This window comes from Galeopterus variegatus, unplaced genomic scaffold (genome assembly GCF_000696425.1).
Source record: "Galeopterus variegatus unplaced genomic scaffold, G_variegatus-3.0.2 Scaffold227, whole genome shotgun sequence".
Taxonomy (NCBI): Eukaryota; Metazoa; Chordata; class Mammalia; order Dermoptera; family Cynocephalidae; genus Galeopterus; species Galeopterus variegatus.
In genome coordinates, this window is record NW_007726338.1 from 223,137 (window position 1) to 294,531 (window position 71,395).

General features: G+C 35.5%; 1 long non-coding RNA gene across 2 annotated transcripts; it reads right to left on the minus strand.

The window, feature by feature from the left end:
• Positions 1–18,654: 18,654 nt before the first annotated feature.
• On the minus strand, positions 18,655–49,979 carry LOC103585262. Of its 2 annotated transcripts, XR_550054.1 has the most exons (7): positions 48,855–49,979; positions 48,255–48,368; positions 47,725–47,855; positions 46,901–47,073; positions 45,498–45,662; positions 21,035–21,074; positions 18,655–20,323 (listed from the first exon to the last, which is right to left on the minus strand). It is a non-coding gene; the product is annotated as an uncharacterized LOC103585262 (long non-coding RNA). The 2 variants fall into 2 exon arrangements; XR_550053.1 differs by lacking the exons at positions 18,655–20,323; positions 21,035–21,074; positions 45,498–45,662 and having other exon boundaries at positions 45,991–47,073.
• Positions 49,980–71,395: the final 21,416 nt, after the last annotated feature.

Here is a 71,395-nt window from a genome sequence, read left to right on the forward strand (position 1 = left end):
AAGGAAGGAAGGAAGGAAGGAAGGAAGGAAGGAAGGAAGGAAGGAAGGAAGGAAGAGACCATAATAATATGTTGATCTTTCAGGAGGGGAGAACAAATCTGTGGTTACTAGAGGTGGGGGGGAAGGAGAGAAGGGGATGGGGGGAGATCAGGTAAGGGGCATGAAGAATAATTAAAATTTGTAATAATAAACATACTAATAATGTTGATTTGATCAACACACACTGTACATTGGTGATGGTAGTCAATGTGGTACCCAAATAAATACGTATAATCACGTTTCAATTTTAAAAAATTAAAAAAAAAACTTTTGCTATTACAGATAATGCTGCAATAAATAACATGATTTATATGTAGAATATATATACATGAGATAAATTTTCAAAGGTGAAATTACAGAGTCAGAAAGTACATATTTTATAATTTTGATAGTCACAAATTACTCTCTTCTGCCAATTTGAACGCTCACCAATGATGTATAAAAGTACTGTCAAATGAATAATAGTCTGTCATGCATTTTAAATTTGAATTTCTTATACTGAGTGAAATTACGGAAAATAAGTGAATAAAAAAATAAAAGGCAAAATATAAGACTGAAAAAAAGGCTGGAACAGAACTTGGGTTTAGTGTGCATGTACCAACTCCACAATCTCTCATGTATTAAGACTGTATGTTTGCTAGCAGACATGCACTCAAAGAAATACCATTTAACCAAGAAATCAGATATTCAGAGGTTAAATGTTTAGTACTGTACATGCAAGACTGGTAGCATTCAAAGCCCCCAAAACTGTGGGATAGCAATAAAATGAGTAAGAGGAAATCCACATTCACTTGCTTAAAATAGAAACGCTGGGGCCGACCCCGTGGTGCACTCGGGAGAGTACTGCACTGGGAGCGCAGCGACGCTCCCGCCGCGGGTTCGGATCCTATATAGGAATGGCTGGTGGGCTCACTGACTGAGCGTGGTGTGGGCGACACCACACCAAGGGTTGTGATCCCCTTACCGGTCACGAAAAAGACAAAAAAAAAAAAAAAAGAAAGAAAGAAACACTGTACTGTTCAACAACAGCAATTTTGCCTCTCATTTTCTCCAGATTTCCCACAATATGTGAATGTATGATCCGGGCACTTTTGCTCAAAGGGCACTACTGCCCACTGCATGTGAGAAAGGACCACTCCCGAAGTCACACAAACACATCAATAACCCTAGAGAAAATTGGGCCATTTGCTTTACACGTGGGAAAAATGAAGATCATAATGAATGAAGGAGGATGTATCAGCTATTAGGCCTGCTGTAGACTGGATGCCCCCCCAACCTCATTGAGGTTTAACCCGCACTGTAACCTTCGAGGGTGGGAAATCCTATTATGGTAATTGCAAGGTGGGGCCTTGAAGAGGTGATTAGATTGTAGTACCATGCCATAGTGAATGGATTAAGAATGGTAGTCATGGGTGTGTTTCTGAGGGCTTCAAAAAGGGAGTGAATGAGAGACTATCTCTTGCTCCCTCTCTGCTCCACTATTTTCACCATGTGATACTCACTGTCACATCACCACCACCAAGACCCTCACCAGAAGTGTTCCCTGGACTTTGGATTTCCCAGCTTCTGAAAGCGTAAGCAATAAATTTCATTTTCTTTGTAAAATGCCCAATTCTGTGTATTTTGTTATAAGTAACAGAAATGGATTAAGAGAAGGCCCAAGAGACAAAGTTTCTGACTGAAGTTCTACATAAACATTATGAGGAAAATATGTGTATTTCTTTGGTAAAATTGTAGGAACTTAAACTTTCCTACTATCCTTGAGTACTATATAATGTACTTATTCTAGATATCTTTTATTCTTTCTGCATCTTAAGCAATGTTGAAGGGCAAGAAGTATTTTTTTTTCAAACCAACATTGATTCTATGATATTTCCAACTGAGAAGACAAAAGCAAAAATGTATAATGTTGAAAAATATCCATATCCATACCCATTAGATCAATCAGGTATGAGTCAATGGACTGTTTGTAACTTGCTCTTTCAATTTATTTAATTATCTTTACAAGAAGAGGAGTTTGCACCAATATTCAATAGAATATTCATTGTGCACAGACCATTGTCTGCATTCAAATGAAGCAAAAATAATCTTTTTTTTTTTTTTTGTCTTTTGTCTTTTTCCGTGTCCGGCAACGGATCGCAACCCTCAGTGTTGCCCCCGTACCGGACCAGGGACCGGCAACGGGATCGCAACCCTCGGCGTTGCTCCCGCGCCTCACTCAGCCAGCGAGCGGGAACCGGTCTGCATGTGGGATCCGAACCCTTGGGCGGGAGCGCCGCCGCGCTTCCCAAGCGGCGCACTATCCAGTGTGCCACCGGGCCGGCCCAGCAAAAATAATCTTAAAAATCCCTGCCAGATGGTTCCTCAAAATGTTAAACACAGTTATTATATTCTCACCACTATTAGAACTGAAAACATATACACACGAGGACCTCCACACAAATTTTCCTAGCAGGATTATTCACCATAGCCAAAAAGCTGAAACAAGCCAAATGCTCACTAACTGAAAAATGTATAAATAAAATGTGGTATATCCATACAAAAGAATATCAATCATCCACTAAAAGTAATGGAGTTCTGATGCATGCTACAACATGGCTGAACCTTGAAAACATTATTTTTCCAGGGTAAAAGACTTCCTTCTAATGTAAAAGATTCAAATGCAGGTATCCACAAGACCCGCTGGTTATCACAGTATTCACGCATTTATCCCACACTTTCCTATTTCCTGAGCATGTATGTATTCTTGAAACAAAATGCTCAAACTATTCTCCTTTTTACATATTCTTTTATATTATGATTTTGACCTAATTTCAGACTGAGCAGATGCAAGTGTATCTATTAACTCCTGGATAATTTTGTCTGGCTTTCTTATTTGCTAATATTCACATATTATTTTATCCAAACATTTTGAAAATTGCAGCAATGATATTGTGAAAGCTGGTCATACAACTTGGGTCATTCTTATCATACCCAAACTAAATCAGAGCAGAGGATCCAGGAGGGAAAAGCACTTGGGGCACATAGCACATGCTGCAAGAAAAATTTTCTACAAGTCCAGCTGCCGAAACAGTCTGCACAACCCTAAGACTAGTTTTTACCTAGTAGCTGCTGAAATGACCTGTCATGACTCTAAAACTAATTTTATCTACTGCCATCACTCAATAGTCAAAGCCTGACAACTCCCAAAAACCTTGCCAGTGCCAATGAGCTTTCTTTCAAAACAATATGTAGTATTTTTCCTTCTAATAAATCCCAACCCTTTCTTTGTTCTTTGAACACACTGGAGATCACCCTGGTCTGTATGTGTGCCCCAAATTGCAACCCTGTTTTCCCAAATAAACTGTTCTCTTAGAGACTCATCTTTATATTTTTATTTGACTTTAACAATGCCCCTGGGAACGGCCGGGTGGTGCACTCGGTAGAGGGCGGCGCTCCCACCGAGGGTTTGGATCCCATGTGGAGACCAGTCCGCTCACTGGTTGAGAGAGGTGCGGGTGCGACACTGAGGGTTGTGATCCCGTTGCTGGTCGCGGTACGGGTGTGACACCGAGGGTTGCGATCCTGTGTTGCCGGTCACGAAAAAAAAAAAAAGGAGAAAAAAAAAAAACCAATGTCCCTGTACCATCTAAATCTTTTTTATTTTTATTTCTTAAAAACAAGAATTTCTGTAGCCTCAGTATTATTAGCAAAGTTAGGTAATTAATACTCATGTAACACTATAATCTATTTAACAGACTTTCTTCGAGTTTTGCCGACTTTCCTTTTCATGTCCTTTATATCAATCCTGAATCAACGTTGTATTCAGTTCTCATGTCTATTTAGTCTGACGTAGTCTGGAATATTTCCTCAGTGATATTAATATGCTTGAAGACTAAAAGTAGAATGTCACTCAACTTAGGTTTGATGTTTCCTCACAAGTAGATCCAGGTTTATACACTTTCGTCCGTTGTACTACAGAAATGAGGCAGAGTTCTTGTCAGTACATCCCATGAGTGCTGCCAGATGTTCCCATTTCTTTCACCAGTTTAATTTAGGTGGTGTCTACTAGGTTCTCCACCACATAGTTACTATTTTCTCTTTGTAACTGTTAAGTATCTCATGCAGAAGAAAATTGCAGACTATATTCTCTTTCTCTGCAACTTCTCTCCAAGTCTTAGCATCTTCTGATGACTCCTTTTTGAAACAACTATAATTATTGCCAAATATTGATTTTTCATATCCTGTCATTCCTTCCATGTTTATTAAGGCTATCTGTCGTAAAGAAGAGCATTACTTTCTACCCTATTAATTCATTCAAATATTAGTTTAATGCTATAAACATCTTACCACCATTAATCAGTTTTTTTCCTATAAGAGATTTACTGTATCCAAATATCCCCAAATGGTGACATTCAAAACCAGAGACGGTTCACTGCTAGGCATTACAGCAGTCTTCTTGGAGAGTTGCAGCTTCACCCGTCTCTCACTGCTTTCACCCTCTGTACTCATCTTCCTCCTTCAGTGTTGTCAACGTTCCAGAATCCCAAGTGCAAGAATCTCAGTCAGTTTTCCCTCCAAAATAACAGAAGATAAAAAGGCAAAGTTAGAATAGCAGAACACATTCCTTACATTATAAACTAGTCAAAGTTCTATACTCCAGCCACTGCTTCAGCATAGCAAAGGAAAATTTATGTCACAATTCCCTGTGCTTATCATTTTAACCAACATTTCAGTTACTAGTTGAGAACTGCTAAGTAATTTCACTTGCAAGACACAAAATGTTGTCTTCAGAAAAGGGTTAGAATGAATAAAGATGACTGGAGAAAATGAACTCATTATAGAACACATATTCAAATGGGGGAGGTTGTTTAGAATCCAAACCATAAGGTCGTAAATTATAATTGGAAATATATTCCAACAGGAGGTTATGACATGTAAATCGTCATCAGTTGGCAATTGTTTCTCCACTCAAAAATTCCTGTTGGCCTTTTCCCTGCTATTTGCAGTCTTTATATCTTGATATTAACTGTCATCAGGTCAATTCCAAAGTCAGCTTCTTCCATTTAGTGATCCTCTTTTTATTGACTGTTTCTCCTTGAACTTTGTTCTGTTCACCCAAGGCATCCAGTGCTTTGTCTATAAAATGGAACACAGTGTTACATCTCCTAAGCAATGATACCCTATATTTCTAGAGGTAACTACTTGAAGGTTTATACCATAAAATTTTCCACAAATCAATATCCTATTCCTCTTTTTCTCCTGTTCCTGCAATATCCCAACATTTACACTTTCTATCCTGAGAAGATACACTTAATAATTCTCATGCCTCTGACTTAAAAGATAATGGGAAATGAATATGATCTTTGAAATGTGCATTCTTCCCCCCAACATGTTTTTTTCCTCAATGGATTTAGCAGACTAGAAGTATTTTTAATTATCTTTCAAAGGCTGTGACACCATTGAAAACCTCTTTCTTAAAGCTGCAAATAGGGATGAATTACATGATCAAACTCAAATTCTGCCTCAATTTACGTATCTTTAGAAAAAGAATAAATGCCCTATTCCATATGGTTATTACAAGCATTAAATGAGATAATTCATGTATAGTGTTTATCTCCACATGTGCTACATATACTAAGAACTCAAAAAATGCACATATAATTGAAATATATATGTGTATTTGAAACTACACACGCACATGAAACAGTAAAATAATGACCAGAACTCATAATTAACATTTTGTGAGTATTCTTCCTATAAAATTGGTTTATTGACCATATCAGAACAAGCACGTACATACATCATTTCACATGAATAAAATACAATGTTAATACCTCAAATACAGTTGGTACTCAATAACGGGTGGATAAACTTTTGAAAGCTGGATTTCATATCAATTAATTTGAACATACATTACCATATTAACTGAATATAATCCAATTAAATAAATCCAAATAAATGTATCATCACTAATTTCTCTAGAATTATGATTTGATAAACATTTATTATTTTAAAGTAGAATTACCACTGCAATGAGTACCCTTGAGTTTATATACATCTTTGAACACTTCCTATCACCTACAGGCAAATTTCTAAAAATTAAATTATTGGTCAAAATGTGCTAATTTCTATATGATACATATTTTTCACTGTCTTCTTTAAAGATTATAACACATCAGGAATTCTAAATTCTCTAGTTTAACACATGTACCTCTTAATCTGATAGGTGAAAAAAAGACGAATAATTGTCGATTTATTTCCTACATATATATTTTATATATATGTCTCATATATATATATACACAAATTTCATTATTATAAAGATTGATATGGTTGAGCATATTTTTATGAGTATATGCTCTTGGCCATTCACAAAGCTTTCCTTTTATGAATTGTTCTTTTATGTGCTTTCCCATTTTCTACTGGGATGCTTCTCTTTTTCTAATTGATTTGGATGGGACTTTCATATAATATTAACACTAAATTTGTCATATATGTTTTGAGTAAATGCACATATATATTCAAAATAAACTGCAAAGTAAGAAATAGCCCAAATTTAATTTTAAGTTAGCGGATTATAGATTCTCTCTTCCTCTCCCTTAAATCCTCCAGTGCAGATATCATGAAGAAACAAGAGCAAGTTTGGAAAACACAAGTTTAATTAGATTAAATTTTTACTGTAACAGTTATAAGAGGTCTTCAAAAAGTTAATGGAAAGATTTGTATTATCCTTTGATTCTATTTTTCCACAAACTTTTTGAAGTACCCTCATATAATCAAAAGAAGGCAGGCAAGGCTTGGGTCACTAATCTCTTGGGAATTTTACTGATAAAATGTGAAAGAAATAGGCTCAATTTTGAAATATAACTTATCAGCTGTAACTAGAAAGGGGTTCATATCACTCAAATTCCTTATATTTTACATTGTTTAGGTTATGATGATGGTATGTGGTAGTCATTTATTTCACTCTCTTATGAATGGGACGTGGCAAAAATGCTAAAAACAATTTTTATGAAAATGAAATGATGAAATAATTCTCAGATATTTTCACCATGTGACTGAGTTAATTTGATTATTTTTCAGGTTCCATTTAGCCAATGCTCTAGTAAACTCTAGCCCACAATTTGCTGTCATAAATACAATTCTATTGGAACACAGCCACAACATGCTCATCCAATTATACATTGTCTATAGCTGCTTTCACACTACAATAGTAGAGTGGGTTAGCTGCAACAGGGACCATAAGGCCTTCAAAACTGAAAATATAAAAATTCAACTGAATCTTTTTCCTTTTCTTCATTTTTTTTTTATATGAGTACTCTGGTAGGAGCTGATAAACTCTCTGTACTCCATTAAGGAAATATATGCTCTCTTGCTGATTATTTTGATTTGCTGAAAATTATATTGTCTCAGGGGCATAGTTGCAGGGGAAGAAGATATAACAACTATACTTTTATGAAGTTGTTACAACAAGCAAACGGAAAGGACATTCTTGGGGGGGAGGGGAGAGAGGGAGGAGGGAGGGAGGTGTCGGTGACGGGCCATAATAATCATATACATTGTATATTGACAAAATAAAAATTTAACGAAAAAAAAAAACTGAAAATGTTTATTTGACCCTTTACAGAAAAGGTTTGCCAATGCATAGTGTAGTCTAACACAGGCTCAGGTGGTAATTCCATATATTTGAAACTGAGCTTTAAAATATGTACGTATAGGAGGACTGAAAAAACAGAGTCATTATATTTATGTTTTCTTGAGCCAAGATGACACAGAATGTCACCTCTATTTTGACTGTTCATATTCAAGAATAGTAACATGGCCAGAGTTCCTGCTGGCCAGGCTTCCTCAGTTAGCAGATTTCCAGTCCTCATGCTATCTTCTTGCTTTCTCCTTCTATACATCCTCACCTCACAGACCACTATAACCACTGTCTGTCACATGGGAAGAAACTTACTTAGTTCTCCTTACTACACTCTTCTGTTCCTTATGCCTAATAGCACAGACAGATAATAGACAGACAGACAGACAGGTAGGTAGGCAGGTAGGTATGTAGGCAGGCAGAGAGACAGACCATCATCTTATGATAATGAGAATCACCATTAACATAAGATATAACACCAATGGAGATATTTCTCAAAACTGAGCACTTCTTTTTCCACAGAAGCTTATTTATCTTAGATTTTCATTGGTATACTTTTATGAATTTTTCTGAAGACCACAGAAAGAAAGTAACTATGTTTTAGTGATGGTGTACAAGAACTGAAATAGCTCCCATTTTCGGCAATATTGTCTGGGAGTTGACATGGAAGTTATGCCAAAAGTGAAAAAATACATCATTCAAGTCAAACAAATACAGTTGGAAGACTAATTTCATCTTCCCTGAATCCAGAAGTTAAGAGGGAGGTGTCTATGTCCCATTTATGTTCAATAAAAAGATGTTATTTCGAGAGCTGGATCAACTCTGTGTTAAGAGGATTCATATCAAATGTACAAAATAGCACAATTCACCAAATATTCCATATGTCTGTGTCCTCACCATAATAATAGTGTTTTCAAATAAATAAATAAAATGTATTTCTATCATCAATTCTCCCCATTTTACCCTGCTTTTTCTCTTTAACAGTCAACCATTCATGCTCTACCTTATCCTTTCACTGTAAATACCACGAAAGCAAAACTAGACATTTAAAATATGTAATGATTATTTTCTATGTGATTTTCGGGGTAAGGCAAGGATATAAACAAAATCAATTCCCCGTCAAAAGGAGTTCATTTAATTAAAACTGTGAAACAGATACAAAAAGCAACACATAAAACTTTTTAGTTAATAGCTCTTCATAATTACTCCTTGTTAAAGTATCTATCACATCCTGCTGTGTCAGACAAAACTTCTGTTTTAACTACTTGCTATGCTAACTATCCATAGAACGAAATGGTTACATTTTACTTTCAGTCTTTATACAAAAACCACAAAAACATGACATCATTTCAGATGGCCAGGGAATCTACCAGCGGGTAGCTCTCTTCTGGTTCTTCTTATTCTCTCTTCTGGTAATGCCTAAGCAGAACAGGCTCATTACACCCCCATCTTTAATGGATACCTGGTTTTATGTAATACCTGGACTGTCAACATTAGCTTCAGGTATTTGTAAAATAATTTCATTTTATCCACTTTACCAGATTTTCTCTGGCATGGGTGAAGGTACTCTAAAGGCAAACTAAAACATGCAACATAATGAAATCAAGACTCCATCTGTTTTTAGTAAGTAGAAAATAGACTTTATATTCATACCAAGAGATTATTCCCACGTAAATACAAAATTCTTGCTAAGCAAAACAAAAAAAAGACAAAGGTAAGAAACATGTACTTTGTAAGAACTGCTATGTTAAAAAATTCCTCTAAAAACCTGAACATTTGTCCTTTTTATAAAAAAAAATTGTGAGAAACAGAAGTTTCAGGTAGGATGCAGAGCTAACTGAGGGTTGGGTACTTGCAAATGCATGAATCAGTGAAACTGATAGCACATTATTGTCTCATAAGTTAAAACTTTTCCCCATCAGGTAAGACAAACAGGTCTGGCTACTAGTAATGCAGGAGTACTTGCTATCAAACTAAGTCATCCACAGATATCAACTATAAACTCCAGATGAAAAATAAAAATAACAAAAAAAGATAAAGAAAAACTACCTAAAGGCATTGGAAAACAACCAAAATCAAGCAGACGGCGGAGGGGTGTGCACACTTGGAAGAAAGGAACTTCCGCTAGTAAATTTCCGTTTTCATGGAATTTTGCCCAACGGCAGCCTCAGTAGATGCTGGAAAGAAGAAAATCCCCAGAGTACAGAACCAGAAAGAAGGAGCCTGAAATTCTTTGTATAAATTCTGGTGAAATCTTTGCCTGAACCCTTAACCGCCCATTGTGTAGGACAGACTCCAAATAGCCCAACCAAAATTAAAAGAAATAAAGAATGTTTTGCTGCTTCCCAACACAGAGAAGACAGAGATTGGAATTTGAGTTCAGCCAAGTTAACTGCTTGCCTGGGAAAAAAAATTAAAATAAAAATATCAATATTCTTTACTGCTATAGCTCTCAACTAGAAAGGAGGAATGGGGAAGGGTGATTTTTATCCCCCAACCCACAAGGGAACATTTGGAAATGCCTCAACATATTTTTAGTTGTTACAATGGCAGTGGCAGGGGAGGGAACTATGCTACTGGCAACTAGTGGGCAGAAGTCATATTATTAGAAATTGTTCAAACTGAAAAACAGAAAAAAAAATAAGATTTATAAAGAACCTCAGGAATCTATGGAACAATATTAACAGGTCTAACACACACACACACATACCCAATACCCTACAATGCACAGCCCCTCAACCCATAACAAAAAATGATCTACTTCAAAATGTCAATAGTGCCAATACTGAGAAACACTGCTTTAGAGGAACAAAACAGAATGTAGAGCTTGTACAACATACTCACAATATCCAAGTTACAATTCCAAAACTACTTGACACACAAAGAAGGAAAAATATAACCCATAATTAATATAAAGGGCAATAAATAAAGCTAACCTTGAGACAGTTCAGATGTTAGAATTTTTAAAAAGGCATTATACTTATGCTAAAGACATATAAAAATATGCTTATAGTAAACAAATAGCCTATCTCATCAGATACAAACGAATATATAAAAAAGAACCAAAAGAACTCTGGAACCGAAAAATAAAAATCTGAAATAAAAAATTCACAGGATGGGAACAATAGAATAAACAGTCAGTGAACATGGAGACAGATTATTAGAAACTGTTCAAACTGAAAAAACAAAAAAAAACAAGATTAATAAAGGAACCCAGGAATCTGTGGAACAATATCGATAGGTCTAAAATACACACATACATGCACACACACAAACACGCACTCAATAAAACTTGGAGCCCCAGCAGAAGGAAAAGTGACAGAAAAAGTTTTTTTTTAAATTGCAAATATTTCACTAAATTTGTTTAAAGACAAAGTTAGATTCAAGCAGCTCATCAAACAACCAAAAAATAAAAAGAGGGCACATCATAATTCTATATCAGCAATAGTATCTTTCAACAAAGAGAACTTAAAAATAAAAAGCCACAGTTGTAAAAAAGAAACCTAATCACCATTATTCTACAAGGAAAATTATCACCAGTCGTCCTGCAGTATAAGAAGTGCTAACGAGTTCTTCAGGCAGATGGATAATGGTAATAGAAGGAAACTTGGATCTTCAGGAAAGAATGTAGAGCACTGAAACTGGTTAATATTTAGGTAAATATGAATGATTTTAAAAAACAATGTTACAGTGAAGGTAAAAATTCTGGCTGAGAAGCAAGATTCAAAACTAAGCATTCAGACTTCTCAAGCAGTATCAACCAAAAGTAATATTAACTGGCATAGTAACTAAGTCCTTTTATTTGCATTGGTAACAGATGATATTTCTCAGTCCACACAAGCTCATTTCTTTTGCATTTCCAATAAATCTGAAACAGACCCAAAGTGTCATCAGTGGTGACTTCTCACTTCCCTACATAGGTTCACAAGGATTAGCAGAGAAGGAGACACAGCAACGTGAAACATATACAACATTCACATAGAAAATACTTAGGAGGAAGGTCCCAGAGAGAAAACCTCTTCTAATTTTCCAAATTCAGACATTTTATGATTCTTATCTCTAACTTGCTTAAAATACATTATCTTATTCTTAAAGTGTTAATATCTATAGATGTCTATAACTCAGGAAAAAAAATCACTAAATTTTATGTTCTCTCTTCAACACTGTCAAACATGGCAGATTTCCAAATTACTCAAATAACATTGCATGTCTAACAGAATATCATTCTATCCACTTTATTGCTATGTTCTCTCTCATTATCCATGACCCCTCTCCCACTCATTCCTTCACAAATCTGTTTATTCAATACTCTTTAATGAAATTCATACTTTTTGACATCATAGCACAGGAAAACAGAAATAAAAAGTCCCTGTCAAGTAGGAGCTCATTATATTTATTCTGGGAAAAGGAGACAGACACAAGACATAAAATGAAACCAAACTGGTATGTGTGTTTATAAGGATATAAGCACAATGTTTAAGAGCTTCAAGTGGGGAACTGAAGATACATGCATCTATTTACATTAAGGCATACTGATTAATCCATGATACATCAGGTCTATCATTCAACAATGGTCTAATCCTAAATTTTTCATTTTAGTATTAATCCTTTAAGATGCTCTCTCCAAATGATCTCATGGCCATGCAGGGTATCAGAGGCAAGGGCAGGATGAGAGTGCTTGTTATGTGCTCACTTACTCTCCAAAGCCACCAGTCCACACCCCTGATAACCCATTAAACCATTAACCCCTCATTACTCCATGAATGGACGGATCCATTCATGACAGCATAGTCCTCACTATCCAGTCACCTCTTAAAGGTCATATCTTCCAACACTGCCACACTTCTCCACTAAGATATAGGGTAGGTATGGGTGGGAATCCCAAATAATATCATCAGTGAAGAGAATCATGAACCAACAAGACAATTTAACAAGGCTTTGGTGAATCTGATACTACTGCAAATTAAACAAACAGCAACATGGATGGACCTAGAGAGAATTATATTAAATGAAATGAGTCAGGCACAGAAAGAGAAATATCACATATCCTCACTTATTTGTGGGAACTAAAAATAAATAAATACACAAATAAACTGGGGGATGGAAAGAAGACACAACAATTACAATTCCTTGAAGATGATACAACAAGCGAACAGATATGAGGTTGTTGGGAGGGAGGGGGAGGGAGGTTTTGGTAATGGGCCACAATAATCAACCACATTGTATATTGATAAAATTAAATTAAATTAAAAAAAAAAACCAGCAGTACTTTTCCCAAACTTAATAAAGTCAGAAGAAGTCTTAAATTACACTAATGAGAAATCAACAGCTGATGAGAAGCTATAAGGGAAGCAAGATGAGGCATATCTCCTATTTATCTAAAGTCTCAATGTCCTTCTAGAATCGACACTCTTAACAACTAGGTCAGCTCCCTGCTGATAGGGCATTTTTCTACAGTTTTCACCTCTTCACAATTTCCACAAGGGTATATCTTCTTTTCTGGATTTTCCAAACTTAACAGTACTGTGAAGGGCTCACAAACAATTCATTCTCATTTTCCTTGTTGTCTCTCTTGGCCTCTTATGTGAAACACATACACTCTTCCCATCCATCATTAATCAATAGACATTTCTTCAGCACTCATTGAATTCTAATGCTAACCAAGTGAACTGGGTCATAGAAATGAATGAATGCAACTCTACTGTACTTTTGGGAAATACCCATCATACTTAGCATGGTAGGATGACAAATAGATATATAAACGAATAATTTTAAAAGTTAGAAAGTCCAAACACAGAAATATAAATATAGTATTATGGGAACTGAATGGTTTCACTGAAGTCAGTCATATACGTTATACTATATTGTTCCCTCTCATGATTGAGAGTCATTAGTCAGTGACTATATTCCACAATTTAATGTCTCATCATTGACCAGTCCACAACCTCTCTTCATGAAGAGATCCTGTCATCAGAGGAAAGTTTTTAAATAGAGGAGTGGCTATGGAGAAAATGAATCCTTTCTAGAGACTAATAGCACACACGAAGACTACTATAAAATATGTTGTTTATTTTTCAGATTAAAAAAGTCTACTGTGCACAGTAGACTTTGGAACGTTTTTGTTTGGGAGAACACAGTGTTTGAGACAACCAATGGCATAAGCATACATGCAGGAAAGAAAACAAGGGTTGTATTCTATACTCCCCAACTATCAGTGGAGATTTATAATCCAATCCCTAATTCTAATCATATAAAGTCTTATCTAGCAGATGCTCAGAACCCCAATGATCTATATGTGCACAATTCAACTCAACATAGTCTAAAGAATCTACAGTTTACTCAGTCATGCCATAGCACTCACCCCCAAAGATCAAACAGCTACCTCCTCATTTCAATCATTCACCATTTTGATGAATGCTTGGGGATCATTCATCAAACTTTCACTCATCCATGGTCTAAACAATAGTTTAGTTAATATAGTTATTAAAAATCTGCTACATGCTAGGCTCTGTAAGGTAATGGAAAGTAAAACATGAATAGGAAAATATCCCTGTCAGTAGGAGCTCATTATTTATAGTCTGTTAAACAGACACAAAAAGAAGGAATAAAATTAAATTCGATAGCTGAATGTTAGAGGTATAAAGCATGTTACAAATTAATTAAATGGAGGCAATCTAGACAGGCTGGAAAAACAATTTCCACAGACTTATATCTAACCCACTAGTTAGGGAATGACAATATACAATAAATTTCTGGAGGTAAGGTCAACACCTCCAGACACAACTGGAAAAGAACATCTTCGACAGTCATACCTTTTCCTTTACTATAGTGATGGTATTGCCATTTACTGTCCACTAAAACCAGTATCTAAAACATAGGTCAAACACACCTTAGCCTTGCCTTGCAACCATCTCCTTCAAAATTCTACCTTCTCTAGATTCTACCTTGCTTCACTCCCTGGATTCCTAACATCATCCTTTCTTCATTCCTTCTTCACTGTTCATCATTAGGTTATGTTTTCTTTCACCTTGCCCCTTACCCATTCCCTTTCCTCAACAATCTTTGCTAAACATCTCATAGAAGTCAAGATCTCTGCAGTATTCAGCAATCCTGTCTTAATGAAACATTCTCCATAGCCAATGGATGCAAGGACAGACAGAGAAAATACAAGTGGGAACTCAAATGATAAAGCTGCACAAAGATTGCTATTGTAAGACTAAGAAGATGTAACGAAGACAGGCAATTTTCTCTTGTATACATGTAATGGGAATACTGAAGAGGTTCTCATATTATACAACTAGGATGTATTTTTACTTTCCTATGTACACATACTGGTTCATGCAAGCAACTCACAAGGTATCAACAGGTATCTATGCTGGGTTGACACTGGTAAGTAACATCATTATAAGATAAACTGTTGACTCAAAGGTAACCTTTGATTTGGCCATGCCAGTATTAAAAACACTGCCTCCCCTTCTCACACAGCATTTTTACCTAAAATCAAGGATATTCTCTTTATTTCCAAATTAATTTTGTTTTTCAATGCCACACAAAAACCAATTTCATTCATTTTTGAATCTCATTCTTTACTTATCTTCAGGGACAACATGATCCCTTGGTTTTCACTTAAAAACTTTAGCCACTTTCAACAATATTCTTTAATGGAAACTCCTCATGTTTTCAATACCTAAATGCTAGAGCATCCAAAGCTCTAAGACAGATACATGGTATTCCTATCCCCACATATACTCTATCTCTAGATCACTACCTTTTCCATGGCCATACATAATAAGTCACATAATGATTAATCCAAAGTATCATCTCTATCTCCAAATCCTCCAAAGCCCCAGCTTCCTATTTCTATTTTAAAAATCAAAATCTGAACCTGTGGGTTTAATAAGATCTAAAACTGTCAAAATACATCTCTTTTTTTTTATCATGCACTCTGAGAAAACCAATCTTCTCTAGCGTAGTAATAATAGTAAATGACATCACCATTTACTCAGTTGTTGAGGCCTACTAAATCATGAGTCCTATTTGAATCCTCTTCTCGTGTGGTACCATTCAATTTCTTATCATGTAGGACTGGCAATACTTGTAAAATACACCCCAAATTCCAGTATTACTTAATATTTCCATGTAAACCAACCTAATACAATACATTTCATATTACTATTAAAATAACCATGAATTTGCCTTCTTACATATCCACTTGCAATTGTATCAGTGTTTTTACATCTAGGCATCACCCATAGTAATCTTTATCCTACCTAACTTGTTTGAATATATAAAAATAGGGAGAACTTAAGTACTATAGAATTAAAATTTGGAAATCTTGAAAAACCAAAGCAGTTGGTATGTTAAATATGAATAAACACAGACATTGAAAAAGGCAATTCTCACCAAAAGAACTTAAGTGAGAATATTCTATCTCGGAAAAAGCTGAGTGAGAAATTATGGGAGGGAAGACATTTGTAGAAATTATTCTTGAAGATTAAAAAAAAAAGTAATAATTTTAGGTTTTAATTATCTTGTGCAAAAATAAAAATAACATGATTGTTATATAATCCCACGTGACAAAGTAGGTGGAACAATGTAGCACAGACTATTTCAAACCTTCAAATAAACACAGGGATAGTATTTGTAAACAACTGTATTGTTTTGCCTTAGAATTATCTAAAATCCTGTCCTAGATTTAATTTATCAAAAGAGCAACATGCCTGGATTTTTGTGTAAATGGTTTATCAGATAGTGAAGCTCAAGAAATTACGGAGAAATAAGAGGCTATAATCTTCTCCTTAATGCTTTCCTTGGTCCATTTCACTCTAATCCCACTGGAAGGAAGATCCAGTTAAACAAACACTCTGTTGAACATTTCTGACAAGCCATGATACACAAATTCTTCCTTATAGTAGAATACAAACTAATATGTGTGTGTGTGTGTGTGTGTGTGTGTATCCAATAACAGAGGTTTTTTTTAAAAAAACACTTCTTAAAAATCACTTTTAAAGTAAGAATTACTAGGGCCAGCCCATGGCTGACTTGGGAGAGGGTGGTGCTGCCAACACCAAGTCAAGGGTTAAGATCCCCTTACTGGTCATCTTTAAAAAAAAAAAAAAAAAGTAAGAATTACTTGTGAGTACTACAACTATGGCATGAAAGTTTTATGACAAATGAGATATTTACATTGTCTCAAATGTTCCCTCATGGATCTTTATTAATTATAAAGGAATGCTAACTTTAAAATGCTGAAGCCCAGTACACCAACTGAACCAAGTGATCAAAGTTAACTTTACCAATAATGGGACAAAGTGACATCATTTGTCATCTGACATGATTCACTGAGGAAGACACACATCAATTCTGAAGTATTCCTGCCAAAAATGCATAACCTAAACCTCTGCATGAGAAAACAGACAATTCAAAATTTGAGGCATTTTCTTAAAAAACTGTTACCCATTGTTTTTCAAGAATATCAATGTCATCAAATACAGAGAAAGACTGACAAACAGTTTCAGATTAAACAAGACTGAAGAGAAATGACACACCTGAATGCGATACAGGATTCTTTTCTGAATACTGGATAAAGGGAGAAACTACTTTATAAACACGACTGTAACAACCGGTTAAATGTGAATATGGATTGTATATTATGTTATACTTTTATATTAGTGATACATGATCTGATTTTGAAATTCGTACCAAGTTTAATAAAGAGGATGCCCAAGCTCTTAGTGCTGAAGTATTTTGGGTTAAAGGAACTTAGTATCTACAATTTAGTCAGAAACAGGTCACAAAATAATACTACTACATATAAACACAGACGGGGGAGGAGAAGGAAGACAGTGGGAGAGAGGCAAAGGAAGAGAGAATACAACAATGCAAAAAGACAAGCCAATCTGGTTGGAGGGTATATCAGGTTTCTCTATGTGATTCTTGCAACTCTAAATCTAAAATTATTTCAAAAATAAAAATTAATAGCACTGGTATAAGGTATAGTTAGGGAGTTTATTAACTTCCAGGAAGTGCTAAATTTAGAAAAGGCCAATGGTTTCTAGCTCTGACAACAAGATGTTTCTTGGGATTAGAGGAAAAGTAGAGTATTGCTTTATGTTATAAATCATCCATCACTATTTGGTCTCTTCTTATCCATGGCCATTGACTGTTTGAATTAGACTTGAGTTAAAAATAATATTTTCACCTATTAGACTGGCTAAAATTTAAAGGACTGATGACACCCATTATACACAAGTTTTTATGAAATCAGCACTGTCATTACACCACAGCTCTGTGGTGGCCCAGAAAACATTTTCATGGGCAATTTCTCAATATCTACTTAAACCAAAAGTGCACATACCAAAATGACCCAACAACGTTGCTACTAGAAACCTATCCCATAGAACAGGGAGCCCAAGTACAGTAGAATAAATATATATATATTACAATGTAATATATAATATACATTACAACATTACATACAGCAGCAAAACAAATAGACAAAAGGTTAACCTGCATTTCAAAAAATGGAGAAAGGTATAAACCCATTATAACATGTACTTTACATCCAATAAAGTCTGTAGGTAAGCTCTATTTATTGATTTGGAAATATGTTCACAATATACTAAAGATTACAAAGTCACAAAATAATATCTACCATAATGATCACACATTTATAAATGAATTCCACATAAGCTTATGTAAACTTAGAAAAGTTATTGACCACTGTACAAATGGTCAACTCTTGGCACCCCAAGAAAGGAGAAATGGAAGATGGAAGATGAATGACCAGACTACTTATATCATTCATTCTTAGTGTCTCTGTTTTAATGTGCTAGGTGCAAGACTAATTGGAAACATTTAAAAGAACAAACAAAAAAGCTACAACACTCAATTTAGCTGTAAGAGCCAAAAATTCAAAATCTTAAACAGATTTTTCCCATTTTTAAGTTTAACTTCATATGCTGAGGATTCAGAAAAATGACATGGAAAGAGAAGATGTTCTTTCTCTCCCTTTTGATTTCTATACCTAACCACCTTTGCCAGAATAACAATAAGCCTATTCTGTAAGGCTAGGGATCAAAAAACTATAGTCTGTGGTCCAAACCTGGCCCACCACCTGTTTTTGTAAGTAAGTTTTACTAGAACAAAGACACACTCACTTGTTCATGAACTGGTTATAGCTGCTTTCATACTGCACTGGCAGAACTGAGTAGTTGCTACAGTATGGCCTGTAAACTCTTTATAGCCAAAGTTTGCTGATCCTGGGCACAGACTATAAAATATATTATTGTGTGGGTATTATATTGTGCTTCATGTAATTAATGTAAAGGTGTGTTGATTAAGACATTGATTTTCTTATATCCAGAAGATCATTTTGAAATTGGAAAATATTAACACAAGAAATAGTTTGAAATAGACGAATTTAACTTTGGAACTTCAAAAGGAACTTCTCTGCATGTAAAATAAATGGGTATTACAAAAGGAACACAAGTTCTACCTCAGAATCCACCTGCCAACGAACAGAATAACATAATTAGAAAATTGATATTGATGGCTGTACATATTTATGAGAATTTTAAATCATTAAATCTTCTGTTGGGAAAAGTAATTTACTTTCAAGGAAAGGAATTATCATATATAGTCTTAAAATTCTACCAACCGTTTTCATTGCTAATACTGTTCTAGAAAGATTCTATTGGACCCCCCTCCACCTTCACCCAGTATAAACCCTACCTGTTAAAGACTGGGCAATGCAGTAGTAGTTCCCTGATGAAACATGCAGTTTAGGTTCCAAAAGTAGAAAATTAAAACTTAAATAAACAGTATTTTATATCAGGCCCTCTTAAGAAGAAAACAAATGAAAATCAGGATAATGTGGACAAAAGGGAAATCTCTTTGGTACACTGAGTGTTTTACTCCAATCCCTAAAAAGAGAATACTAGTGATAGCAAGAAAATGATGGAACCACATGTTCTAGAAAATGGCATCACTATGGCTCAAAATGTCAGTCTAAGGATCTGGCTCTCTCTCATCACCGATGGTTGTGATGGCATCCAAGTCTTAGGTTTGGGCATTGGGGAAGAGGTGAACTACAGTTAGTAGATCCTTATCTGGCATGAAACCCACCAGGTTCAACCAAAACAGTAACTAGAGAAATTCTAGTCCAGATAACATTTAAGACAATCTTGTTTGGGACCTAAGAACTATAGTCTCCTGATACAAACAAGGAAGAAAGTACCATACGAATGGAAACAGAACTGACACACTAGAGGAACTCAACTTGTGAGAAAGTCTGGCTATCATCTGGGGTGTGACTGAGGTGTTTATGGGGTTGAATTAATTATATTTAACACACACAAATATCACTTCTATTTTCAAAGTAAAATATACATTAAAAAAATACAATGAGATATACAACAACCCTGGAAAGCACAAAATATTTTGAGAACACAGAAAAGTACTTAGCAGCATTCCAGGCAATTACTTGCCAAAAAGCAGGTCACTTCTATTCCTGGGTGAACTTCTATAAAATTTGTGCCCTTGAGATAAAAAGATGCAATAAGATCCCAGAAAAGAGGAATAAAGACAGCATTGCTGTGATGTTGCAGACGAAACCACTGCAGAAAGTGTCTGTGATCTTCTTGTCCTCAAGGTCACCACCTGGGAGAGTACAGAACAAGAGATTGCAAATGGAAATAAATAGCTTATCAAACAGCCATACCTTATGACAGACAGGTATCATCTTCAAGTCAAGCATTTATGGAACAACTCTCACAATCCTAATGTTAAATAATTCCCAAGCTACAACAACCAGGTATACTTACTGTATGAAAATGATGAAACTGTCATTTTCCTTCCTCTGCCTGTTTGTTGTTATTTGAGTACCCATCTCCTATTCCAAATTATTGTCATCCCATTCAACCACCTACTCATTCTGTGAAGCAGCATTTCCTGTGTAGCTTCTGAGTGCTAATTTACATATCATTTCAAGGTTAAAAAAACAAAGACCCAGATCAAGAAAACATTGATAAAGTACTCTGTATAGTCTATAGTATTTCATGAAAATTTTTATAAAAACCAAAACCTATTATCACAACATCCACATATCCATTCTTCTCAGATGCTTCTTGTACAATTTCTGGTGGTACTAAAGTTAGGTAAATTTCTTGTATATCAACTCCTAGATGCATTAATTGTTGTTTACTAAGAGATAACTATAAAATCCATGGTTACATTATCACTTCAAACTCATCATATAGTTTAATGAAAAATAAATTCTATTCCAAATAACTCAGACAGGAATATAATCTATCATCAACACGGCCAAAAGGATATCTTAAAAATTAGACTATAGGCCTTAAATGCTCTTACCTGCATGAAAGGTCTCTTTGGTCCTTGCTTGTGAGACATGCTTGTGAAAGAAAAAACAGAAATGTTTGCAAATATTTGAAGAATGTTCATTCACTCATCAAACGAAAAGTTGTCAAAAACCTACTCTCACCACCCCAATATTGGAATATACCTCAGCTCGTCTGCTCATCTTAACTACCCACTGATAACATCAGCAATAGCCTAAATCATGTACCTGGAACTAAAATTTAACCTTCTGCTGTCCTTATGAGCCATATTATTTGATGAAAATTCTACTTCTTATAACTTTGTTTTTCCTCTAACACCTTTTTATACCCCTTTCACTCTTTTCTTCCCTGACCTGTCTAAATTTCTTATCTCCCTCTGTCCATCCGCCAGTGATGCATTTATTCCAAAACATTTACTGAATATCAGATGATTTAAAATTTATTGAGTGTACAGACAAAAAAAATTATAGTCTCTGTCCAGATAACATCATATTCAACGGTAAGAGTAGATAAGAGTATTACTACTCAAAATCTACATAACCTACATTTCAATGCTGCAACAAAATTTAGAAGCCCTATTAGCTCTTCTATTGCATCTAAATGATAATCACATTACACAATTTGACAATCTTGTAAGCTTTGTGGAAACCATATAATGGTTTTGGATTTTAAAATACCATGGATGAATTAGATCAATATCAAACTGGTCAAAAAATAAACAGTATGTCAGAATTAATGATTCCCACCAACACTTTGGAAGAATGAAGTCCACAAAAATGATTTAAAAAGTACAATGATTCAGATGTATATGGAAATGTGAGACAGCAAAGAATCTACAAGGTCTCACTTCTTAAACTGGTAAAACGTCAGTTGAAATTGTGCAAAATACCGGAAAATTGTTAACATACCATGACATAATATACAGAAGGTGAAGTGGGCTCATTCTTCAACCTCCTTAAAATTCCCAAATTATTAGAATATATTTTAAAAGTTGACTAAAGTACTTTGTGAACTTACTATAATTGCTTTTCCTTTTTTTTTGCTTATTTACCATCAACACTTTCAGATTCCTACCACAAAACTTCTCTGGTTTCATAAATAATGAATTATTCCATGACACCTTTTATTTCAACTTTATATTTACTACTTTTTATTGTTAACAATCTATTCTTGTACTAATCAAATACCCTACCATCCATTTTTTAATCAAATTCCTGTACCATCCCTTTTTCAATCAACCCATCTATGCACCAATCCATCTATCAAGCCACTCTAAAACCACTGATAATGTAGCTATCACACTCATGCAATCAATTTTTCTATGCATTGATCCCAGCGTTACCCATTATGCCAGCCATACTTTATCCATCGACCTAAAGATACATTTATCCATACATGATCCATGGACACCACATTACATTTTGAATCCATTCCAATTCTAACATCTAGACATCTAACCATCTACACCTTAACTGAATAAAGACTACATTAATGCTTCTATTCACACATCCATCCAACTGGGTTTTCCAAATATCATTCTTGATTCTTGTACCCAGCAATCTACTCATATATTCTAGTTTCCATCCCTTCTTACAGCATTCTAGCCACCCAATTTTGCATACATCTTTATTGTATCCTAAATGCCATAAAAAAGTTTCTTGCATCCATCTTTCCAGCCTTCATACTAAATATCTCATCTTGCCTTCCTTCATTCACTATTAAATCCATATAAACCTGCACATATAGAAAAATTTCACTTACCATTTCTGCATCCTTCCTTCCTTCAATCCATCCTTCTATCCATCTATCCACTCCTACACTGACCAAGATTTAAACCATCAATCCAACCCTCCCTTCTTATATGCACTCATCCACCAATCCTTGAATTTTTGCATGTGGTTTTCCATCTGTAGCCAATTTAAAGTCTCAGCAACTTCAAAATCTCACTGACGTAACACAACATATACTTTTCCCCATGAAAAGATCCCCTGTGGGTCTGATGTGACGGCTCTCAGGAAAGCTTTGCCTCATATGACAGTTCATTCAGGGCATTCTCTTGTGACACCTTCACCTCAATGCATGGTTCAACGATCACCATATGTAAGAGATGAAGGAAAATCACATACCACATACTAAAATCTTATGCCCACGATACATACTATGTATTTTCACATTTCTAAATTAGTTTTACTGCCAAAGAAACTAAAAACCCATGATTACCTTAAGACTTAAAATGACCTTGGGGTCCCAACTCTATAGGAACAGACAGCTCCCTAAAGGACATACCCCACACTGCCTATCTTAAAAATAATTAAGCAAGATAAGGGGAATGGGAAAACGTCCCAGAGGGAAAAGCTAGGGCCAAAGAGAACAAAGGACAAGTACGCATCTCCTAAGGCCTAATAAAACATTCTCCACGACAATAGAGGAGAATTGCTATGTTTAAGTGCTTAGAGTTGCCCTGCCCTTCTACATCATTGCACACTGGAAAGTCAGGTGCAGATAACTGTAACCCCACACTGCCTATCTTAAAAATAATTAAGCAAGATAAGGGGAATGGGAAAACGTCCCAGAGGGAAAAGCTAGGGCCAAAGAGAACAAAGGACAAGTACGCATCTCCTAAGGCCTAATAAAACATTCTCCACGACAATAGAGGAGAATTGCTATGTTTAAGTGCTTAGAGTTGCCCTGCCCTTCTACATCATTGCACACTGGAAAGTCAGGTGCAGATAACTGTATTTTTTTTTTTTCCTATTTTGTCTTTTTTACTGACCGGTAACGGGATCGCAACCCTCGGTGCTGCGCCTGCACCGCGCTCAACCAGTGAGCGGGAACCGGTCTCCACAAGGGATCCGAACCCTCAGCGGGAGCTCCTCCGCGCTCCCAAGCAGCGCACTATCCAGTGCGCCACTGGGCCGGCCCAGATAATTGTATTTTAAGTTCACATATCTCTGGGTCAAAAGTAGGTACAATGAAACCTGAGGTGCATGCAGATTACTGCAGATCTCAAGTGAGGAGATCCCAGTGCATAACTAAGCTAAATAAGGTTTTGGTTCCCTTTCCCTGGGAAAGGGTCAAAGTTTACTGGTAAGTAGAAAGCAAATCCAGTATTTGAGACTAGAGGTATCCTACGATAGACATTAATAGTACTCAATGTGTTCTATATCCTTTCACTTCGAAAACATGAAGAAATACACTTTCATAACACCCTGAAGTTTCAGATGGCCATGTGATTAATTTCTTTTGCCCAACTTATGATTGGGCATTTAAGAACTATTGCATGATTTTCTATGATCTCTTCTATAGCTTCAATTAACGATAAAACTTTGCTGTGATGAAAGCAACAAGAAATAGTCTTTTAGATATGTGACCCACGAATGACTTCCACGCACAGGACTCCTAATACCTGTTGGACAGGTACTGCGAGAAATACGTTTATAGTTTTAAGTCACTGAGATTTAGGAATTAGCCTTTCTTTGTAGAGTATGTATAAAACAAATGTACTTCACAAAGCCTGGTTTTCCAAAGCTTTGCAGTTTCAAGTACTGACCTTATAAAAAACAGGAAATTTTTGGCCGGCCCGGTGGCGCACTGCTTCCGCTGTGCTCCCAAGTGGTGCACTGTAGCAGTGCGCCACCGGGCCGGCCCAAAGACAGACAAGTTCTGATTGATATGTAAAGATACTGGGAAGCTCTGAAGGGAGAAGGAATGTTTGCTAAGATCAAGCTTTTGTTGGTGGGTCACTTAATTGCCTTACTGAAATGTCATCTGGCATGTTTTACTGAAAGTTTCCAGCCTATATTGTTAAAACTATAACCCCACCTATGTCTCTTCCTGTAACTTCCTGGTCTGGAGAGTAAGTGTGGAAAAAGAACCCCAATTTGTGGTTAATTTCCCAAATGGAAGGAATGCCTCTATTTTGAGGGTTCTGGGAGATTAACCCCTTTCTGGGGCTTCTCACTGCTCAGAAGAGATGGGCTTTGAGTAATCTTTGGCAGCTCCGTCACCCAGGGGAAAAGGAGTGACAAATCTGTGACCTATATTCTTCATTCTTATACCCACCTTCTGTTCACTCTGCATTCTCAATATATCTGTCTGAAGATATATTTTTTTTAAATTATTACTCCTTTCCACTGTTACCTCAACCCATATATATGCACAAGTTCACGTATGTATACCACCATTACAAAATAATAAATATTATATTCATTCTTGTTTCTTAATTCCATTCTGAATGCATTTCTGGATCCATCCACAAACATAGCCATCCACTTCTGCATCATCTGCACCAGCTGGGCATGCAGAACTCAGTACAGCTGAGAGTTTGACAGTCTCTAAATCATGGCTTAACTGAACTTTTTTTCCCACGGCTGGAGATCCAATCAGCCTGGCTGATTTTAAAATCATTACATACAATATCAGGTATTGAGCTTACAATCTCGACCAAACACTTAAGCTACCTCAAGTCATTATGAAGGGAAAATAACAGCAGAGAATAACTGAGGATTTGTTTTGGAAACTCCTCTGCTACAGAAAGCTTTTCTACATATTCCTCCAAGTATTAAAAAATCCTACCTTCATACTTAGGCAACTTTGCCAGGAATATCTGTTTTTCTCCCTGTAATATTGCAAAAATCACCAGTCCCTTGAATACTGAACTAAAGCCAAATTTCTCTCTTCCTTGTTTTATTTCTAACTTATCTTATTATATACATGCCCATACATTTCACAACAATTTCATTCATGCAATGTCCCATTTGAAAAAATTCTGTTGGAAGCTCAGTAATTTCAGCTACCCCCAAGAGCACCAGACACAAAGATAATTATCAGTTTTGATGATGAAAAGAATACAGATACCATTTTCTTAGTTTTTATTTCCTATATTCCAGTTTTACCCTATTTCTACTCATATACCAGAAATCATCCCATAACAGTATATAAATATCCATCAATCCTTGTTATAGCTGCTTATTACTAGATGTGTATGTAAATATGCTAAGTACTAAACTCCTGTCTACAGAGGTTTTAAATTTTACACTCCTACCAGCAACATAAGCCTGATTACGCTCAGCTTGCCCGAAGACAAGGTTGCTAAACTCTGGACTTCTGTTAATCTGATAGCTGAGAAATTAATTACATCTTGGTTGTCTTTTAACTTGGTTTTGGTTTTTTCCTATATCTTGTTACATTACCAAATTTATCAATATTTGTTTCTTATTGATTCTGGAATGTGCATCATCAGGAATAAAAATCTCCTCAAAATAAGAGTAATTTAGGGGCCGGCCCGGTGGCGCACTGCTACAGTGTGCCGCTTGAGAGCACGGTGGCGCTCCCGCCGAGGGTTCGGATCCCACATACAGACCAGCCGCTCACTGGCTGAGTGAGGTGCGGGCGCAACACCGAGGGTTGTGATCCCGTTGCCGGTCCCGGTCCGGTCCGGGTGCGACACTGAGGGTTGCGATCCACTGTCGGTCACGAAAAAAGACAAAAAAGAAAAAAAAAAATAAGAGTAATTTATCTGTGTTTTGTAATTCTTTGATTTCTGTACTTTTACTTGAAACCTGAGTCATTTTAAATTCTTGCTGTACACCTTGAAAAATGGATCAGATTTTATCTTTCTCAATTTTCCTCCATTAATAGCTAAAAATTTCTACCAATGATTGCAAATAACTTTGTTGCATTTTTCTTTCTCATTTAATTGGGCCAATTTACAAATTTTCTATGAATGTCTGAATAGCTAACCAACCCACCTTCCCCATTCCTTATTCTTATAAAATAGATTCCCTAACTATTCTTATATATTTGTTCTTCCAAAGAAAGTTATAATCAAAATATCTAGCTGTAGAAAATGACTTTAAAAAAATAGAATTATATTTTAAATTGACTCATGAAGAACTGACTTCTTTATGTTGAATCTTAAGTGAAGACCCAACTTAAATTGCGCCAAACTATCACTACCAATTTTTTTTTTTTTTTTTTTGGTCCTTTTTGAGACCAGCCGCACTGCACTCAGCCAGTGAGCGCTGTGAGCGCACCGGTCACCCCTATATAGGATCCGAACGCGTGGCGGAAGCGCTGCTGCACTCCCAGCGCCGCACTCTCCCGAGTGTGCCACGGGCTCGGCCCTATCACTACCAATTTTAAGTCAACTCTGAAAGATATTAAGTATGTACTGCCTTTTGCTGTGACACACATGAGGCACAGGTATAACAAGAACAAGATTCTTCTGTGCTTATATTCATATGTAAACATATAGACTGTCCTTGAGGAACTAGGTACCTTGAGATAGGTACATATTCCCCAAAATAAAAAGTCATCCATAGTACAGAAAATAAGCCTTTTATTTAAAACACCGGGATATCATAAATTTCACTAATAATGCTTCTACATCTCATCTTAATATTAAAAAAATGGCTTTAATGATCACTAGACAAATAAGCAACAGAAATGGGGGGTAGAGAAGGAAAAAATAAACACAGAAATGTCATTACTACTATTTTTAAAGTGAATAGTATGAATATGCCTCCAGATTCTTACCTGTCCACTGATGTCAGTCACATCAAACACAGTCACTTACTCATGAAAAATTATGAGTGACATATTACTCCAAAGGCTCAACATCTTTTTTACACTTTCTACTCCAAGAAGTACAGTGGAAAAGAGGTTAAAGATGAGAGGGAAACACTTAAATAGCCTAACAATGGTAGAAGATGGCACTAAATATTCAGCACAGAATATTATTTGACTAACTTCCACTAATTAAGACAAATAAGACTTAAGTTCAACAACATTCACTTCTGAGCATCACACAATAAAACCTACTTTTTCCTCTTAGGACATAAACCCCATAGACAGTCACAAAATAATATTCTTCCCCTGTTCTCAGTGACTAGTTTTCACCAGATGATTCAACAAATTATTACTGAAAAACGGCATGATATGCACTAAAAACATACTCATTTCTTCATTTGATTTTCACCCATTTTACCTTTAATTTCACTTGGTAATGTATTCTCTCCTAATAACAGTCATATAATCTCTACTTCTCTGTACTAACATGACACATTCCACTTTACATGGGGGTTTATGATGGCAGTTGTGGGCAACACTTAAAAACATGCAACTGATTGATAACTAGCTTCTGAATTTAAAACAAAGCATTACATTGGGATAGTTTACGCTGACCGTTGGCAATGTGTGCATGTAGACTCATGGGCCTAATAACTGACCACTACAATGGGATAGTCTGATAAACATCTGTAGTCATAGGATACAAAGCTAACACCAAACCTGTTAAATATGGAATTACACTTTTTCGGAGGGAGGGATTGTTTACAAAATTTCTGAATGCTTTTTATTCTTCACATATTGTTCTATGTCCCTAATCATGTTCCTGTATAATCTCAGAAAACTTTTCAAAACTGTTATATAAGTAGACAGGTTATAATTATTGCTACTTTAACAGGGTGAAAAAAATATAAATTACATAATATTTAAAATTATTTAATTTTGGGCCGAGCCTGTGGCGCACTCGGGAGAGTGCGGCACTGGGAGCGCAGCAGTGCTCCTGCCGCGGGTTCGGATCTTATATAGGGGTGACTGGTGCGCTCACAAGTGCTCACTGGCTGAGCGCAGTGTGGCCGGTCTCAAAAAGGACAAAAAAAGAAAAAAAATTGTTTAATTTTACTACTTATATGAATACAAAATAGAAAATAATGGTTTTCACCCAAAAGTATTAAAAATAAACAAAGATTTTAAATGTTACTTAAAAGGAAAATGAATGGACTTTAACATTTAAAATATTTAAATAGATATTGAAACATTTACCTTTTCCTCAAACCCATAAACTCTATAAAATGAAGTTTTTTTTCCCTTCAAGTCAGTTTTCCTAGTAATTGAAATTTACAATATTGATTTCAAAAGTTTTTAAATAAGGTAATTTCTAAGCCATAAGAAGCAAAAGATCTATAAAAAGAATAGCACTTGTATTAAAATCTCTTATACCTGTATCAGCTGTTGCCTTTCTGCTTGTTTATAACAATGGAAATAAAGATGTTTTAAAAATATAATAAATACATAGTAAGGATTAATTCCTAACTGAGCTTATATTACCACAAAATATAATGTGACTTTATAACCAATTCAACTAATAAATCTAAGTAAATTAATGAAAGTGAACATATTAAATATATATGCTGTGATAAAAAACAAGTATTTCTTACGGACTAGAATCTCAGAATGAGACAAGATTCAGATCCTACCTCAATAACTCGCTAACAAGCAGTATTACTGGTGTTTCCACCAGTAATATTACAACCAGAAGAGAGTACTATGATGTGCCAGGCCCTCTTGTAAGCTCCTTACATACATTAACTCACGTAACACAAGAATTCTTTGACACAGGCATACTATTTGTCCTCACTTTACTGGAGAGGACATTGTGACATCTAAAACAGGAGTAAAATTAAAATACCTATCTCAGAGTATTTTCAAAATAATAAATTAAGGTGTTTAGTTTAAAGTGAATACAGAGTCTGCCACTTAAGTCTCAGAATCAATTATTGACTTGATCTTTTGAATCATTTTTTTGGTCTCTATTTCATTTGGTTCTGCTCTGATCTTAATTCTTTCCATCTACTAATCTCGGGATTGGATTGTTCCTGTTTTTGTAGTTCTTTAAGGTATAACGGTAGGTTGTTTGATGGCTTTCCACTCTTTCAATGTAAGTGTTTATTGCAATAAACTTCCCTTAGTACTGCTTTTGAAGTATTCTACAGGTTTTGGTATGATGTGTCTTCATCTGCATTAGTTTCAAACTTTTTATGACTTTCTGTTTAATCTCTTCCTTGACCCATAGGTCATTCAGGAGCATGTTGTTTAATTTCCATGTATTTGTAAAGATCAATTAAACAAAAAGTTGGTTTTTTGAGATTAACAAAATAGACAAACCATTAGCTATACTAACTACAAAAAGAAGATGTAAATAACAAAAATCATTAATGACAAAAGAAACACTGCAACTAACATAATACAAAGAACTGTTAGTGAGTATTATGAACAACTATACACCAACAAATCCGAAAACATGGAGGAAATGGATATATTTATGGACACATACAAACAACTAAGAATGAACCAAGAAGAAACAGAAAACCTAAACAGGTTTTCTGGACTCATGGAATTAAAGCAGTAATCAGCAGTCTTTCAACAAAGAAAATCCAAGGACCAGATGGCTTTACTGCTGAATTCTACCAAACATTTAAAGAGGAATTAGTACCACTCCTCTTCAAATTATTAAAAAAAAAAAAACAAAGGCCATTTTCCCAAATTTATTCTGAAGCCGGCAACCTGATAACAAAATCAAAGATACAACAAAAAAAGAAAACATATAGGCCAATTTCCTTAATGAACATAAGGCACAAAAATCCTCAACAAAATATCAGCAAACATAATGGAGCAGCACATCAAAGGATTCATCCCAGGGATGCAAGGATGGTTTAACACATGCCAAATCAATAAATGCAATACACCATATAAATAAATACAAGAACAAAAACCATATAATCATCTCAACAGCCACAGAAAATACTTCCAACAAATTTCAATATTGCTTCATGATAAAGACTAAAAAAAAAAAATAGGTATAGAAACAAAGTATCTCAACACAATAAAAGCCATACATGACTAATGAACTGCCAATATCATCCTGAATGGGGAAAAGCTAAAAGCTTTTCCTTTAAGAACAGCAACAAGGCAAGGATGCCCACTCTCACCTCTCCTATTTAATATAGTATTGGAGTGTTTTCCCTATGTTTTCCTTCAGGAGTATTATAATTTCAGGACATATATTTAATTCTTTATGGTATATGGGGAGAGGTATGGGTCTAGTTTCATCCTTTTACATATGGATGTCTAATTCTCCCAGCACCATTTATTGAAGAGGCAGTCTTTTCCCCAGTTTATGTTCTTGGTGCCTTTATTGAAGATCACTTGGCTGTAGGTATGTGGGTTTAATTCTGGGTTCCCTATTCTGTTCCATTGGTCTTTATGTCTGTTTTTATGCCAGTACCATGTGTTGGTTACTACTGCTTTGTAGTATAATTTGAAGTCGCGTAATATTATGCTTCTGGCTTAATTTTTCCTGCTCAGGATTGCTTTGGCTATTTGTGGTCTTTTGTTACTCCACATGAATGTTAGTATTGTTTTTTCTATTTTGGTGAAGAATGTCATTGGTATTTTAATGGGGATTGCACTGAACCCATAGATTACTTTGAGTAGTATGGACATTTTCACAATGTTAATTCTTCCAATCCAAGAGCATGGAATATCTTCCCATCTTCTTGTGTCCTCTTTAATTTCTTTCAAATGTGATTTGTACTTCAGGAGGTAGGTAGGACTGGGCAAAGATTATAAATACAACCTCCAAAACACAGGCAACAAAAGGAAATTTTTTCAACAAATGGGATTATACCAAACTAAAAAGTTTCTGCACAGCAAAAGAAACAATTAACAGAGTGAAAAGACAACCTACAGAGTGGGAGAAAGTATTTGCAAACTATTTGTCCAACCAAGGATTGATATCCAGAACATACAAGTATCTCAAGCAACTTAAAAGTAAAAAATCAAGTAAACCGACTAAAAAATGTACAAAGGAGCTGAATAGGCATTTCTCAAAGGAAGATACACGAATGGCCAACAGACACATGAAAAAATACTCAACATCACTCAGCAACTATGAAATGCAAATCAAAACTACACTGAAATATCATCTCACCCCAGTTACACTCGCTATTATCAAAAAGACAGAATAACAAATGCTGATGAGGATGTGGAGAAAGGGAAATCCTCCTACACTGTGGGTGGGACTGTAAATTGGTGCAGCCATTATGGAAAATCATATGGAAGTTCCTCAAACAACTACACATAGAACTGCCATATGACCCAGCAATCTCATATTACCCAGTATATACTTAGGATATATACCCAAAGGAATAGAAACTCATTTCAAAGGGACACCTGTACTCCCATGTTTACTGAAGTTTTATTTACAAGAGCCAAGAGTTGGAACCAACCTAAATGGCCATCATCAGACAACCAGATAAAGAAAATGTGGTATATTTATACAATGGAATACTACTCTGCCATAAGAAAGAATGAAATACTGCCATTCACAGCAACATGGATGAACTGAGAGAAAATTTTGTAAAGTGAAATAAGCCAGGCATGGAAAGAGAAACACTGCATGTCCTTGCTTATACATGGGAGTTAATAAGAAATAAATAAATGAAAAGAAAGATACAACAATCACAATAATACGTTGAACTTTTAAAAGAAGAAAACACAGGCCGAGCCCATGGTGCACTCAGGAGAGTGCGGTGCTGGGAGCACAGTAGCGCTCCCACCGCGGGTTCGGATCCTATATAGGGATGGCTGGTGCACTCCCTGGCTGAGCGTGGTGCGGCCAGTCTCAAAAAAAAGAAAAAAAAAAAAAAAGAAGAAGAAGAAAACAGAACTGAGGTTACCAAAGGTGTGAGATTGGAGGTGAAAAAGGGAGAAATTGTTAATGGGCCACAAAAATCGATTACAATGCATAAGAATATACTACTTATCCTCATTTTATCAACACATATTGCACACAGGTATTGATATTCAATGCTGTACACTACAGATATGTATAATCAACTATGTTCCAATAATAAATAAATTAAGAAAAACCAGAAACGCAGTATTGGAAGTACTAGCCAGAGCAATTAGGCATGAGAAAAAATAAATGGCATCCAAATTGGAAAAGACAAAGTCAAATTGTCCCTGTTTGCAGATTACATAATCCTACATATAGAAAAACATATATACAGAAAAACCTAAAAAATACTTAGAGCTGATAAATGAATTCAGTAAAGTTTCAGGATATCAAATCAATATACAAAAATCAGTAATTTTTTTATAATACCCCAAACAACTAATTAGCAGAAAAAGAAATTTAAAAAAGCTAGCCCATTTACAATAACTATCAAATAAATAAAATACTTACGAATAAATTTAACCAGGGAGGTGAAAGCTCTACAACAAGAACTACAAATACTCAGCCATAGGAAAGAATGAAATTCTACCATTTGCAGCAACATGGATGAACTTGGAGAAAATTATGCTAAGTGAAATAAGCCAAGCACAGAAAGAGAAATACCACATGTCCTCACTCATATGTGGTAACTGAAAAATAAATAAGAAAAAAACAAACAACAATCACAAAAATACCTTGAACCGTCAAAAGGAGAGAACAGGACACTATAGTGGGAAAAGGGGAGGATTAACAAAGGGATTAGCAAGAAATAGGTCAAAGGTCACAAAGAATGATTGTTTTGTAATTATAAATATACTAATTATTCTGATTTGATCATCACATATTGCACACAGGTATTGATACTCAACTCTGTACCCCAAACATATGCATAATTAATTTTCGACAACAAAAAAAGGTGCCCGAACCAACCAGCCAACAATAGAAAATGTATGGGACCCCATAGCACAAGGATACAAGAAGTTCATGGAAAAACAGAATTAAAAAAAATATGTATCTTCCCATGAACTTTTTCAAGTACCCTCATGGAAAAACAGAATTAAGATAGTATCTTTCCATGAACTTTTTGAAGTACCCTTATATGTAACTTTGAGACTGTCTTATTTCCCCATAGTATGACAACCTATTCTTTTTCACTGTGGAGTAGTATTCCAGTTTGTACATCCATTCACATATTGAAGGACTTTCGGATTGTTTCTAAGTTTTCTCTTTTACAAATAAAGCTAAATATTCAAAAAAAATTGACTGTTATCATATAATAACAAATGGAAACGTAATAAGACACTTTTAATAATAGACAAAAAGGACACATGAGAAGGTATTTGCTATGAATATGTATATAAATGAGATAAAATTTATAAAGGAACAAACCCAAACAAGACACACAACTGTATAAATTAAATACATACTAGAATAAACATAAAGAACTAGAAAAAATAGTAATTAAAATATCTGTTCTCTGTTTTATCCTACTTTGTGTCTATGTGCACACACTGGTTTCATAATTATAATACTAACATTACTATATTAATAATACAACTTTGAATTCTTAAATTTCCTGGATGTTCTTTCTGTCCTCAGAATAATATAAAAGTACATGGATTTACACTAATCACCTTTGGAGATTAATAGGACATCAATTCATTATTTTCACTATACATGTTTATGGGGTAGTTTGTTGTTTCAGTACATGCATATACTGCAGAATTATCCAACCAAAATAGTTAGCATATCTATCATCTAAACTTTTTTGTGTGTGTGTGGTTATAATATTCAAGATCCTCTTTTCTGGCTATCTTGAAATACACAATACAATATTATCAACTATTGTCACCCTAGTGCACCAGAATTTGTTCTTCTTATCTAACTGTAACTTTGTAACTTTGTACCTGCCTACCAACCTTTCCCCAGTCCCCTCTCCCTTCTTCCTTTCCTTGCCTCTGGTAACCACTATTCTATTTCTTTTCTTTTTCTTAATTGAGCCATGATAACTGTATTTATTTATGAAGTACAATATATTTGGGTACATTCATACTGTGTGCAATGATCATATCAGAGGGCTTAGTACATCCATCACCTCAAACATCTGTCACTTCCTTGTGTTAGGAATATTCAACATCATCTTCAGATACAGAATACTTTGTTCTTGACTAGTCTCCTTCTATTGCTATAGAACTAAATCTCACTCTTCCTATTTCTCTGCAATTTTGTATCCTCTAACCAACCAACCTCTTCCCATCCCCATCACCCAGCCTCCCCTTCCTAGTCTGTACTAACCACTATTATACTCTCTACTTCTATGAGATCAATTTTTGTAGCTTCCACATAGGAGTAAGAAAATGTAGTATTGTTTCTCTTTCTGTGCCTGGCTTAATTTTCTCCAAGCTTATCCATGCTCCTGCAAAGGGCAGAATTTCACTCATTTTTATGGCTGAGTAGTTTTCCATTGTGGATATATATACCACATTTTCTTTAATCAATTCATTATTTTTACATAGTAAGTAAAGAGAATCTTTTCTTTTTAATTGGAATTTCAAATAGTTGATGAAAAAGGTTCTTATTTAAATAATTTACATATTCAGAATACATTTAGAAATATTTATAATAGGCAATCATTAAAATAATGATCAAGTACATCATTTTGTCATCTGCTTTTTACATAAAAAATTATAGCTACATGATTCTTTATGTAAAAAGCAGATGACAAAATGACATACTTGATTCTCAATGTGATAAAAATATATACAAATGTTATAACTGTTCTTAAAATGAATAAAATGATGTGATGTAATAGTAAGTTTCCATTTAAGTGACTAAATTTGACTTAATTTGATAAAACCATTCAGATTAGGCATTCACACCTAACTACTGAAAATTGAGTAATATATTAAACACTACCACAGGAGTGCAATCTACCATGTCTACAACATAACAATGTAAGTTTTACCAGGCAAATAACCTGACTTCTTCAAAATGTAAGTGGCAAAACCAAGGGCTATTAAACATTCAAAGAAACATAGATTAACCACCTATATCAAAAATAGATAAGACAGACTTGAATTAAGATGTTTTGTAAATAAATATTTCAAAGGTGGTACTATCTACTTTCTAATACTCCATAAGTAATTATTACTTTTGAGTGATTTTCAAGAGACATGGCATGACAATCATGCTAAAGAAAAAGAATGCTCCTACACTGTTGGTGGGACTGCAAAATGGTGCAGCCTTTGAGGAACCTCCATACCATTTTCCATAAACAATTAAAGACAGATGTACCATATGACACAGCTATTCCACTGCAGGGTATATTCCCAGAGGAATGGAAATAATCATGTTGAACAGATACCTGTACTTCCATGTTTACTGCAGCACTATTTACAATAGCCAAGAGTTGGAACCAGCCTAAATGGCCATCATCAGATGAGTGGATAAGGAGAATGTGGTATCTCTACACAATGGAATACTACTCTGCTATTAAAAAAATGAAATGCTACCATTTGCAGCAACATGAATGGACTTAGAGAAAATTAAGTGAAATAAGCCAGACACACAAAGAGAAATACCACCATGTTCTCACTTATTTGTGGGAGCTAATAAAAATAAATAAATAAATATACAAACAAACAGGGCAGGGGGGAAAGAAGACACAACAATTCCAACAATTCCTTGAACTTGTTAAGACAAGTGATGAACAGATCTGATGTTGATGGGGGTGAGGGGGTAGAGGGAGGGGGGGAAAGGAGGAATTGGTGAAGGGACACGAAAATCAACTACATTGTATATTGATAAATTAAAATTTAAAAATGGAAAAAAAATGTTACTTCCTGGATGGAAGATGAAAAAAAAAAAAAGTGCATTAGAAGCTTCTATTTGGGACATTTTTTTTTTTTTTTTTTAAAAAGATGACCGGTAAGGGGATCTTAACCCTTCACTTGGTGTTGTCAGCACCACGCTCAGCCAGTGAGCGAACCGGCCATCCCTATATGGGATCTGAACCCGGGGCCTTGGTGTTATCAGCACTGCACTCTCCCGAGTGAGCCACGGGCCGGCCCTATTTGGGACATTTTTTAAAAGTCCCATTAGCCTGAGTTCACGGAAAAGTCAAAGCATAACCAGAAATTATGCATGAAATGAAACAAAAAGAAAATTCAAATCAGGATATGAATTGAAAATCAAAGTAAAGGAAAAAATACAGTAAGTAAGACTAAGATGGTGTCTAATAGAATAATAAAGACAAATCTTTACAATTTTTATTGCAGACCTTATTAACAATTACTTATAGAGTTCTACACATTTAACACTATGCACCTTTCTTTAAGTACTCATCACAAAAACTAGTTTATTTACAAATATAGGCTGCACTTTGTTATAGTCTACATAAATACATAGAATATATAAATATATTTGCTTACAGGTCATATATATGATGTATATATTATACATACAAATACACATATATATTTAGAAAAGCTCAAGGTAGAATTTATATAAACCACATTAGCTCACCAAAATTCATTCAACACACTAAGAATCAAGGGTAGAATCAAAAAAATGTAACAAACATGAAAATTAAAAAATTCCTCCTAAGTAAATATTTAAAATGTAAAATGTAAAAAAGATACACATAGAACAAAAAAATTAAAAGGTCCTTATCATAAATGATGAAAAGAGATTTAAGATTGAGAATAATAGAAATAGTCAACACTAAAAAAAATGGCCTAGATAAAAATGAATGGTGCTTACCCTGTATCCAGATTTGTTCACCAAACTGTTATACCTAACATTGGCACAAATGAGAAACTTACAATAACGTGAATTTTTTTTTACTGTTCACAAGACATTAAGGGATTCTATTTATTAGGTATGGATAACATATCGTATTTACTTAAAATTGTAATCTGTAGACATAAAAACCTTCTCAGGATTGAAATACCATGCATGGTATTGATAATTTTCAAAATATGGCAAAATGTTAATTATTAGTTTTAGTTGCTAGAAGGTTCATTATTCTGTCCTCCCTTTTGGTGCCTGTAAAACTTTTCATCATAAAGAATAACAGATCGTTCTTCAAAAAGCTAAACATGGAATTACCATATGACCTAATAAGTTACTCATATGTACATAACCAGATATTAAAATACGGATATTCATATCAATGCTCACTGAAAAATTAATTACAACATTCAAAAGATGGAAACACCCAAGTATCCATCAACAGATGAATAGGCAAAGAAAATATGATACAATAAAATATTATTCAGCCATAAAAAGAAAGGAAATTCTGATGCATGATATAGAACATGGATGAATCCTGAAAACATTAAGTGAAAGAAGCCATCCACAAAATGGAACATATTCCATGATTCAACTTGGATAACATATCCAGACTGTTCAAAATCACATGCAGAAAAGGGGATCGAGGGGATAGGGGAAGAGGGAGTTATTGTGTAATGGATACAGAGTTTCTATTTGGGTGATGGGAGTTTGGGAAATAGTTGCGACAGTTGTACAATATTTTGAGTGCATGTAATGCTGAATTATATAACTAACATTGGTTAATTTGGCCAATCTTGTGTCATGCATATTTTATCACAATAAAAAAATAGAATATAAATTTTATTGATAATTAGGAAGTATAAGTGGGTAAATTTATATAAATACTAAAAAGCATTGCTAATGGGCAGAGGATTCTGGGAAGATTGAAGAGCAGGAAGCAACAAAATGTTCTCTCCACCAGAAACAATCAATTGCTTTGGAATGATATACGATATACCTAATTTGGGAACTTTGAAGACTTGGAACTTTCATAGAAAGGTTTAAAATAAAACTGAGATTAATTACAATTCCAGTTCTTAGCAAAGTGCAAGCTATCCACTACCCATCCCTCAGCCCCTTAGCAGGCAGCTGTGCACATATTCCTGGGGCAGCTTGGAACTAACTGTAATTAGGGTGGACAAAATAAAAGGACCCTGTTGTACAATACTTAAGATCTGTGCTCTGATCAGGTACTATGTCTAATCACCAAGATATAGAAAAGGAGGACAGCAGTGTCTGTTTGTTACACCTCACCTTCATTGTTTCAAGCCCCTTTCCCCCTCTAGCTGAAGTGACTTCCGAAAGATTTAAAGCCTTGATGCCTTTTTTCCCCTTCATGTTTCTTATTACCCTTTTGGGAGCTAAACTCTGAGGACCAGGACATTCAAAAGCAATCACGTATACAGGAGAAAGTCATTCTGCATGCCCAGGGAAAGGCACAGGCTCAGAACAACCTGAGAAGACCTTAATTTAATGCAGCCTACAACAATCAAAAACAAAACCCAGCAAACCCTTGGGAAGGGGAAAAATGTCATTTCCAGAGTTACCACAGTATATTAGTTTATTATTATTAAATACAAAAACAACAATATAATCATTACTAAATATTTTTTTTTCCTTTTTGTCTTTTTTACTGACCGGCAACGGGATCGCAACCCTCGGTGTTGCGCCGGCACCACGCTCAGCCAGTGAGCGGGAACCGGTCTCCACATGGGATCCGAACCCTCGGCGGGAGCGCCGCTGTGCTCCCAAGCGGCGCACTCTCCAGTGTGCCACCAGGCTGGCCCGCTAAATATTTAAAAAATCACACCATATAGAGAAATTGAAAAGCATGGCCCATTCAAAGGAAAAATATATACAACAGAAAGTGTCCCTGAGAAAGACCTGATGAGTAATGATTTTAAAACCACTGTCTTAACATTGCTCAAAACATAAAGGTAGACATGGAGAAAGTAAATAAAAGGATGAATGAAGAAAATGGAAATAACAAAGAAACAGAAAACCTTAAAGAACACGCGAATATTCTAGAGCATGAAAAGTATAACTGAAATGGAAAATTCACTAGAGAGATTCAAAGGCATATCTGAGTTGACAGTAAAAGGTATCAGTGAATTTGATGATAAGTCAATAGAAATTTAACAATTCTGGGCCGGCCCGGTGGCGCACTGGATAGTGCGCCGCTTGGGAAGCGCGGCGGCGCTCCCGCCCGAGGGTTCGGATCCCACATACAGACGGCTGAGCGAGGCGCGGGAGCAACACCGAGGGTTGCAATCCTGTTGCCGGTCCCCGGTCCGGTACGGGGGCAACACTGAGGGTTGCGATCCATTGCCGGACACGGAAAAAGACAAAAAAAAAAAAAAAAAAAAAAAAAAATTTAAAAATTTTGAAGAGCAAAAAAAAAAAAAAAAAAAAAAAAAAAAAAAAAGAAATTTAACAATTCTGAAGAGCAGAAAGAAAAGAAAAAAAAAAACATCAAAGGAAAGCAAACACAGCTAAGGGACCTGTAGGCCAAAGTACATATGTGGGATTCCCAGATGAAGAGAGAGAATATTTGAGGAAATACTGAAGGGAAATATCTGAAGTTCAATGAAAGACATGAATATTAACATCCAAGGAGCTCAACAAACTCCAAGTAGGATGAACTCAAAGTTACACATAAACTATCAGGAGCAAAAGAGAAAAAGCATTTTGAGTGCAGCACAGAGAAATGACTTGTCACATACAAGGAATTATCACTTGATTTTTCATTAAAAAAAAAAAAAAAAAAAACTTTGGAAGCCAGAGGGAGTAGGCTGATATATTCAATGTACTAAAATAAAACTTATGATTCCCATAACCAATAAAATTGTCCTTTGACAAACACTGAGGAGTTTGTTATCACTACATCTGTCCTGCAAGAAATGCTAAAGGGACTCCTGAAGGTTAAAATCAACGAATACTAGACAATATTATAGTAAAAATGGTGTGTAACTCCCCTTTTTGTTAACATGACTTACAAGAATAATACATATTTTAAAAATTATTACTCTAAAAGCTAGTATTATTATAACTTTGGTTTATATCTCTACAATTCATTCTTTTCTTTTTTAAAAAAAGATGACCGGTAAGGGGATCTTAACCCTTGACTTGGTGTTGTCAGCAGCACCACGCTCTCCTAAGTGAGCAAACTGGCCACCCCTATATACGGATCTGAACCTGTGGCCTTGGTGTTATCAGCACCACACTCTCCCACAATTCATTTTTTAAACAACGTGAGACTAACTAATTTAAAAGTATTTAATTTGTAAACTAACAAGGTATCAAAAATGTAATTCTGTGACATCAACTGAAAGTCACAGGGCAAAGCCGTTAAAAAAGCAGAGTTTTTGTAGATTGTTGAAGTTAAGCTGGTATAAATTCAGATTACTGATGTCATTTTTGGATATTAAATCTAATCCCCATGGCATTTAAAATTGAAAAAGCGAAAAAAAATACACATTTTAAACATTTCACTACAAAAACATCAACTAAACACAATGAGGGAATGAGGGACAAAAACAGCAACAAGGCATACTGAAAATGACAGAATTAAGTCCTTCTTTATTGCTACTTTAAATATACTGAACTCCCCTATCAAAAGAGAGAGAATGGCAGAATTGATTTTTTAAAAATCCAATTACATGCTTTCTACAACACATTCACCTTAGACCCCAAAGAGAAAAAAAACACTGAAAGTAAAAACATGAAAATGAACAGTGTAAGTAGTAACAGAAAGCGAGTGGGGGTGATTATACTAATATCAGATAAAACAGGCTTTAAACCAAAAAAGTTTACAATGAAAAAAGAAATTGTACAGTAATAAACGGATCAATACAACAATAATTATAAACATTTACATAATAAACTATCAAAATATATAAAGCAAAAATTGACAGAAAAGAAGGGAGAAATAGACTATTTTACAATAATAGATATAAACTTCAATAACCTACTCTCAAGTAGAACAACAGAGAAAATAATTAAGAGAAGACTGGAACAACACAATAAAGCAAATATATGTAACAGACATACACAATAATCTACAAACAACAGAATACATGTTCCCCTCAAGTGCACAAGGGGCATTTTCCTGAAAAGACCCAGTAAGTTCACAAATTCAGTTTCAATAGATTTAAAAGACAGATAAAGTATCTTCTCTGACTACAAGGAATTAGAAATCAATAACAGAAGGAAAGGAAACCCCGGAAAACTCACAAATTTGTAGAAATGAGAAAACACACTCCTAAACCACTGTTATCAAAGAAAAGGTGAAAAAGAAAATTAAAAAATAGTTGGACATGAATGAAAATAAAAATACACCATAATAAAACTGTGGAACACAATGAAACCATTGCAGAGAGAGAAATTTATATCCATAAATACTAACATTACAAAATTTCAAATCAACAAACTAACTTATTACAAATGAAGGAATTAGGGCCAGCCTGGTGGCTCACTTGGGAGAGTGTGGCGCTGGGAGCGCCTAGGCCACAGGGTTCGGATCCTATATAGGGATGGCCGGTGCACTCACTGGCTGAGTGTGGTGCGGACCACATTGTGCCAAGGGTTGCGATTCCCCTTACTGGCCAAAAAAAAAAAAAAAAAAAAAAAACCCAACAAATGAATGGAATTAGAGAAACAACAAACACAAAGTGAGAAAAAGGAAGCAATAAAGATTGGAGCAGAGATGTACAAAATAGAGAAAATAATTAGCAAAATCAAATGTTCGTTCAAAAAAAAAAAACAACTAAAATTTGACAGCTAGACGAACTAAAAAATAAGAACGTGCTCAAATTAGCAAAACTAGAAATGAATCATAACACTGAATCATAAATGAAATTATCATTAACTGATTCTACAGAAATATAAAGGATTATAAGAATAATATAAGGCATTGTGCATCACGAAATTGGATAACCTACGTGAAATTGACCAATTTTTACAAACACAAAATCTACCAAGCCTAAACCATAAATAAATAGAAAATGTTAAAAGACCTGTAATTAGTATGGGGACTAAATCAGTAATGGAAAAAATCTCCCAACAAAGAAAAGCCTGGACCTGATGGCTTCACTGGAGAATTCCACCAAATATTTAAAGATCTAACATCAATACTTCTCAAACTTTTCTAAAAATTCAAGGAGAGAACACATCTAAACTCATTTTATGGGGCCAGCATTACCCTCATACCAAAGACAAAGACAAAGTAAAAACTACAGACCAATATCCCTTACAGACATTGGTGCAAAAATCCTCAATAAAATACTAGCAAAGCCAATTCAAAATCACATTAAAAGATTAATTCATGGAAGGCAAGGATGGTTCAACATACAAAAATCAATCAATGGAATACACATTAACAGAATTAAGTGGGGGGGAACAAACCCTGCCATCTGAACAGATGCGGGAAAAGCATGACAAAATTCAAAACCCTTTCATAATAAAAACATTCAACAAGTTAGGAACAGAAAGAAACCACATATACACAGTAGAAGTCATACATGAAAAATCCAAGTGAACATCATTGTCAATGGTGAAATACTGAATGCTTTTTATCTAATATCAGTTACAAAATAAGGAAGCCCACTTTGTTACTTCTATTAAATAGGGTACACTGTAAGTCCTAGCCAGAGCAATTAGGTAAGAAAAATAAATGGCACCCAAATTGGAAAAGAGGAAAATTAACTTGAATAGACATTTCACCAAAGAAGATATACAAATGGTCAATAAGAACATAAATAGATGCTTGACATAACTAATCTGTAGGGAAATGCAAATAAAAACTACAATGAGTTAACACCTTACATCAATATGGACGGCTACTTTCAACAAAACAAACTAGTAAGTGCTGAGGATGTGTAACCATTTAAAGCAGTATTGGTGGGGATGTAAAATGGTGCAGCTGCTAATGGGAAAACAACATGATGGATCCTCAAAAAATTCAAAGAATCACCATATGATCCATCAATTCCACTTTGGGTACATACTCTAAACTGAAAGCATGGACTCGAAGAGATATTTGTAAATCCATGTTTACAGCAGCATTATTTCCAATATCTGAAATGAGGAATTAACCCAAGTGTCCGTCAACAGATAAATGGATAACCAAGATGTGATATATACATATAACAGAATATTATTCAGCCATAAAAGGAAGGTAATTCTGACAAATGCTACAACATGGATAAATATAGAAGTTATTATTCTAAGTAAAATAAGGCAGTCAGAAAAAGACAAATGCTAATACTCCACTCAAAAAGTAGAATGGTGACTGCCAGAGTCTGGGGAAAAGGGGCAATAGGGAGTTACTGATAGCTAAGGAGTTTCAGTTTTGCAGGATGAACAATTCTGGACATAGATGATGGTGATAACTGCACTTAACACGTGAATAATGAATGGACTTAATACCACCATATTTTCTATTAGTTTTTTTAAAAAGGTTATTTTATTTAAAAATGGCTAAAACAGTAAATTTTATGTTATCTGTATTTTAAAATACAAATACATGTATTTCCTCAGTATTTACTGCAAGGGCTCACAAGCAGTAATAACCCAGTACAACAATCCCAGCACCCATCTTACTTTCTAAATACCATTCTCCACAATGAACCAAGGATCCAAGGAGAAATGGTAGGTTATACAACTAGAGCAGGATTTTTAAAAAATGAAACTTGATACTGTTGTGTGGCCAGAAATTAAATAAGTACTCGAGACTAAAGAAATGCTGAAAAGACACAGGAGCCAACTTGAGAGCTCTGAATGACAGGATGTGGAGCAATCTGACCAAAACCAAAAATTATACTGATGAATTTAATTCACAGAATGAATCAAATAAAGATGAGCCCACACTAACACAAATAATTAAAATATGCAATGGGAAGTAAGGGACGATTCTTCCTTAGAATACAAAATTCTAACTCTGATTAATCAAACAGGGCTGACATAAATTTTTAAAAAGCACAATCTGGTAAACACCATCATAGTAAATATCGCAGGCAAAAGACGTCAATGCATGTTGAAATTTGTAAATAAAAGTACGATGACAACAATGTATCTCCCTCCCCCAAAAGATACTAATTAATGATAATACAAAGTAATCAAAGTAACATCACTAGTAAAAACATCAACATATGTGCTCCCTGGTGATGAACGAAGAACATGAAATAATTCAGCATTAAATCATGGACCAAGAAAATTACACGAACACTGCAAATACTAAAGAGGTATGCATATCAGTTAACACAAGTATATCAATGTTTGTTTCCTGGTTTAGATAATTAATTATATGTTAATATGAGAGTAAGATGGAAGAAAAAATAAGAAACTACATACTACTGTTTCAACACTTTGTAACCCAACACTTATTTCAATATAAAAAACTTGTGAAAGAAATTACACTAATATTTCTTGTGTTCAACCTATGCCAAAAATTTTCGGTCATTAAAGCAATACAAAACCCTGACAAAAACATAACAAACATAAAGCTGTTTGCTTAGAAATATCATTTCAAAAATTCCAAATAATATTCTAACTATAATTAGAAAGTATGTATTTTAAAAATAAATTTACATCATTCTCAGGATGGATGAATGTTCAATTTTAGAAATAGCTCATTTTCATCCTCACAATAATTTTAGAAGAAGTACGATAAAACTATAATGCAAAAAGACATTTTATTAAATCTGTCATCAAATCTGGTGAAAAATCTTCATAAAAGAAAGTTTCCTAAAATGACCAATATGAACATAAACAACTTCAAACTCAGGATTCATATTAACAGTCAAATAGCCAAGGATACTTTCTACTTCCATATATTCTAGAATTAGTAATCAAAAGTTATAAAGATTAAATAAAAATGATGATGAATACTTAGAAAACCATAATTTTAAAAATTCAATGAAATGCTATTAGAAAAGGTATACGAATTTTCATGTCAGAAAGTTAACTGAGTGAATAATCACTTATTAACAAAATCATGAAATGCCTAGAATGAAAAAAGCTTTTAAATAAAATTGTACTAACATTATCTCAATATAATTATTTGATTAAAATTAAAAAGACATACCTTGCAGCTGGATAGGAAGACTCAATTTTAAAGAGATCTATTCTCTCCTAATTAATCTATTAAATTTCACGCAAATGAAATTAAAACCGCATTTTTTCCCAACTTGCAAGATAATTGTAAGCGTCAATTGAGAGAAAAAAAATAGGAGTACAGACAGGGAATATTCTGAAAAAGAAGAGAAATGAGATAGAACTCAATGGAATAGATAAGATACTATAAATCATCAGTGCCAATAGAAGGTAACAAATGAAAGAAATGTGGTCAATTTTATGTGGAAATTTTTTAAATGATTATGGTAGAATTTAAAATAAGTGACAACTGTTCACATCAATGTGAATGATTTGAGTATTCAATGCATTAATACCACATTACAGTAATAAAAGTAATGACAAAAGTAATTGATGAGAAACAGAAGACAATACATAAACGTATGATACTAAACATGTTTCTAAAGAAAAACACAAACTCAAAAGCCACAAAACACAACATGATATTTCAATCCATAAATTCTGTTTTAATAAAAATTAAACCACTACAGTAAAATAAATGCGAAAACACATGGTACTTCATTTGCAATGGGTGACACAATGTTAACATCCTTAATCATAAATGAGCTCAAAAGTCAATAACAAAGGGGCCAATAATACAATAGAAGTAAAAAGAAAAAAGGAACAGAGAAAAATAAAACACAAATGACTAATAAAGCTATATGACAATGACACAGCTTAACATTAACAGAAGAAAAAAGCAATTTATCTGTAATATTACATTATTGATAACTAAACATACCGATATCTAAAACTGTTTGTACAGTTTTAGGAAGTGGGGGCCTCTTATTCAAACACTGGAGGAACTTACTTCAACTAGGGGAGAATTTCCTCAAAAGGTAAGATTTTGTACATACATTGCCCTAGCAGTTCCAATCCAAAGGAATTATTCCAACAACACATTTGGACAAAATCAAATTTATATATAAGCATGTTCACTAAATAGAGAATCTGTAGGTAATATATTGTATTGTCCCCCCAAAACTTATTTTTATATCAATTTGTTTATGAAAAACCCCAAGGAAGTGCACAAAATTCCAGTAACAGCACATAACATTGGGGAACAGAATTAAAAAGGAATAAAAAGTAAAAATACTCCATTTCACATAATTCTATGTCCTCAAAATTATTGAAAAAAATTTTTAAGAATTAGTTTTAAATTTACCCTGTGACAGGTGGAAATTATAAATATATGCACTTCATACTTATTGAAGCACTGAAACGAAGCCCCTGTAATTTTACAATCCTGAACTTTTCTGTGCAATTAACGTCTCCATCATCCCAGCTCCTGAGATTTAGTCCAATGGCAACAATAAAAAGAATCATCATGGCTAGTTAAAATTATCTTCAATAAACCTTTTATAGCACTTTCCAAAACTGAGCTTTCTCAGTCCAGTATTTATGATCTGCAAGGAGTGTCCACTGCAACACATGTGCATAGTCTCTGTACATTATGAAGCCCATAATTTGGTGATAGAAACAATGGTATAGGTTCCTTTTCAGCATATAGGTTCCTTTTCAGTCATCACCTGAGAGGAGACAGTAGGGAAAATGGGAAAAAGTTTAGAACAAAACTTTTGATTTTTTTTTTGGAAAATGAAATGCAACATACATTCTATCACGAAAAAAGAGCAGGAGGATGAAAATTCCTTTTGAAATTTTCTAACAATAAAAAGGCAAGATACTATACATCCTTATTCTTATACCTTGCCAATATTGACTGATATCTGCAACATTATCCTCATTTTGTTTGTATTTGCTTGCCTGTATCTCTAAGTCATTCATTCATATGTAGAATTATTACACGCGGTCTACATACATTTCTAAACAAGAAACAATAACTAAACATTTCAATAAAAATAACAAAAGGAGCTCAGCTCATTTGATGGGGAAAAAACTGTAATTATACTAAGAATATGCAGGTTACGATGGAATTCTGGAAAAGATATAATTCCTGACATCCTGGGCACCATCAGAAATACTGACAAACAGAATCTACAGACATAACACAATGACTGTTGTTTATCCCAGTTTCAGGATAATGTTACACAGCAATATGTAACCTGAACAGACCTCAATGACAACTAGCTGCTACCAAAAAGCCAGCAAGCTTAAGAAAACCTGGATATATATCAACCCTTGTCCCTCCCCAAATCAAACAAGCAGTCAATCAGCCTTACAATCATACTGCCAAGGAGTGAAGAACACGTGAATGAGAATATCTTAACAGGTAGATTCAATGATGGTAGGTACCAGTCTTGGGATTAAAGACAAAGATGACAAAAGTATCCTTCCTTGAAACTGTCATCCCCTGATAAGGAAAAAGAAACACTGTAAGTAAGATTCACACTACTTTTTAATATCAGCACCTTGTTTGAGGTTTTCATGAATTTCTTTATCACATTACAAAACTGCATTTGTGAAAAGACACATATTATCAATTTCATAATTTCCAATAATTAGACACTTGTCATTTCCTTTATTACCTCACTTGGTCACGTTTAGTCATAAATAAGTAAAATAAAAATACACATTCTATATATACATGGCTTTTTTGTATTAGTTAAAATATCTTTTAAAAACAATTCATTCACCAATTCTTAAGCATGGAAGAAAATTCCAATATGTCCAAGAACAATGTCTGAACCAGTATTATTTTTCCAAGTGCAGGTGTAGCCTTAGCACCCGAACAGCACCAGAACCTTCTTACCTATGATTTGCAGTTAAGACCTATAAATTAAGGGATTCCTTAGTAAAGGAGATGTTCCTGGAGATTTCATCTGTACTCAGGTTAGCTGTAAATATATTTTCCTCTCATCATCACCTGAGAAAAACAGTATCCAATATAGCAATGGTTAGATACAAATCAAGCACTAGAAGGAACATACTAACTAACTAGGATAATTTTAGGCTGGTTGGGTATAGTGAAATTAAGCTGAACCAGCAAATACGACTACTCACAAACATAACGTTTTCACATTTTCTGACCATTTTGAACCACACATTTAGCACAAATGCTGGGAATACTGAAATGTTTCTCCCACTAATTTTTAATTATCTACAAAAACCTAAAGACCTACTTTAAATCCCTCAGACATACTTAACCACTGTAAAAGGAAGGCAATAATCCATTCTCCATTTATATCCAAATTAAGGATAATTCCAACTTATCCCAAGAGATACCCACTGCACTATGCTTATCTAGTGAGTATCCACAAATGTGGCATTGCCACTATGAATATTTACCCTCTTTAAAGAATGTTTCAGTTACTATTTTCTTCACTCGTCTGTTTGTCAATGAAAAACCTACCTCAAAAATTCCATCTTCTCCATTCTTTCTTTGGGTAATCCAAAACTGTTTCACTGTTAAGGCTCTGCTGCACCAATGCCTATGTCATGTGCTCTTCATGAAATCATTCAAAAACCATTCATAACAGCAGCTGGAAATAATAAAGTTGGATAGAACAGCCCAACCCTCTCACAATGTTGATAGGCAAGGATGAAAACAGGCACAATTTCCTTGGTTCTTCAAATGTCCATACTGAAATACCTTTTTAAATTGCAAATGTATGAAGTAGAAGCAGTCCTTCTACTCTCATCTGTCTACACAAGACTTAAATTTTTGCCATGTTCTTCCATACAATTTTCTATTCATATAAATCACATTCACTCTAGATTTTTTCATGTAGCAATATACAAATATGTAAATACACAACCTTTTCCTTTTGAACTCACATGTATATAAGTTTTAAACAAAATGTTAATATAATCACCAGTACCATTAACACTGAGATTAACTGTCAGAATGTCATTCCCCATGTATAATTAACATTTTTATAATTATACCATTAACATTTCAGTTATAAAAACAAGAGGTATATGCACATACTCTATAAACAAACAAACTTGGTTGATGTATTTTAAATATCAATCAATTTAAAATACTACAAAACTTTCCTATCAGAATTTTTTCAGTTTGAATTACATTCACGTTTAAGTTAGCTATACTCATTACTATTTTTCTTTTAATATTAATATTCATATTTCATTTTTATACTCAACCTGTATTTTCTTTGTAAATTTTTGAGAATTCAAACATATAGTCCCAGTGGCCAATTATAACATTTCAAAAAGTTTACATACTCAGTTTGATTGTCATTGCCAATTTGCATTTAAAACATACACTGATTTATACTGTCATCAATACTGGATAGAATCCTCATAGGCAATTTCCCTAATTTACGTTGTATGTAATATTTGTCTGATTATCATATAACATAACTAATACATAAATATCAGTAAAGTTTTAGAAAGCTATCAGAGAAATTAAAAAACTTCATAACCAAAGCTCTGTTCTCATATAGACATCTTATGTAGATGTATAAATTTGAAAATATATTAGAAAACAAATGGTCACAGACCCGCTTATCACTTAATATAAAAATTACCATATGAGGGTACTTCACAAAGTTCATGGAAAGATGCGTACTATTTTTCAATTCTATTTTTCCACAAACTTTGGAAGTACCCTCATACATTTAGATATAACAGTAGGTGGGATTCTAGAAATATTTGCAAGCCTATAAATGAAATACTAGTCCCATAATTTTTTAAATAAAAATAAAATGTAAAGCAATAAGTGAGAAGGTGAAACTATGGTTAATACCCTTGAAATTGCAGTTATCAGATCTATACCACTAAAAATTTTAATATGGAGACAGCAAAACGTTACATGTTCCCAGGCGGCCAATTACTAACTGTCCATTGTAAATGTCTGCCAAAACATTTATGGGAACCAATTTAACTATGATATTTTACAATGAAATATTACAAACTTATAATTAATGTATCCATGCATGTAGAAAAACTAGATTTTTAAAAACATGACCTATTTATCTGTTATTTACAATGCAAGTAAATACAAAACTGTGTGTAATTCAAAGAGGTAGAAAATTTTCCTTATAAATGACACTTCCTATAAGTAATTTAAAAAATATATTTATATAATGCCCTTATCAGCAATATAACTACAAAATGTGTAATACAAGCACTAATCAATGTTTAAAATACAGTCTCTTCTTTTTGATGAAAATTCAGAGTTGAAAATACAAACCCTTCTAACTTTTTCCTTCCCCTAACAAATGACAGATAGCAAAATATGTATAGTCCACGTAGCCCACGATTTTATCAAGTTCACTGCCAAGGCATTTTTAAAAGCAAAACACAAAGAAACCATGAAATTTTACAATGACTTATTTACAAAGTTATACTTTGTGAGACTCTATACATCTAGAAAGACTAGATGTTACAAATCAAAATTTTGTATCTGACTATTATTTACAAAGTTGTCTTGAATACTGTCATGCAACCGAGGGAACATACACAGAACTTTTGTATAGTTCCAAGAGGTAGTATAAAATGTATTCAATTTGTGTCTTAAATGTTAATCACCAAAAAAAAAAAAAAAAAAAAAAAAAAAAAAAAAAAAAAAAAAAAAAACAAAAAAAAAAAAAAAAAAAAACAAAAAAAAAAAAAAAAAAAAACAAAAAAAAAAAAAAAAAAAAACAAAAAAAAAAAAAAAAAAAAACAAAAAAAAAAAAAAAAAAAAAAAAAAAAAGAAAAGAAAAGAAAGAAAGGAAATACTGTGTTAGGAATGTTGTTACAGCCAGAAAATCCAAATGAATTTACATGGCATTTTGTGTAATTTTTTTTTAAATGTTCACTTTATGCTTGATATAATGTCAAACTATATGAGAATGAGGTAAATGCATAGTCTTGCCATTTTTCCGTCTAACATTCAAATTAATATAAGATCAATGCTGTATAGCCCCAAGAGTCTGTTTATCAGTGATCAATTGCGTTGCCATGATCCTTGCAAAAGACAATAGTACTAACAAACTCATAATGAGATATTTTCAAAATTATATTTTGTGAGACTCTTGAAACATCTAGAAATGTCTAAAATTAAATATTTCATTTGCCCATTATTTACAAAGTTGTTTTGATTCCATGCAAAAAATGAACACAGAACTGTATCATTTAGAGATTCTAAAAATGTTCTTAAAAATGAAATGCATCATGAACCTCAGTATATCTAGAACAATAAGATGTATCTACATATCCTTAAGTAGACAGGTTATTTTTACACAAGCAATTTAATTGTTACCATTTAATTTTACTATTAAATAAAAATGTGCGGTAAGAAAAACACTATCTCCCTCCCTAACGTGATAGCATATACAAATAAATATGTAAGATCAAAGATGCTTGTTAACTCAATTTGCAAGTAATTGGTCTTTAATAATCCCAGCAATACAATGAAGACTAGAGGGGAAATAACCTATCATCAAAAGAAAAATGTTTCTACCTTCTAGTTTTCCACTTGTCATCAATATATATACTTACAAAGTTGAAATAGAGCAAATATTATAAACATAGCTCTTTAGTAATTAACTCCAGACAGCCATATGCAAAAATTAAACTGTTTATAACAAGTTAAAATGTTACAATATATGCATATCCACAATCTCTATAAAACAAAAAGTGTATATATAAAAACATGCTTTAAAGATATAACAACTATTTACACAGTATTTTAAAAATCTCACTCAACAATATAGTGGACTGATCTATTCATTTCAACAAACAAAAGGCTTCTGCCGTATATTTTTAAGTAAAATATATTCACAAAATGTAACAGAAATTTCTACACATCTACAAAGGTAGACAACATGTACACAACTAGCAGTCAAACTTCTCCATACCCACTAAATGAAAAAACGGTGGTTAACAATTCTATTGATGAAAGATCTTTTCCACCAGAGTTTAATGTTAACATATTTAGTATATATCATATGCGTGTTTATAGCAGGTCTTTCTACATACCTAGAAAGTTCATGTTATACAAGAAGCTTGTCTTTTATTCATACAGCAGTCAAATTCTCTCTAGCTGTCACACCATATAACAATCCAATAAACACAGCAGAGACAAGCCACCAGTTAAATTGGAATAAGAAAATATACTAATGTGCATATTTACAAATATATTTTCTATACTTTGACAAAAAAATAAATAAATCCTATTATGAAAGCCTCAAAACCCGAAATAAAAGAAATAAAACCCTCAAAACCAAACCTAACATATGCTTGAAGATGCTTACTCTATGGACAAACAATGATTCTACCCCTTTCATTAAAAATATGTCTAAAATATGACTGACAGAAATTGTGTAAGTGAAAATACTTCATAAATATAACAATATAATGTAATAATATATTCCCCATCAACGAAATAAATCCCAAATAAACTTGATCTAGCAATTCAGTTTACCACACAGAAGTGCTTCTGACACTTCTGTATGCAGATGTTATATGAAAAAAAAGTAACACTGTTTGTCCAGCAGCCATACAATATCCTCCAGTAGATTAATATTTCTATACTATGAATTTTAATAAAAATGGATTAATACACACATAAAGATATGTATATGTGTGTACATAGTTTGTGTCAGCAATCCACATAAAGACAATGTTTAAAATTAAAAATATATATTACTATTTTTATACATATAAGGAAATCCCCTTTCAGCTGCTCAATTATTTAGACACAGATTATCTGACAACTATTAGTGGAGGAAAATAAAAGCTTTCACTGTGTGTGTGTGTATTAAAAACATGCAGATAAAACAGTTCCTATGCTTAAAGAAACATAGTAACTGTGTCTACTACATACACATAAAACTGTCCCAGTGATCATACCATGATCTAATGAATTAATGATTTCATATACTATTGGTAGCATCCCCATAAAAGATCATAAATTGCCTCTAAAAACAGAAGTATTTTATATAAAAAACAATTCGCTATTATTGAATGTCAAATTCCACTGGCAAATGGAAACCTTTCTAACCCATGCTATTTGACCACATATGGAGATTTTTGTTATAGAAAAAACTGTGTATTTGTATACAAACAAATCTGAAATCTATTAACAAAAGCCTGACCAACATTTTATTATGACATTTCCACCATGCTGCATCTGTCATAGAAACACTGACCTGTTATATATATCTATACATAGTATTATACTATATATTACGCCATAAGAATATTTCCTGTTATATATACCACAACCTAAAAATTGACTCGAATGAGTCAATGAACAGAGTCCAGATCTAACACCACTATTCACATAAAACTGATTCTATCCTAATAATTTTATAAATATTTACAATGACGTCTATATGCGCAGAAAACTGATGTTAAAAATTACCAAACATTGTAATATTGCTTATAACAAAATGTATAACAATATCCACCAGCAATGAATTAATGTTCAGAGGTGATTTAATGAATTAACTGTTGACTGCAATTTAACGATCACAGTGACAAAATGAAAATAAAAAGTCTACCCTTTTAATACTTTGCATGGAGTAAAGCCTAGAGGCCATGCAAAAACTATCTCTGCACATATGCACACAGCCTTCCAAAACCCCCACCCTCTCAGCTCTAAAATTTACATCTTATATTGCCTACATAGACAAAGCAACCAGGAAATCACAGTCTAACAATTTAACTCCCACTGCCCCCAAACGCAAAATGTCAACCATCTCTATGCTTGTTAAGGTTTAATGATACAATCCTTTTGTCTATTATGCACAGATGATACAAAACCCCACCCAAGCCTGAACATGCAAGTGTTCATAAAGGCTGTCCTCTTCTGCAATACCATCATGCAAAGGAAATTTTATATCATACAAATTTTAACACAGACTATTGACAAAATAGCATCTATACCCATGACCTCTATACATAGAGCAGCCTTAATAAAATTTCTCATTTAACAGTTGAATACACATGTTCCCTCAGAAAAAAAATCCACAGCAATAAAATAAAAGGATTTTAATGAACATCATTCAGAAGTAGTCTAACAATTCTATTTCTTTAACTATACATTAATATATCTCTACATATTTTAGAAAACTCATTGTTAGCAATTTATATACATTAAGAAAATGTCACAAAACAATTATACATATATTCTTTCCTACACTGTATTCTCAAACACACATAAAACAAGAATGCATTTTTTTCTCAGCATATAAAACATTTCCATGTCCCCTTCTTTCCTATTACCCTTCAGTACTCAAAAAATGAATAAACAATTATGTGTACCTTTAAAAGATGACCTAAGAATTCCTTTCTAAAATCTTTTCCAGATGGGGCTGGCCAGTTAGCTCACTTGGTTAGAACATGGTGCTGGTAACACCAAATTCACGGGTTGGATCCCCATATGGATCATCCATCAAAACCAAACAAACAAAAACAACCCCAACAAATAAATAAAATCTCTCAGAAGAACGTTTCGCCAAACATGTTTTTAAAAACTTCCCAGGAAACCAGCTATTTTACTGCAGCAACCACTAAAAATACCTAGATTCATGTTCAAAATCTAAGCATTTGTGCTTGATTAGATTCCAAGAAATAATTTTTAAGAATACAGTAAAGTATTGCATGTCTAATTGCATTCTCTGGCTCTCCAAAAGTACAATGCAGAATTCATATACATTTATTTTATTTCCATTTCAATAACATTATCCGAACATGATTTTCCCAAATATTTAAACAAACTCATAAGCTGAATATGTCCAGAAAAGAATTTAATAGAATTTGAAGTTTAGAGCTGTTTTGCAATGCTTGTAGTAGGAAAAAAAAAAAAAAAAAAGATCTGTTTATTACATATGCATACAAGTGTCACATATGCAGGGCTTTTACTGCAAAATCTTTTGAAGGCAAGAAACTCTCCATAACAAGAAAAACAGATTTTCTTGGTCTCTCTCTTTTCAAATCCAAGGATAACACAATGACATGTAAGTATGTGAAAGTCAAGATGAAGTTCAGGGTGATATCAATCTATATGTATTTCCCCCAACGCTTTGTAACTGATGAAGCTTTTAGCTGAACTCAGTAAGTGACATCCTTCCATTTCTATCCACATATTTCCTAGAGGGTTGACTTGACCACTTGAGTTTGTGCAGACAAGCTCAAATATTCCAAGTTTTATACACTTGAAATAATTTTCAATACAGTAGACAATGGTTCTGCACTTGCCACGCTGTGACTCAGATGGCACTTTTGAGAGGAAGCTGCAGTGAGAGTTGTTATCCTGATGCTTTGGGAGCAGGAAAATGAATAGAGCAGGAGATCTGAACAGTGGCTCCTCAGTAGGGCCCTGACCAGAGACTCCTTAAAGTGGTTCTCTGGCCAAGGAGCAGGGATACAGACTTTTATAGCAGTTTAGAAGTAAAAGTGAAGCTCCCAGAATTTGTAAACTACAATTTTATCAATGCAGTGGCTGTCACTCAGGCTACAAGCTGCTCCTTATCTATGCTAATGAGAAAAAAGGTTTGCAAACCTACCCTAAATCATATTGGGGTGCAACCAATATTTCACGCTGTTCAAATGTCTGGGATTCTTAAGGATCAGAGGATGAGAATGAAGGGATGCCACAGAATGTATGAATCCAAATGTTCAGTGCCTACAAATGGAAGGTTTTCAGTTTTTCTTGTGGCAAAAGATCCTGTAATTATCAGTTTATGTAATCTTTGTCCTCTTCTCTGATTATTGCTTATTTGAAAAACTCTTAAAACATGCCATCTGCAGATTTATGGAGAAAACCTGTTGAGGTTCTTCACATCTTCCCCAAAACTGCTCTACCAGATATCTGAGGATAGTAAGCAAGGAGACGTGCTGAAAATTTGTAAAAACAGTTAAGATGATAAATCCTTGATTATGAGAAGTAGCTCTGGAACAGTCATCTAATGCAGTGTAAATAGTGTCTGTTGTGCAGTAAGTTTATAGAGAAAATCACAGTCCATCTTTTTAAGCTGCATTCCAGTACACGAATGAGAGCCGCTTCCTTGCCCCAAGCTGGTATCACCTTTTTTCTTCTCTTCAGAACTGACAGTCAAATGTTTCAACAGTAACTTTGAAAAGATATTTATGAGTGTAACTCAGTTTGAGATATTTTAGATATTTACTTTCCAGTTATTTGTTTGTTGGATTATCTATTCATGTTTTCCCAGTTTAAGAACAATTTCAAAGTCTTTTCTTTTACATTCAATTACACACCATATTCATGTACAAAGGAATCTAAGAATGAATAACCTATATTTTGCCAACCAAAAAAATGAAAGATGCATTTTCACTTATTTTTATGCAATCAATTACTCTCTTACCCACTAATAAGTAAACCCCATCTTATCTCTCCAATAGCAATGCCCTCTTGATTTGTAAGATATTTGCATAAAGAACAAGTTCATGTTCTTTGGTTTTTTGTTTTTTTTAACCTGAAACATTTATTCTCCAGTGAGCTAGCCTGAAGCAGGTTGAGGCATCCAATAAAATCATATATAACATTATCTTTCTAACCCCCAACCAGAAATTTGGCAATGTCTTCTAAGTACAAGACACTATAAATAAGCACATTAAAGTGTCCCTGTTCTTGACCTAACTCCTAACAAAGGATGGGGGAAAAAAACCAATAAACACTGAGGGTAAAAGTGGAAGCCAAACTTTGCCTCTACTCTACCATAGGGCAAATTTCTTGCACCTCCTGTTTATTCATGTGTTGATGCTACCGATAATTTTGTAAGAATACAATAATGGAACAAAAATTGACTGATCAAGCACATGCTAGATGCCAATTATTATGCTAGGCCTTCACGACAGAGCAGTAGAAAGGACACTGAGGTATCTAGTGAACCATTCCTGTTTCTTTCTCCCCTAAAGGAATAATATCAGAAAAGTCACATCCTGGAAACACACTTCCAAATTTTTCCATGCAATCATCTTAGAAAAATGAAAAGCACTGTTCAGTAAGTCAAGGCTTTTAAAAAAGTGTCATCACTGTGATTCACACAATTTCTCAGTAATAGACTTTGGTTATGGTGTTACCTTGGGGCCCTAATCCACTCAGTAGATAAAACACCCAGTCTGTCTAAAATTCAAAGCCACCAAGTTCAGCCAAGCTCACTAGAGAGGGTTACATGTTATAGACAATTAAAATAATAAGTACAAAGTCCCAAATTTGCCACCACACTTCAAAAGTGATTACAATAATTCTTGGTCTGAAAAAACATAAGCCACAACTTTTTAAAACCCTCTGTGATTTCTTCTTATTTTATTCAGTCCAAGCCAAAGAAAAGAAGTCTCCTTGTTTGAAGTCTAGGTTTCTTCTTCAGCTGCAACATCATGGGAAGTGATTCTGACTTGACCTGAATATATCCATTTTCTGAAGCACTTCTAAATCTAGGAGTCCCAACTAAAGTTCTTAATTTTACAAAGTTTCTAAGTAAAAGTGGACAGTCTATTGTAACACTATTTCCGCAGAGAACCATCGTTAGAATACTAACTTTTAAGAAGCAAATATTGTCACTGGAATATGTACAGCCAAAATATAGTATATATACTGAAATTCCCTAAGAAACAAGAATTTTTCCAAACTCAACACACAAAAATCCATTGGTGATGCCAGTTGATAACCTGCTTAAAATGATCCAGAAATGGATGCTTGAAATGTAACAAAAAATAAACAAAACATATGCCTACTTGCAAAGAAATTCAAGTTATAAAGTAACTAACATTAAACACAAACCAGATTGCCCTCCCCCAAATGTATTAAAAGCAGAAACTACTGTGTTAGTAATAACACTACTCTTTGAGATCACATCTACTCAAGATTCTTTTTTAAATCTACTATTTTAAAATTTGTATCTGTCATGAGTTTAGCTGAATTGAATTTAGAACCGGTTAAATTTAATTGCGTTTATTTTTTGAATTTAGAATTCGTGTAGTTGATTCACTGTTTCACTGGCCATTTATGACATTTCTTTATGTTCTCTATGTTCTCCATGTCTGTATAAATTAATAGTCATAAGCGCTTTCAGAAAATGAATGTTTCATCCTGAATATAACAATCTAGTTGTCCTTTAAGTGTGCTGCCTAGACCAGCAACATCTGGGAACTTGTTAAAAATCAACTTTTTACATTTAGACCTACTGAGCCAGAAACTCTAAGGTCAGCACCTAGCAAACTGTGTTTTAACAAGCCCTCCAGGTGCTTCTGATATATTTTGAGAACTGCTGATTTAACCAAAGCCCTTTTACCCATTATAATAAACTGTAACAGGAACAGACATTGATCACAAGACATAATGCTAACTACATGATCGCCTCAAGAAAAGGCATAGAAACTAACATGGAAAGGCTGGCTGAGACTCATAATCCAAAGGGTAACAAATTGGCATGTCATTAATGACAATTCTGACTCCTAATGTATCTCCCAATAATGTTCCAAAATTCAAATGGTACAAGCTTTCTTACTTCCAATAAATATAACAATCCTAACACTACTGTCAATTTAAATGTCTCCGTTCATACAACTCTTTCCTTCTTTCTTTCCTCTCATTCACCAATGCATTTGATTAAACCCATCTATTACTAATTCCTTCCATTATTCTCTCACCAAATTACTTCTATCATAAATTAGCTTGGACCTCAAATTCCCTTTGAGGAATGGAAAATATCACCAGGGTAAATAAATATGAGTCTCATCATCAAGCAAACTTGTTCCCCCTACCACCACTCCACTAAAAATTCCCCAAATAACAAAAAAACTCATCTCTCTTCCAGAGATTCTTATTTATAGGGGTTTTCTGTAAGGAAGAATCACTAACGAAAGGAGTCATTTGGACAGGACTGAAACAGCAACTACCACTACGTCCTCTAGGTTGAAAACACCCCAAGGTCAAAGACCCTACATCAACGCTACACCTCAATAGACCCCACAACACTCACTGTTTTCCTTTCCAACTCAATCTCACTTCTAATCTAATTCAGTAAGTAGAAAGAGTAGTAGCTCACTTCTCTCAACTCATCCAGCATACAACCAGGATCAGAAACACTAAGAGAAACCAAATAAATATGAGAGGTTATAAATATACTAAATTTCTAGCAGGAAATCAGGGACTTGACAAAGGACAGAACTACAAAAGGACTTGTCTACCTAAAAGAATGTTCATTTCGCTGAACCCCAACAGCTTTACAATATAAACCAGTCACTTGTCATGAGGTAACACAAGTATTAACACCCATATCACTCATTAATATGCATACATATACACACACATAACACACATACAGACTTTATCAATTAAGATGACTACTGAAGGATATGTTTTTTATACACGCTTTTCCTAAATTACCTGCTTAATAACTACTCCCCCCCCCAAAAAAAAGCTTATAGGTAAAGCACAAGAACCTAATTATAGAATGCCAATTACAAATTTAAAAAAGACCTATTACTCATACAAGAAAAAATAAATATTATAAAATAATGTGAGATTAAGAGACATGATTCAAGAAATGCATGGTATTTATCAAATAATTTCACCTCTCTGAGGCTCAGCATCAACAACTGCAAAATGCCAATTTCATCCCCTTAAATGAATCACCAAAAGTCAAAACTTCTGAATCTCCATCTGTGCCTTGCCCAGATACAGAAAATAACTGATTTAAAGTAGAAATAAAGTAATTTCTTGGACCTAACTTTAGCATTCTACTAAAAATATAAACTGAAGTCTCACCCTAAACCATTACAATGTCTCTCCAACAAACTAGCAATTTCTCATGGATGTGGTAAATGGAGAAGTTGCCTCACAGTGATTGGGAATATGCTTATGAAACTTTCATACAAGGTTGCAACTGGTTGAGGCTAGTAATGGGGAGAAAAAAAGGCATAGTACCTTCCAAGTCCTTACTTTCTTGAAGTTATCATTTGAAATGCATAATGGAAAAGACAGAGGTGATATTATACCAATGCTATCAACACAGAAGACACTATACAAAAGGAAACTACACTAATGGATCTAGAATCAACTTCTCCCTGTTGTACTGGAAAATCCCACAGCTCCATTCTTCTTAAGCTGCACAATACTGACGGGAGAAATCTTGTGAAATTTCTAGTCTAAGAATTTATGTTCTAAATATTTGTGTCTTGAGTCTATGGACTGACACTTAGGCTGGATTTCAGAGTAATCACATTGAGCTTCACTTTATCATGCTCAGCAAACATAGCTCATCATAAATCCAGCCAAGGTCTTTCCCAACAACTAATACAACTATGTAAAATGATTAACACCTGAAGACAGTAGATCTCTGGCCTTGGAAAATGACAGATCAGCTTTATGTAATGATGGATGTGAAATTGCAACAATATCACTCCAAACACACAGAATTAAAGGGAAAATATGAAGGAAAAAAAATCAAAAGCAGACAGACACACACTCACATAAATCCAGCAATCTGCCAGAACAACATTAGGATCCTTCGGAGTTTCACAGAATTAAATATAATTCACTTCCACAAGCAAACTATCCAACAAATTAAAATGGAAATATTCTGTTAGCAGAGATAGATATAATAACTTGCTAATTTCCCCGGTAACTTATTATAAGCCAATTAACTTAAAGACTTACAGTACTTTGAAAACATCCACCAAACTATTTCAGAGGTAAGTTGTAAACAAATAGCATGGAAAAATCAAGACAGGTCCAACAGATAAAGCACAAAGTCCAATAAAAGCATTCCGAAAACGTCTAAGCTAACATGTCTGATACAACTGAGATAGGAAGTCCTCAGTTTCCATGGGTTTGGGTTTCAGGACACACTTGAGTGTCAAGCCAGGTTTCAGTGTCTGCAAGGTTTCAGGTCCCTCCACTAGACCCTCTCCTAGAGAAAAGGCATTGTTGTTTATTGCATCTGTTTTGTGCACCAACATGGGGAGATTGAGTCTACAGGGGGCAGACTTATGTGACATGCAGTGGCTGAGCATGTTCAGCAAAGTGGATTTTATCCTTTGAATGACCTTCCACTGGGTGGGCACTGAAGAGCACTGAATACTTTTGATTTTTTAACGGTTTTTGGTGAGTATGCTGGAACTTGACCAATAAGTATGCTCTAAAAGAGACTATCTGAGCCATGTGCTAAGTTACATAACTGGTGACCACCCCCTTAGCTGAATATTCATTAGATAGCATGCATATGTACAGAGGAAGAAACCATAAAAGCTGAATCCTGGCAGAGGGCAGATTATTGTTCACTTACCCTGAGGCCAGCACACACTTCGTCTGTGAGGTGTAGATGGTTTAGTTTTGTGTCAAATTTACTTCTAGTGGGCAGCTGCTCACTCTCTTGAGCCAGCCTACACTTTGTACTAAACCTTAAGTGTGTATTTCTCACTTTAATATATTAAACTTGATGCAGCCACCTCTCAAGTCTCTGGAGCTAGGCCACACTTTCTCTGTAAAGTCTGTAGGATTTTTTTTTTTTTTCATTCCTTATGTTAAACCTGTTCTCATGTCCTACTTTGACTCTGCTCTTGAATTCTTTCCTGTGGTGGAATCAAATACCTGATAGAGGATGGAGTGAGTAGAGTATGGGGTAGGTTGAGGCTATCAGACGTCCAGACACTCTCCTTCTTTGGAGAAGACAGTACCATCTTTGGCAAGACAGCTAGGAGAGAAATAGCACCCTCCTCGTGGCAAGGGCTTTTACAATGCGGCCACAAGCTCAGGGACTGCCTTGAGCCACTAGGGGTCATATTCCTCAGCCTGATCCTGGATTATCGGATACAGTGAGTGAATTTCTTCTTCATTTCAGGTAACCGTTCCTGGTTTGGGTGAGAAGGTGCAACTTTGGGGTAACCACTCCCCAATTTTTGGATAACCATTCTCTTTTGTGGGTAACCATTCCTGGCCTTAAGCTAGTCCTAGGAGGCTGGGACCCAAGGAAAGCCACTTGGGCCATGAAAGGACCAGCCATTCTGTCAGTGGCTCTAAAACCACACTGTTCCCAACAGCATCAAAGTTATCAGGACAGGGGATAAATTAATATTCATGGATTAGGCTGTGTGCTCTGAAGGAAACAATTCTATTTCAGCATCACCTCTTAAAACTTCATGCATCTTCTCCCTGTGGACCAAGACAATAGTTTTGTGTTTCTACACATATTTGCTGTGTATACAAAACTTCTTCTGTCTCTCAAAAGCCTAGATTGGTTTCTCCCCATAGCAAACATTATTATTTTCTGGTTCATTCTTGTGATTTTTGTCCATTAGGCTGCTTAATAAGATATTTTGTGGGATTGTTGGAGCAGGTCAGAAAGAAAAACTTGTACCTTAGTTAAAGCCTATTGTCTTAGTCAGTTTTGTGCTGCTAAAACAGAGTACCTGAGACTGGGTAATTTATAAAGAACAGAGGTTTATTTGGCTTACGATTCTGGAATAGCTGTATCTGGCATGGGCCTCAGGCTGCTTCTACTCAAAGAGGAAAGTGGCAGCAGCCAGTGGGTACAAGCAGATCATATGGAGAGAGGAAGCGAGAGAGAGAGAGAGAGAGAGAGAGAGAAGTTGCCAGAGTCTGTTAAACAACCAGCTCTCGCAGGGACTAATACAACAAGAACTCACTCATTAGTCCCCACACCTACGGAGAGCATTAATCCATTCATGAGGAGGGATCCACCCCCATGACTCAAACTGTCACTCTGGGGATCAGATTTCCACATGAGTTTTGGTGGGGACAACATGTCCAAACTCTGTCATCTATCAACACTTTTATTTTAGGAATTGGATAAACACTTTCAGCCTTTTGGAATTATTAAAATTTAAATATTCAGAATAGGTCTTAATTAGAATGAGAACCTAACAATTGAGTGTTTATAAGGTCCCTGCTCCCTCCATAATAACCTGTACCTCTGGGAGTCTGGACAATATTTCTCCAATGTGTAAGAAATACTAACACTAACCTGGAAGCTTTATCAGTTTTTATATCCAAAAGAGAGAGTAAGTGCTCTTGATCTTTTCTCTGCTGCATGTGTAGTGAAAAGGAATGGAGACATGTGGAGTGACCCTCTCATTTCCATGTTCCTTTGCCTTATGTTTCACTTCCTAGTTATACTGAATCTCATGTGCTTTGCATCCTTCCTCACTTTTTCTGTTGTATTCCTTTTCCAGGAGTAGGAGGATGCCACAGGTCCTCACAGCATGGTACCATCGAGCATTTGGAGGAAATAATACACATCTTCATAAAAGAATGAAGAGAAATCCCATCCCCAATTAGTCTAGCTATAACATCTGTTACCTTTTTTAGGAGACTTGGGTTACTGGAAGTAAACCAGGAATACCTTCCACCCATCCCCTTTTGGCATCCTAATCAGGTATGGAAAATTCCTACTACAATGGACTCCCCACTACAACACATTTTAGGTAACTGGAAAAGGTTTAAGTTTGAAAGTTTAAATAAAAAGAAGTTAGTTTATTACTGCAATATGGCTGGGCCCCAGTATGGCTAGGAGACCAGGAGGGGTGGCCTAAAAATGGATCTTTAAACTTTAATACAATTTTACAAGTTGATTTTGTTCTGCCGAAGAGGAGGAAAACTGGGTGAAGTACTCTATATATAGTCTTTTATGAAACCGTATCAAGACTCTGGATTCAAACAGCATAAAATATGTTTGGCTCATAATCAATTGCACCCCCAAAGACTGAGCCCAGGCATTTTAAATGACCCACTATTGGGATCTGTTCCAGAGCGACCTCGAACCCTGGTGCCTCATCCGGTGCCAGCCCCTCCAACTTCTCCAGGCAGTTCAGGCTTAATCTCTTAAGGGGATATTAGCTCTCCTGCTCCGAGTTCTCCCTTTAGTACAATAAATACTCCTCCACCCTGCCCTACCACACAAGCCCTAGCATTTGTCCTCCATTACCTGAGGAAGTAAGTCCTGCTAGAACCACAAGAAGCAGAGGTTCTTATCAGCTCCCAAAGTTAATCTTTGCCCTCTATGGGAAGTAGCTAATGGAAATGGAGAATCAGAGTACATGTTCCTTTCTCTACATCTAACCTGGCATGGTGCAAGGAAAAACTTGTACGGTTTACAGAGGACCCAGGGAGGTTTACTGAGGAATTAAATACCACTTATGATTTGACCCAACAGGCCTTACAAGTCTATCTACTTGTTGTGGATTTGAGGAAAAACAGAATAGTAGGGACTGCCCAAGAGCACACAGACGGCTTAGCTGCCCAATATGAAGGCCATCCTGTTTTCCAGGAAGGAGGGAATGCTGTCCTAGAGGCAGATCCACAAGGGGATCGGCAGATCTTAAAAACGTAGAAATCATGATACCATGCACAATATAGGGCATGAGGAAATGTACAGTTAAATTGGTGAATTATGACTGGGTATGTGAGGCCACCCAAGGGAAAGATGAAAACCTGGCTGTGGTCCCAGGCCACTCAGTGGAGGCAATTAGGAAGTAAGTACACTAATACTGACCTTAATTTCCCTGAAGGGCAAGCCCTCCTAGGTATGCATTTTTTTTTTTTCCTTTTTGTCTTTTTTCGTGACTGGCAACGGATCGCAACCCTCAGTGTCGCGCCCGTACCGGACCGGGACCGGCCATGGGATCGCAACCCTCGGCGTTGCTCCTGCACCTCGCTCAGCCAGTGAGCGGCGGCCGGTCTGTATGTGGGATCCGAACCCTCGGCGGGAGCCGCCGCGCTTCTTTTTTCGTGACCGGCAACGGATCGCAACCCTCAGTGTCGCGCCCGTACCGGACCGGGACCGGCCATGGGATCGCAACCCTCGGCGTTGCTCCTGCACCTCGCTCAGCCAGTGAGCGGCGGCCGGTCTGTATGTGGGATCCGAACCCTCGGCGGGAGCCGCCGCGCTTCCCAAGTGGCGCACTGTAGCAGTGCGCCACCGGGCTGGCCCCTAGGTATGCATTTTATCACCCAATCGGCTCCTGACATCTGGCAGAAACTTCAAAAGGTCGCTGCAGGGATTCAAACCCCAATGAACCAATTGCTAGATGTGGCTTTTAGAATATGTAAGAGAGACCTGGCTGAGGAAGCTGCAAGGGCAAAAGGCACAAATGATAGTGGTAGCTTTAAGTTCCCCACCCTCTCTGGGTCATCCACCTCAAGGCTCCAATTATGGGAGAGGCCATGGAAGAAAGACAAGACCTATTCAATCTAAAGACCCAAAAGGTACATGCTACAGATGCAGCAAGGCTGGCCACTGGAGGGCCAGCTGTATCTGGCAAGCCAAGGAGGGACCATCGAAACCCTGTCCCATATGCAGGAGGAAAGGTCACTGGAAGGAGGATTGCCCAGGGGCCCAACATGGGCCTGAGACTCCCGAGCCCATGATGGCTGAGAGGGATCCAAGACTCCTGATGGCTCCTCATGGACACCTGACCTCTCCAGAGCCTCAGGCAATCCTAGACAGAAAGAGTAAAAATGCCAAATGCTTAATTAATACGGGAACCTCTTACTTGCCATTCTGGTCCACTTTCTTTCCAAACCTGTACAGTAATAGTAACAGATGGGAAGCCTCAGCTTAAAAGATTTACGTTCTTGCTTAATTGTTCTTTACAAGACTTTGTTTCCTCTTACAACTTCTTGGTTATACCTGAATCCCCTATCCCTTTGCTGGGGAGAAACTTGCTAGCTCAGTGAGGGACTATCCTTCATCTAGCCAAAATGATCACCCCAGGGAAAAGAGAGCCATTATTAATATCCCTATGCACAATTTTGACAACAATAACAACTACTACTAAGATACCAGTGCACATACTGTCACAGGTTGATGCTCAGGTATGGAATACTGAAATTCCAGAAAGGGTTCTAAACATACCTCCTGTTAAAATTGCCCTTAAGTACTCCACCAGCTACCCTTGTAAAAAGCAGTATGCAATTAAACCAGAGGCAAAACTAGGGTTGCAACCCATAATTGATAAATTTCTAAAATATGGATTACTAAAACCTTGTACATCCCCATGTAACACTCCAATTCTTCCAGTAAAGAAGCCCGATGGAGAAAACTGATTTGTACAAGACTTAAGAGCCATTATCAATGCTGTGATGCCCTTGTATCTTCTTATCCCTAACCCATGCATGATCCTGTCCCAAGTTCCTATTGGAACAGAATGGTTTACGGTGCTGGACTTAAAAGGATGCATTCTCTCACATCACACTGCATACTAATTCCCAGTACCTTCCTGCAGTTGAGTGGAAAAGGCCCAAGACTCAGATAGCCCCTCTGCTCATATGAACGGTGCTACCTCAGCAATTCAGGGATAGCCCACAGTTATTCGGGAACACATTAGCCAAAGAGCTCAGACAGTTAGTTAGAAAAGGGGATTCTCCTATAGTATGTGGATGACCTGATGATATGCAGTCTCACCAAACAAGATTCAGACAAAAATATAATTTAATGCTAAACTTTCTGGGAAATCATAGTTATCCAATTTCTCCACCCAAATTTCTGCCCAAAGGGTCAAATATCTAGGGTATATACTAATATCAGGGACCCGAATTGTGGTATACTGAATAGCAAGCTGACAGAGTCCTTACTATTTTAAGGCTGGCTTTCCATTTGTCTGTTTCCCCCTTTTTCCTTCCCTTGAGGTCTGACCTTTGATTGAACTTGGGACCCTGAGAGCTTTGTATATGAGGAACTTATGCTCTTATTTTACTAATAAACACTTAGCCATGGACCTCCAAGCGCCCTGGCAGTGGTGAATGTTCTATAAGTAGCTTTGTACCAGGCATAACTAATCAGTACAATTTGTTATTTTTACTGGCTTATTAAAAAGGAACCTAAAATAATCTAAGATGCTCTACAGGCCAGCAGCCTATACAGTCCTCCTGATCCCATAAGCTTGTTTCTTCAATCCCGACCATCTCCCCTTGGGTACTGGCCAACAACAAGTGGCACCCAAACAGTGACCTGAGTACAGAGAAACTTCTTGGAAACAGGTGAGGGAACCTTTGTGTTTTAGGGTGCACACCTATTCCATTTAGGAACAAAGGCATATAGTCAAGAGTAAAACTAATGGGGCAAAGAGGGAACAAAGAGAAGGATCTCTTTCTTCAAGTTTTGAAATCTATGCTTAAAGCCCGGTGCTGCAAGGTCTCTATTGTTCAGTTAGAAAAATTTTTACATCACATTCAAAAATTCCTGAAGAAGGGACAGTCAATATTGAAACTTGAGAACATGTTGGGAGATGGCTCCAAGATCATTATTATGTTGCGGGTCCTTCTAAAGTCCCTGTCGACACCTTTTCTTTATGGAATTTAATCAGAGACTATTTATATCCCAGTCATGAGGCTTCTAAAATCCCTGTGGTCTCAAATGTCTCTAAACCTATTGAAGTTTCTGATATACTTTCTTCCCCCACTGATGTTATTGAAAAGCCTTTGATAGGGGAATACACTAAAGAGATAAGAAGATAAAGAAAAAATAGTGAGGTGGAATCACCTCCTGCCAAGCCACTGCCTCCACCCCAACCTTTGGCCATTGAGTCCTCTGACTTTTTGTTGGCTTTTGACCATCTGATAAAGTCCTGCCATCAAAATTATAAACGGTCTTTAAAGGCGTCCTCTCTGTGTTCCCATAGCCCTATGGTGCCTCAGATATACCCTATCCTACACCGTGCCCCTCAAATGTCTCCTTTACAGAAGGCTTTCCTAATGACATGGGAGAGGGGGGAAGATGGCTTACAGGGATACAGATGTTATCTTGTTACTGAGTCTTTAAATGCTGAGGGACAAGTGGTGCAGGATTATCAACTGCTCCCTTTTAAAACTCTGAAGGAGCTAAAAACCGCTGTTGCACAGTATGGGGCTTCAGCTCCTTTCACTTTAAGCTTACTTCTTGAGACAATGGCATCAAAGCTCTCCCCCCAGCGTACTAAAAAAATATAATAAAAGCCTGTCTTCGCAGAGGCAAATACCTTTTGTGGAAATCAGAGTTTTCTGAATGTGCTCACAAACAATCTGAGTGCCATCACAGGAAAGTCCCGACAAGGGAGACACATTCCAGTAAGGAAATCACAGACAGCTCTCGATTAGTGCCAGTATACGTCTGCGGTGGGGTCAAGTCAGGTTTTTTCAGCCTGAAAGTTTTGTTTTTCTTTCACTTTTAAAATATGGGAACTCCCTTATCTAAGGAGGAGACTCAACATAAGTTACAGCTCCAATGTCTCCTTAAAACAGCCAGATGTAAAGTAACTAAATGACAGCACGTAAAATTGTTAGTGGTTATTAAACAACAATATCCTTGGTATCCCAAGGAAGGAAGTCTTGATATTAAGGATTAAAAACGAATTGGTCACTGTTTAAAAAATACAACAGGTCCTGTTAAGACTTCTTATTTAATAATTTAGAACTCATGTCATTGTGCTTTAAGATCTATTCAGAACCCTAACAAGAGCCAAAAACGTGTCTATGCCACTAAAGAGGAAAAAAAAACAGTCCTCACCACCTCCTCTTCCACCTCTACCTTTAGAGACAGACAATTCATTTGCTCCCTTAATGGAGCATTGTGATAAAGAAGGACACAGCCTGGGAATTGATACTTGTCATATCTTTCCTGTTCTAAGAACTGGGACTCAGTCCAGACATGAAAACCTCCCATTCTCCTTCTCTGAAAGATTTAAAAAGACATGTTTATATCACCCCAAAAAAGATAAAACTTAATCTTTTCCAGTGACTAAACGAACTTTAAATTGGACAAAGTAAAGTAACAAAAGTTAATATTTCTTTGCAACACTGGTTTTCTTTGGACATATTTTCTTTTCTTAACTACATGTGGTTCTCTTCTTCACCAAAGGCTCTGGGACTTCCTGAGAAACACAGCCCTGGTGCCACCCAAACCTCCTTTTGGGTCTGCTGCTTTTCTCTTGAAACCCCAAAAGTCAATGGCTTTATCTCTGTTTGCTCTTTAGCTCAGCCTTAGGCTCAGTAACCCATTTAAAAAACAAAAAACTAAACTAAAATCAACCTGTTTTGTTACCTTATTTTCTCCAAAACAAGGTGAGGCCTCACAGATAAATTTGACATTTGTTAATAAAGAAAAACTTAAATCTGACTGTCCTTTTATACTAGCAAGTTTTCTATTTTACCTGTCTATGTCTACATATACAAGTACATAAATGTATGTGATGTCTACATGTTATTATCTGTATATATGTTTATATTGTCTGCGTGATACCAAATTGGTTTATATTAATGCATGCTCATTAAATCAATAAGTATACTTTTCAAGTCCATGTAACTTTAATTTTCTAAAGTTTCAATAAAATAAATATGTTTTCAAAATTTGATTTAAACCTTCTGTCTAAATTTGCCTTTGGGTCAACACATTTTGTGGTATGTTTGGTACCTATTTAATTTTTATTTAAAAACTAAAAACTATAAAAAAAACTGATGACTCTCTTTCTCTCTCCTTCTGCCATCTCCCAACGTCATTAAAGCCACCACCAATGAAAACCCTCACCAGGTGTGCTGCCTGGACTTTGGACTTCCCACCCTCCTAAACTGATTGTTTTTTCTGGCCGAGCCGTGCCGCGGGACAGAGTGAGCAGCCCAAGGCAGCGGCGGCCGAGGTTGGGGACGACGCAGAGGCAGAGAGGGAGCTGCCCAGCCTGGCACAACCTCGTGAGTGACCCCTGGCCCAGCCGTGCTCGGGGGGCGGACGCCTGCCAGACTTCCACCTGCCTGGCCCCAGGGCTGCCTCCATTTTCTTTGGTGGTGGTGGCGGCTCCGGCCCGGCTCGGCCAGGCCAGTCTTCCTCGCCCTGCACAGCTCCTCACTGAGCCTTCCCACTTGCTTGCCCCGGCGCAGGGCTTCCCAGGGCCTGCGAGCTGGCCTCCCCTCTCACTCCCTCCGTGGTTCTCTGGCGGGGCTGGTGGCGTGGGGCTGTAAATACAAGGAATCATTCGAGACTACTATAAACAACTATACACCAACAAATTTGAAAATCTGGAGGAAATGGATAAATTTCTGGACACACACAAGCTCCCAAAATTGAACCATGAAGACGTAGAAAATTTGAACAGACCAATAACAATAAAGGAGATTGAAGCTGTTATCAGAAGGCTCCCAACAAAGAAAAGCCCAGGACCAGATGGATTCACAGCAGAATTTTACCAAACATTCAAAGAGGAATTGACACCAATTCTTTACAAACTATTCCAAAATACTGAAACAGACAGAAATATCCCAAACTCATTCTATGAAGCAAACATGATCCTGATACCAAAACCAGGTAAAGATATAACCAAAAAAGAAAACTACAGGCCGATATCCTTGATGAATATAGATGCAAAAATCCTCACTAAAATACTAGCAAACAGACTACAGCAACACATACATAAAATTATTCACCACGACCAAGTGGGATTCATCCCAGGGATGGAAGGTTGGTTCAACATATGCAAATCAATAAATGTGATACACCATATTAATAAAGTCAAACACAAGGAGCATATGATCATCTCCATAGATGCTGAAAAAGCATTTGATAAAATTCAGCACTCATTCATGACAAAGATCCTCTATAAGTTAGGTATAGAGGGAAAGTATCTCAACATAATTAATGCCATTTATGACAAACCCACTGCCAATATCATCCTGAATGGGGAAAAGCTGAAAGCTTTTCCTTTAAGAACAGGAACCAGACAAGGATGCCCACTCTCACCACTCCTATTCAACATAGTGTTGGAAATACTAGCCAGAGCAATCAGAGAAGAGAAGGAAATAAAGGGCATCCAGATTGGAAAAGATGAAGTCAAACTGTCCCTGTTTGCAGATGACATGATCCTATATATCGAACAGCCTAAAACCTTACCCCGACTTTAAGCTATACTACAAAGCTATAATAACCAAAACAGTATGGTACTGGCACAAAAAACAGACACACTGATCAATGGAATAGAATAGAGAACCCAGAG